This window comes from Trichosurus vulpecula, chromosome 2 (genome assembly GCF_011100635.1).
Source record: "Trichosurus vulpecula isolate mTriVul1 chromosome 2, mTriVul1.pri, whole genome shotgun sequence".
Lineage (NCBI taxonomy): Eukaryota > Metazoa > Chordata > Mammalia > Diprotodontia > Phalangeridae > Trichosurus > Trichosurus vulpecula.
The window spans coordinates 442846841-442898157 of record NC_050574.1 but is presented as its reverse complement, the minus strand read 5'-3'; the positions used below and the strand labels follow the sequence as shown (position 1 = coordinate 442898157).

The following is a 51317-nucleotide window of genomic DNA, read 5'->3' as shown; positions in this document are numbered from 1 at the left end:
GAGGGAATCCTGGTTAGTTTCTTTTCCTCAGCTGACTAATATGCTTCAAATTCAGCAGGTTGCCACGTCTGATCTGAGGTCGCATCTCAGAGGGAGAGAACGAAGGCCCACCGGGAAGAGGAGCGGGAGGCCCACTGCTCGCCCCCCCCCCCCCCAGCCTCCCCGGCGGGACATCCGGGAGCGGTTGGGGTGTCCCACCCGGACCCACATCGCGCGGAAGCACCGTGTCCAGCGACAACAGGCAACCGCCGTGGGACCGGCCCCGACTGACACTCCGGTGGGCCCTACGGGAAGGTGGTCCGCAACGAGCGCAGACCTCACCGCCGCCACCACCCGCCGGACGGAGGAGGGCGCGAGGTCCCCAAGTTGGGCTAGTGCCGCCTCACACGGACCGACTGGGGAAGAAGAAAGACGGGGAGGGGGAAGGACGGACGCTCGGATCGCCGCCACCCCACCCCCAGCCCTTTTCTCCCACCCCCGGGGCCCGCGCAGGCGGCCCTCTCCGCTCCTCTTTTTCTTTCCGCCACCGTCTGCACTTCGGGGGACGAAAGACCACGCGACCACCCTTGCCTCTGGTGTGGCGGGGTCCTGCGAGCACCCCCAGCTGCGCCCCGCGTCCCCGACAACCGGCACTGGCCGATTGAACCGCAAGCGACGCTCAGACAGGCATAGCCCTGGGAGGAACCCGGGGACCGCAAGTGCGTTCAAAGTGTCGGTGATCAACACGTCCTGCAATTCACATGAATTCTCGCAGCTAGCTGCCTTCCTCATCGACGCACGAGCGGAGTGATCCACCGCTAAGAGTTGTCAGAGATCGTTTCGCGAGAGCCGTGGGGCGGTGGGGCGAGGAACCCCGACTGTGGCCAATCGGCCAACCGGTGGGGCAAAGAAAAACGAGACCGAACAAGACACCGGAGGGGCCCACCGTCCCAGAGCGGGGCGGGGCCCGCGGGAACCGCTCCCGCGAGCCCCGGCTGGACCTCTCCGGGCCAAACCCCTCGCCAAGGGGAATCCCCAGGCACGGTGACAGGACGGAGCCACGTGGGGACCACGCCCGCCACAACACAACGGCGGCGGCCCGCGGGAGGGAACCGCGCGGGACACCTGGTCTCGACGGCCCGGAGGAAGGGGCCACCCGCGACGCACGCGCGAGGGAGGCTTCGCGTGACACGAACGCGGAAAACGGCCGCGAGGGGGAACGAGAGAGCGACAGCCGGTCGCCGAGGGGGAGGGGCGATAGATAGCCTCCCCAGCCCCCCGCGAAACGAGGAGGAGGCACCTAAGAACGGCGTGGACGGGACACGCCGGGACCCGCGGGACGGTGGCAGGCCCGGGAGGCGGGAGCCCAAGAACAGTGAGCGGGGAGCCGGACCCCTTTCTCAGACAACCTCGGGACCCGCCCACGCGGGTAGAGGAACGATCTCCACCCCACCCCCCAATCGCAACGACCAGACAAGACTGCTTTCTCTCGGCCCCAACTCGTAGCCGACCGCGCCCGCGTCACCGGGCAAAGCCGTCCCCACAAACGGCGGGGGCCTCGGAGTCGCCACCCCCATACCCCTCGGGGGAGCGCAAGACCGATACCGCGTGCCCTCCCGCGAGGCACGTCTCACCGAGGGCGAGCGGAGGGAAAGGTCCCGGTGGGACCGGCCCTGCACCGCACCGGAAGACGGGAGAAGTCGGAGTCAGGCATCTCCTCTTCCCGCAGGCCCAGCCGCACCCGGGGGATGGACGCCCGCCCCACCCCCCCTCTGCGAACCGCCCCTTCCAGTTTCGGGCTGGAGGAGTAACACCCCGCCTCTCCCACGTGGCCGGAGAGGAGCCCGAGACAGTCGGAAGAGTTCGGAGGAGAGGGGGGGGCGACAGGAGGCATAACCGACCCACCCTAGCAGGAGAGCAACCCCCGAGTCTTTAAACCTCTGCACCAGAACGCGCTAGGTACCTGGGACAGGTTGGGAGGGGGGAAGGCCCCCTCCTACCCCCCTCACCCACCGGGGGCTAGGACCGCGGCAAACACGGGAAGAGCCGCACACCCGGAGAACGGACCCGCCCCTGGCGCCTGACCGCCAGGGCCGTTTCTCCGCCCGACGCTGAGAGGCCACAACGACGAACCGGATGGGGAAGAGACCACGGCACCGCCAACCCCACCCCACTGGAGAGAGCGGGGCTGTTCGGCCGGATCGGCGGCACGGACACGGGACAGAGGGGGAGCCGTCTGCAAGAACCGACTGAGGCCGGGCCAGCCTCTCCTCCGCAGAACGAGGCGGGAGGGGAAAGGGGAGGTAACGCCCCGCCGCGGGAAGCCTCCCCCGCCACCGCCACGGCCGCCACCGCCTGCCCCGACCCGGTTCGAGACAACAGGACACGGGCCGTGGCGCGCACCACGCGACCGACGACCCCCCCTAGTTCACGGCTGCCGCGGAAATCCGGAAGCCGAGGATGCCACCCCGACCCCGAAACTCGGGTTTGGGCGACAGAAGCTCGCTCGCAGCGCCATCCGTCTAGTCTTGGTAATGATCTTTCAGCAGGTTCACCTACAGAAACCTTGTTACGACTTTTACTTCCTCTAGATAGTCAAGTTCCACCGTCTTCTCAGTGCTCAGCCAGGGCCGGTGGGCCCACCCGGCGAGTCCGATTGGAGGACCTCACTAAACCATCCATGGTAGTAGCCACGTGGCGGTGTGTACAAAGGGCAGGGACTTAACGCAAGCTTATGACCCTCACTTACTGGGAACTCCTCCTTCATGGCTACTAATTGCAATCTCCGATCCCCATCACGAATGGGGTTCAACGGGTTACCGGCGCCTGCCTGCGTAGGGTAGGCACACGCTGAGCCAGTCAGTGTAGCCCGAGTGCAGCCCCGGACATGTAAGGGCATCACAGACCTGTTATTGCTCAATCTCGGGTGGCTGAACGCCACTTGTTCCTCTAAGAAGTTGAGATGACCACTGGGGGGGGGGGGGGTCACCTAACTAGTTAGCATGCCAGAGACTCCTTCCTTATCGGGATTAACCAGACAAATCTCTCCACCAACTATGAATGGCCATGCACCACCACCCACACAGTCGAGAAAGAGCTATCAATCCGTCAATCCTTTCCGTGTCCCGGATGGGTGAGGTTTCCCGTGTTGAGTCAAATTAAGCCGCAGCCTCCACTCCTGGTGGTGCCCTTCCGTCAATTCCGTCAAGTTTCAGCTTTGCAAACATACTGCCCCCGGAACCCAGACTTTGATTTCCTGGAAGCTGCCCGGTGGGTCATGGGAATAAGGCCACTGGATCGCTAGTCTGCATCGTTTATGGTCAGAACTACGAAGGTATCTGATCGCCTTCGAACCTCCGACTTCTGTTCTTGATTAATGAAAACATTCTTGGCAAATGCTTTCGCTCTGGTCCGTCTTGCACCGGTCCAAGAATTTCACCTCTAGCGGCACAATACAATGCCCCCGTCCCTCTTAATCATGGCCCTAGTTCCGAAAACCAACAAAATAGAACCGGAGTCCTATTCCATTATTCTTAGCTGCGGTATCCAGGCGACTGGGGCCTGCTTTGAACACTCTCATTTTTTCAAAGTAAACGCTTCGGGCCCCACGGGACACTCGGCTGAGAGATCGAGGGAGCACCGAGAGGCAAGGGCTGGGACAGGCGGTGGCTCGCCTCGCGGCGGACCGCCAGCTCGATCCCAAGATCCAACTAGGAGGTTTTTAACTGCAGGAACCTCAAAATACGCTATTGGAGCTGAAATTACCGCGGCTGCTGGCACCAGACTCGCCCTCCAGTGGATCCTCATTAAAGGATTTACAGTGTACTCCTTCCAATTACAGGGCCTCGGAAGAGTCCTGTATTGTTATTTTTCGTCACTACTTCCCCGGTCAGGAGTGGGTAATTTGCGCGCCGCTACCTTCCTTGGATGTGGTAGCCCATTCTCAGGCTCCCTCTCCGGAATCGAACCCTGATTCCCCGTCACCTGTGGTCACCATGGTAGGCACAGCAAGTACCATGGAAAGTTGATAGGGCAGACGTTCGAATGGGTCATCGCCGCCAGGGGGTGGGGAGGGGCTGCGTGCTATGGGCCCGAGGTTATCTAGAGTCACCCATGCCGCCGGGGCACCCCCACCCCTGGTTGAGGGGAAACCGCCGGGTTGGTTTTGGTCTGATAAATGCACGCATCCCCAGGGCCCCCACCCGCAGGGGGAAAAGGGCCCGGGTCAGCGCTCCTCGGCATGTATTCGCTCTAGAATTACCCAGTTATCCAAGTAGGAGGGAGCCAGCGACCAAAGGAACCGTAACTTGATTTAGTGAACCATTCGCAGTTTCACTGTACCGGCCGTGTGTACTTACACATGCATGGCTTAATCTTTGAGACAAGCATATACTACTGGCGGGATCAACCACGTAGGGATGAGAAGCAAAAAACGAGCAACGAATGGTCCGGGAGGAAGAAGAAGCCCCGCCCACGACGGAGCCCCACCGAAGACTGCCTATAGGTGTACTTTCTTCCTCCACCTTCTTTGCCTTTCGGAGCTCTCTCTTCTCCCCTCTCTCCCCCTCGGGAGAGAGGCCGCAGACGCCCACAGCCCGGCTCCCCACACCACCGAAGCTCCAAGGGAGCCGTCTGGGCAGCGAAGCCTCGGCAGGGGCCACGTGCTACAAACACAACGCGCCGGGGGAAGGGCGTGGGGTGGGGGTGCGGACAGGCGACCGGGGCCCCTGGGAGCAGCGCACACACCCACCTTCACGCCTCTCCCGTTTCACGGGTTCACTTCCCCCCATGCCTCGGAGGGGGGGGGGGGAGAAATAAGAGAAAAAAAGCCAAGACCTGCTAGAGAGGCCAGGCAGCTCCGAGGACTGTCGGAACACGGCACACCCCCGAGCCCCGAACCCAAGGCAAACAGAAAGGCCTTACGGGCCCCCTGCACTGCGGAGAAGAAAAAAGCCGAGAGGGCAGAAGAGCCAGACCGTGGGCGGGACACGGCGCGGCCGAGGAACACACGGGTCCCCAGGAGACCTAACAATAGGGGTGGGTGGGGGCGGTGGGAGCATCCCATTGTCTCCCTTTAAGGGCGAAAAGTCGGGGCTGGGGATGGGTTGTGCTTGCTTGTGCGAGTCAGTGAGTGTGTGCATGTGCGTGTGCGTGTGCGCGCCCCTGGGTGTCTGTGCTCCTGTGTGCCTTTGCCTTCGTGTGTGTGTCTGTGCCTGTGTGTCTCTGTATCTGTGTGCCTGTTTTTGCTTTCTGTGCCAATTCATTCCTGTCTTTTTTCTTCAACATGGTTCATCCTCCACCACTTTACCTGCCATGGAAGGAAGAGAAGAGATATGAGATCTGGGTGACCAAACCTTCAAGACCTTATCAGGTACATGGGCTCCATTACTTCATAACCCTCTCTGTGTTTTTCCTTTTTTTCCCCCCATGCTGATGGAGATTTGCTTCCTCAGTCTGGGAGCCCACAGTTGGGGCAGCCCTAGGACCTGCCTGGCTTGGCTACCCTGGCCCCTCCTTAGCCTCAGTCTGTCCTGCCTGCCCAACTGTCCACTTGGCCTTATTAGTCACCCAAAGTAGGAAAACTTTCCCCCACAGGCATTAGGAATTGCCCCCTTTGCCCTTCATCTGGACATCTAACAATCTCCTTTCCTTTCTGTCCCTAGGTCTTTCTTCTGCACTACTCCACACCAGGATTGCCAAGGAGTTCAGTGGGTGGGGGGGGGGGGGCTGGCTTGGTTGGCTACACCGGCCTGGCTGAATCCCCACAATGATGCCTCTAGAGAAAGGCTACACAATCTAGCCTTTTCACATAGGTAAATGTGTTGTTCAACATTTTTTAAATTACTTAGATGAACGCATAGATAGCTTGTTTATGAAAGTTGTAATAAATTTAGTTTTGATATATCATACACCCCCCCACATACACACCTACAACTCCACACACCCCTCCATAAACCATCCTCATAAGCAATTAAAACTCCACTTATCAAAACTGCACATTACAAAAATTGGGGAGAGATTGCTATTATGAACCACAGAATAGGATTAAAAAAAACTTTGTCAATTGAAAAGAAGAATGGGTTAAATTTATTAAGATGAAACCCACAAGGGAGAAGTGAAAGTCTTGTGTTTACATTTAGGGACTCAATTGCATGTGTAAAAGATAATAACAATTCATAAGAAAAATAACCTAATGGGTTTTAGTAGATTGTAAATGCTGTATGAGTCAGTTACTGTGGCACATCAGCAAATAAAAATATATCAGACTTCATTAATAATAAGTTTCCAAAATGAAAGAAACTACATCTGCAATATTACATTATCTGGAGTACATGTCACATTTTATGAAGGATCTTGACTAGTTTAGACAAGGACAATCAGGATGGTGTGGGATGTTAAAACCATGGAATATGGTGACTGGTTGTTGAATGCAGAGATGCTTAGCTTGGAGAAGAGAAAACCTATGGGGACATGAGAGCTGCTGTTAAATATGTGAAGGACTGCTATGCGAAAGATCGAGTAAACATTTTTTGTTTAGCGTATGGGGACAGAACTAGGAGCAATAGGTAGAAGTTACAGATTCACAAATTTTTGTTTAAATAATAGTGGGTTCCCTATGGATAATAAGGTCTTTTAGATACTCCTGATTACAGTTGCCATTGTGTGGATGGCAACAAGCCAGCTATTCAATTCAAAGGAGTTTGGACTGCCCATACAGGAAACACCAAGTGGATGAAAGATGTCTATTGTCCAGATTTAAACATGCATTTAGATAGATAACCTAAAGAGATTTTTCATCATTGTGTATATCTGGACAGACAAATGGACAGAGGTAAAAAAAAAAGAGCAGGACAAAAGGGTTTTTTGTTTTGTTTTGTTTTACTGACCACAAGCTTCCCATGAAAGCAAAAGTATATCCTTTGACTGCCAACGTTTTGCTAGTATAGCTATATGGCAGCAAGACATAGCATATCAGTACTCTGAAGAACTAAAGATAGGTATCAAAATAAGGTCAGTGGAGATGTATTATAGGTATGAGCAGACTTTAATAAATAATTAATATAGATCTCCAAAGAAGTGGAGGAAAAGATGGCATCAAGGAATTAGATGACAGGAAGAGGAGATAGACTAGTCACATGGAAAGGGAGAATAACGATAGGTTGACCCTCTTCCCCACCTTGGTTAACTTAAAGGAGAACATAGACAAGCTTCATATACAATGGGCAGGCAGGCATAGGCTGTGATACGCATTGTTGGAGGGAATTCTTTAGTTGATGAAATCTAAGATCCTTTTGAATATTTAAATAAGGAAAAACTTTTCAAAATTAGAATGAACAATTTTAAAAAATAATAACCACATAGTTCATCTGTAAAGTGAGCTATGGGATTATTATCTAGACATTTGGCTATGATTGGATGATTATTTGTCAGGGATATTGCTTAGGAAAATCACCGCCAGCGACTGTGGTGCTGAACTGGCCAGAGATGGCCAAATGCTGCGGAGAGTGAAAAGAAAAACACGGAACATGGCCAGGCCAGAGAGTAAAGAACAGCTCCATTTATTTAACTGAAGCACAGGGCTTAAATACCTTTTAGGCAAGCAGAATCAAGAAATCCACGGGCGAGGCATTTGCGTAATACATGAGTTCCTCGTGCTTTTGTCCCCCTTTTGCCATAAATATTGTATTAATAGCCCACAGGTGGAATTTAGCATGTGTGTGCTGTGGGGTTTTTTGAGAGAGCACATGTGTACCAAGGAGGCTTGAAGAGCCTTCATCCTGAGCAGCACGTGCATGCTGAGGCGGGGGATGGAGCGCCCACGTGCAGAGTTAACAGCCCAAAGGGAAGAACTGGCCTCTGGCCTGTATCTTTTCCCAGAATGGACTTTCTCAGATCTGATCCTCTACATCTGTGTGAGTGTGTGCGTGCGTGCGTGTGTGCGTGTGTGTGTGTGTCTTTGCAGGATCCTGTAATTTTTTTTATGGGTTTCCTTTGCAGTTCTATGTACTTTATTTTATCCACTTAAAAACATTATTCTGAACAGTCCAAAGGCCATTTCACCAGATGGTCAAAGGGGTCCATGATACACAAAAAGTTAAGAACTCATATTTTAAACCCAACAACCTGTTCTCTTCCTGAGATCCATTCCACGTAACCATGGTTTCTATGTCTTTAATGGCTAGCACAAATCATTTCCACTGTCTTCGATTATTCTTCCTCAAACTAAGCAGGCCAATCTGTACTAGTACAAAGAAAGGATTGGAGAGATAGCTGAGAGAGGGTTAGGATGATGTAATTTTTATATAATTTATTAAATTTTTTCCACTATGACATTTTTCAAACCGACAAAACTTCTATGAGAAAGACATTAAATAAGTAGAGCTACAAGTTGTGTGTGTGTGTGTGTGTGTGTGTGTGTGTGTGTGTGTGTGTGTGATTGCTTTCCATCTTATCTCTTCAAACCCTGCCAGTTAGCACCATCTACTGGTTACATATATAAACTGAATGCTGTTGAAGATCAGGGACTACCACTTATGCTTCTTTGCTCCAGCTGCCAGAGCCTGAAGCCCACTAAACAGCTGTTGAATGCCATGAGTGGATCTAAATGAGAACTTGACAAACTAACATCTCATAGACTTAGAGCTGGAAGAGACCTTAGGACTCATCTAAGTCAATCCTTTCATTTTATAGATAAGGAAACTAAATCCCAGAAAGATTAAATGAGTGACTCACAGGGACAAAGGTTTTAAGAGGCAGTCCCAAGGCAACACTCTTAGAAAATATAGAAAATTTTTGGAATTAAAAATCCTCAAGAGATAAAAAAAGGCATAATATACACAAAGAAAATAATTTCTACTACCTTGCATTACATTCATCAGAATACAAGGAAAAGACTGCACAGCAAAATGTTCGTACAAGGAGTTCTTAACCTTTTTTTCTGTCATGGGCACATCAGAATAAAGTTTGCAAATGCATATACTATCTAGGGTTCTACAATAAACTAATTATATAGAAATATAGTTACCCAAATATATATATATATATATATATATTTTAATTTCCCAGACCCTAGGTTAAGAACCTCATATGAGAAGCTAAAGGGCATATTTGGTTGTGTTATTTCTAAAAATATTAAAAATCAAACAAGATAGAAAAGGCAAGGGGTTATTTTTCCTGAAAGCATCAGTACTGAGCCTGAAGTGGGTAAAAAGGATTTTCTTTAATGATCAGAGGCACTTCATGAGAAGGTCCAAAATGATAGTGACCACAGGTCAGACTTACCTTAGGTTTGACAACAAGAGTGACCCTTCCTAAATATGAAGGTTAACAGGTCTTATAGGAATATGCTTGGTAGGCTTCTTAGACTTCCTAAATTATAATTCACTGGATATTTCAATTTTTAAAACTTGATTTAGATTTTTAATGTCAGTAACAATTTGATATCTGATAAAAACGTCTCAGAACTATGAGGAACATCCAAACAATTTTAATACCACAACAAATCCATGCACACAGAAAAAAAAATGTCAGGTTGAAAAATATCAAATCCTTTCACACTCTCCATTATTTCTCAAGTAAACTACCACCATTGTAGTATGCCTTTGTTTCCAAAATCTTCTAGTGATGGCAAATTGCCACAGTAGCACATTCCTTAAATAATATTATTAGGAGTATTGAAATGACCTTGTAGCAACAACCTGCTAGCAGCTGCTGTAGGGGTGTAAGACCCACCAACAACCAGAACATAGAAAGCTGCCAACACAGGTTCTTTAATCTGCTTTTCTAAGGAAAGCAACTTTAAGGGGTTAACAATCTGTTTAATTAATCATACTTATATCAATCACTTAGTTCAGGGGGAAAAGATCAGTCCCCTGAACTTCAAGGCAAATACAAATTACAAACATCAACAGACAGACCTTGTCTGATTCAAATCACAATTCATAGATACCAGAGAAGCACCAATATCTGGGTTACAAAGTTGGGGGGGCAGTTACAGCTTGCCCAGAGTCTCAACACTCCTTCCGTGAGTGTGCCCCAAAAATGAAACACGAAGCTCCCCTCAATTTATCCTGTTCAGAGCCCTGAGGGGTCTGACTTCACCCAGGCTGGGTATGTGAAAGCTCCTCATCCCTAGTATCACACCATATACAATTCAATGATTCTCAGTAGTCTTAATGGTGAGAAATAACTGAGAAATATTCCAAGCAAAGACAGCAAAAAGGTTTCCCACCCATTCAAACAAAAGGGAAACTTGATAGTCTTAGCATCCCAAAAGGGAAGAACAGGGAAAAGTCTGATTGCCTTAACAGACCTTTTGTTCAAATCTGGCTCCACACACTATCTAGGCAAGTCTGTTTGCCTCAGTTTCTTCATTTGTAAAATGGGGTAAAAAGGGTTGTTGTGAGGATCAAAAGAGATGATAATTGTAAAATGTTAGCACAGTGCTTGGCATACAATAAATTCTAAATAAATGTTAGATATTACTATAACTGTTCCCTAGAAGAGGTGTATCAAGCACAGGGAGGCAAAAACTAAAGAGGAAATTGTGGGGAGTGTGAGAGTAGAATCATTAGAATTATAGAACTTGTAAGATGAAAGGGATCTAAGAAACCATCTAGTCCAAACTCTTCATTTTACAGAAGAGGAAACTGAAGTCAGCAAAGGTAAAGTGATTCAAGAGAGTTAGAATTGAAACCTCTATCTTCTGACAGGTCCACTGCTCTTTCCTGTAGTCCATGGACTCATTTATGCAGGATCACCTTCTTTATCTCATGTATATTTTTAAAGTACAAGCACATGGTCATTCAGCCATGAACTGTTATTCATTTTTAAGGGAAGTCTTTCTGACCTAGAGATTCAGACATTTAATTATTAGCTTATGATGATGGATATTGGGCATTACATTCAGAGGGGTGTTTCATATGTTTTATTTACCTCTCCCTTTCTGGACAGTGGTTTCAGATCCTGCCTGCCCATGGTTACAGCTCCACAGTGGGTCTTTAAATATATAATTTAATTACTATAAAATAAATGATAAGAACACAGCCAGTATAAGAAGAAATGCTAATTAAAATAACTCAGGTTTCATTTCACCTCTGTTAGATCAGTAAAGATGAGAAGAGAAAAAAATGGCTATTGTTGGGAAGGAGTGGTGGAGGTTAGGAACTTAACTGCTTCAAGCCTGTATTTCCTCCTCTGTAAAACAAATAATAATAATAATAATACCCATAATATCCATATCATAGGATGCAGTAAAGATCAAATGAGAATACTTATGTAAATGGTTTGTAAATATTAAAACATTATGTAAATGTCAAATAGCATAGTTATTACTTCACAGTAACACAGCAAGTAACCATAATATTTGGGAAATGTGTTTTCTGGTTTACTACCAGTTAAACTGAAAGTCTGTTTTGTTTCAGCACTCATGGCAACTCTTTCTAGAATGTTTTTGTACAATTTTCTTTCTATTTTTAACATAAATAATGCATCAAGTAGTGCCTTTGAGTCATGATTCTAAATATTAATTTTCACTGAATTAGATACAAAGGGTATAAGAGGTTGAACTGAAAGTATCCTGGTATAATTTATAAATTAAAAAAAAGAGACACCAGATTAGTCTGTTTTATCAATTTCTTCTCTCTTCAAAAAGTGTGAATGCCCTCAAAAGGTTTAATTACTTGCTAGATGCACCAGTCTAAAATAATTTTGTTATGTTACTCTTCTGCTCAGGTGCCATTAATAGATGTTCACTGCCTACGTTCAAACCTCTTAGCCTAACCTTTAGTGTACCTCATAATATAGCCCCAACCTGACTTTCTAGAGTATTTCACACTACTCTCTGATAAGAATCCCCTTCTCTAGCTGACTAGCCTATTCATAACTGAAATGTTCCTTCTGCTTTTCTATTGGCCTCATTGCTCTCCCACCTTGTCCACCACTTCTGCTTCCAAGTCATTTCTCTTTACACATACAAAACCTACACATCCTTTAAAGACCTGTTCAAATACCACCACCCTTGAAGCTTTCCTTTATCACCAAGGCCCACAGTGGTCTTGTTAATGGATTAATATTGGAGTTTTTTAAATTCCAATATTAATCCATTTCCTACTCATGCCAATTGAATATGAGCTCTCAGAGGGCAGGAAATTTTTCACTTCTATCTTTGTATCCCCAGAACATAGTACATCACGTGGTCCATAATATTGTTCTTGGTGCTTAATAAATGCTTGCTGATTAATTGATTTAGCACTCAGTTACTGTCTTGCATTGCTAATTACATTTTTAACATACATTGTTTATTTTCCCATAAACATCTTAAACTCTTTGAGTTTTGGACCCACTTTTCTTTGTATTTCTCATCTATTAGTAAAGTTCTTTGTACACTCAATAAATATTTGTTCATTCATTCTCTAATTATTCATATTAAGATTAAGGTTTCTTGTTTACAATTTCCCGGGGGCAATTTGGTCCCAGTCATTAATCTCTTTTGGGTTTTCCATCAGACCTCTTTTATGTCCTAACTGCAAAATCGTTGATTGGTTTTTAGCCAAATATATCTGTAGAGATACAAAGCAGGTTAGAGACAAATTTTAATAGCCTTTTAAAAACTATAGCAAATCTGGGATTGTTATTTTAAAATTGAGCCTTCCACTTCAGATGAGTGAGTTTTAGCAAAATTAAACTTTATGGAGAGTTATCATAGCTGTATGATTTCTGTTCCAGCACTCTATTCATTCCTTTTTCCATTTAATTTCTTTCTCTTTTTCCCCTTGTCAAATGCATTACATTAAAAATTACTCTGAATCCCCATGAGGCGAACAAATGGCATCCTAAATTCTGTAATGAATGATAGAGTTATCACTGTTAACATAGAATTACAGCCAAAATCAACATTCTTAATAAAAAAATTGACAGTGGGTCAGGGCTTGAAATTGAAACTTGGGCAACACATTTCTTCACACAAAATGCAGTGAAGAATATACAGACTGAAATCATGGGCACACAAAACCAGCTTTTAGACAATAAGGAATACTCCAAGGTCTAATAGAACAAAAACATCATCTGTTAATGTGCTTATTGATTAGGCAACTATTAATATCTTCTTATCTTAAAAGTTTCATTTAGACTTTTCAATATAAAGAATTTCATCTTACATGCTTGGTGGCCAGATTTGCCCATGTAATTAGTACCAAAAACTAAAACAAAACAAACTGGTTAAGTCCTAGTAAAGGAGTTAGGCATTAAGGGAACTTTAACCAATATTATTTAAACCAAGTAACTGGAATTTAATAGTGCTCAACAAAAGTGCCCTTTAATAAAATAAAGGGCATTATGAGTAACGAATTGCACTTTTTGGACAATTTTTTTCTTAAAATAAAACTCTCATTGCAAACTTAATTGGTAACCAAAAATTACACTGAGATAGTTTTGTTAATTTATTTTCTGGACTACTCTCCCAACTAGAGCTTACAGGATAGGGTCCCCAAGGGTAGCTGGCTATTGTAGAGGGTTCTAAGTTTGAATGGCTAAGCTATCTCACTATAACTAATAAGCTCCTCCTCTTTTAGGAAAAATCTTTATTTATAGTGAATTTAACAATCACCAAGAAATACAAACACTTTGGTATACTAAGATGAACAAGAAAAAAAGATTGTATAAAAAAATGGTGAACTGTAATATAGTTTGCCTCATTTCTTTTACCTAAGTCCAAAGATTCCAAAGTCTTTATTACCCTCCCCTCCCCAAACCCTGGAAGGTTTTCCTCATTGGTTAAATAAGGGCATTGGAAGGGAGGATTTCTGGGATAATGAGAAGAATTTTGGACTAGGTATTGGAAGAGCTTATTTCTAGAGTCACTTTTGATGCTAGGCAGCATGATCGTGGGCCCGGCCTTCTTGGGGCCTCATATCTTCATTTGTAAAATGAAATCACTGGATTAGAGAAACTCTAAGGTGTTCTATGCTTCAAATTCTATGAGTCTAAGGTTCTGTGAAAGTTCATAATACCTGTATCTACAGGGCAGAAGAGCAAGTCTGTTACTTTCACTCCGTGTGGAGGACTCTTCAGTTCTTAGCCTTCTGCTCTCTCTAGTGGGTTTATCCCTTTTACTACCATTCAGCTTAACCACATTTCTAATATGGCACCTTGCCTCACCCTGTAAAGAAAAGATTGTGAGGAAAATCAGATAGGTGAAGTTTATATCCCTATCCCATGTCTAGAGTTTTGCTCTGATTTCCAGGGTCAATGTTGGGCTAATTTCTCACACTATTCTTCTGATGCTAATAAATGGATGATGATGACTATGATGATGATGATGATGATGATGATGATGGCTTTGAGAAGGTCACTTATTTTCCATGTACCTCAGTTTCCTAATCGGCAAAACTAGAGAATTAGAGTCAGGGCCATTTCAGTGTCTCTGGAAGGGAAGTAATTATCATCAAGTCAGAACTGGTTCATTAAGAATAATGCACACCACAATAATGTCATTTCGATAGATAATAGATGATAGATCACAGATACATGTATATATTTGTGTGTATCTGCATACATGTGTATATATACATATATGTATACAAATGTGTGTCAAAATATTATATTTAATTTGCACTATAAATTTGCATTTTCTCTATTACATTCTTAGGGCTAGATAAGAAATAAAACAATAAATCAATGCCAAATTTGTAGCTTTTGCCAACCTCCAAGGCATAAATGCTCATGTTGAAAATTTAACAAGTAGCTCTCAAGAATAGGAGTTACCTCTAGCACACAGTTCTGATTCCATCTCTTCCTGAACCCTACAATCCAGCCAAATTGACCTCTTTGCTCCTCACACATGACATCTAAAGCCTATTTCCATGCCTTTCTAATGGCTATTCCCAAATGACTGTAATGCATTTCCTTTTTGCCTCTCCTTATAGAGTCTCACTTTCCTCTAAGATACAATTCAAGCATCATCTTCTACATGAAGTCCTTCCTTATCCTCTGAATTGCTATTGTCCTCCTTTCCAAACCACTTTGTATTTAACTACTTTGCACACAGTAGTAAGTGTATAATAATAGGTGTATAAAAATTCTTGTTGACTAACTGACTGATTTTTAGCCAGGACAAGACAAATTATTGGAAGAACATGATGATTTTATTCAAATATGTGAAGAGCTATCATGAGAAAGAAGGGATCAGGCCTTTTCTGTTTGATTCTATCTAGTCAGTGGACATTATAGAGAAATAGATTTTGGATCCATGTGAGTAAAAAAAAAATAAGTTCTAGCAATTAGAGCTATGTCAAGTAAAATGGGATACTCACCATAAAAGAAGTAGTTAGTGTGGTGGTAGGAATACTAGACATGAAATCAGGAGAAAACTGGATTTAAAAATAAGAATAATGATACCTGTAGTCTCTTATAAGGTTAAGTATCAACTCTCTCTCTCTCTCTCTCTCTCTCTCTCTCTCTCTATATATATATATATATATATATATATATATATATATATATATATATATATATATGTGTGTGTGTGTGTGTGTGTGTGTGTGTGTGTGTGTATGTATGTGTGTATATATATAATACACACATATAGATACATATATAGATACATATGTATGTATACAGATTTGATCCTCAAAGAACCATATCTATGACTAAATATATACCTATATATATTCGGACGGACTTGGCGGGGAGCTCACACTAGTCCCTGCTTTCCAGCCTCCATCATGGCTTCGCCCCCCTACCTATATATATTCACACACATAAATATATATCTAAAGTATCTTATACATTTTAAAGTACTATATAAATATCAGCTATTATGTTAATATAGTAAAATTATAGGAGAGCTTACCTATTGGTTCTCATATCAAATCTAATCACCCCCAATTCTAGTGTACTCTAGGATTTGTATATTTCCTCATTAACCAATAAAATTTCAACATTTCTCTCAACTTATCAACTAAATTCAGAGCCCCTAACAAATTAATAAATATTATTTGTTTAGAAAACTAGAAAAACCTCCTTTTCCAATAGTACTCATATCTATTTTAAAATGTCCTAAGATTAAATAAATATTAACATTATTTAATGTATAATTTGCTAGGAATGTAATTAAGAAAAAAACACATAGAAAACTATTTCTAGCATTCTATCTATGACAAAAATGACAGCCACAGTTATTTAAAATCTTCACTATAATGGCAGATGGCTTTTCTTCACTTCCGAGACCAAAGTTTCATACCATTTAGTTCACTTTACAATAAAAAGTCACTTCACAAGAATTTTCTCTATTCTCTTCACAAAATAAAAGTTAAAACATTTCCTTCAAAAATGGGATCTCCAGCCTCTTTCTCTGTCTATTCTAATTTTTCTCTAGCTATGACAGAAACATTGTTTCTTCAGCTTCCCTCAAGCCATCTCTCTAAACAGTCTCTTTGCAGACTCATCCTTCACAAAATTATCTTATGTTTCTTCCTAAAAGTTAATAAAGTTCTAATGAGAAAGATATTTCTCCACAACCTCTTTTCCTTTCTCTTCTGTATAGTTTCTTTCATACCTGCTTCCACTACCTTCATTGCCCACTGGAACAAATCACTCTCATCTGTTCGTTCTGCCAGAGAAGACTTCAAGTCTGGATAGACAATCCCCTAATTCACCAATCTGTCTGAGGTCTGTTGGTTCCCCTTAACCTGTTTTATCCCATCTGCCAACATGGTTTTACTGGGGTGTGGCCATTGTACGTGCTACAGCTTCTTGGAGCCACAGGAGTAAGTTGGGTGACACCAAGGGTGGATGAGAATCACTGAAAAGGGCTCAGTAAGCCTTCACATCAGAGGTGTTGGTCCTCCCTGAACACCCCATACCCAGCAGGTGCTGTGGAGTACTGAGAGGTTGGTCAGACATCAAAAATGCCGAAGTCATCCACTTTATCCTGGACTATCACCAGTCAACTTTTGTCTTGCCACTGGACTTTGATGACCCTAGAAGAGAGAGTGAGGCTGACAATTTACACAATTCTGCCTCACTTAAATCCAGTTCATAGGCAAGTGAAGCCATCACCCTGTGGTATCATTGGTCCTCTTTAAAAACAAAGGACAGACAACAACAGTTTATCTTATAGATCAACAATAAATATGCAACCTTTTCCTGGACCCATAAGGAGAAGAACCTCATAGTATCACAGTTACAACTGTGGCTCTTGGCTTCTGTGCTTTTAAGGAAGCTATAGCTTCTTTAGGAGATAATTTTAACAGGCATTGAATTAGTATCATTGGAGGTTGTCAAACACAGTAGATTTTTGTTCAGGTGAAAATTGAACTAGATGACCTATGAAATCCCTGCCAGCTCTAAGATTTCATGCTTCTGGTAGACAATACAAACCCAAAGGGGGCCTGTCAGAGTGTCCACCAAAGCTTTGCTGAGAATAAGCAGCTACGGTCAGTGATAAAATCACCAGGACACGAATGGCTTTCCTCTTCTTTGCTAGCACTCCAATGCTCCTCACACTATCCTTCCTTCCCACTCAATTTATCTACCTTTAAACACCACAATCTTCCCTTTTTATACCTGCCCCCAAGCACACACTTATTTTCCTACATTTACCATAGGATCAGAAGGTAAAACAAGAAGGGAAAGAGCTATTTCCTTGTCTTATAAATTAGATTAGATGAGAATAGCTTTTCCTGAGCTTAATGCGCTCTGAATTAATGTATAAGCTGAGTGCATACTATTTTAAACCTGAGCACTTAGCAAGCTAAATGCTATTCATCTTTGCTAACATTTCTTCTCTTCTATTTGTCTTCATAAGATGTAGTCATTGTTAGGAGCTTCAGAGGACTATTCCTATACAGCTGAATTCTCTATTTATCTGAAAAAGAGATACATGCTGAGAAGGGTTTAAATACTTTCTTGCCCCCTCACAGATTTCTTCTCTGTTAGAAGAGATTTATTTTTTTCCCTAATTAGATGTTAAAACAATTTTTGAACTTTTTAAAAATTTTGAGTTCTAAAATCTATTCTTCCCTCCTTTCCCTCTCTCCTCCCTGAGATGGTAAGCAATCAGATATAGGTTATATATGTGCAATCATGTAAAACATTTCCATATTAGACATTATGTACAAGAACACTCAAATAAAAGAAAAAGAACAAAAGAAAGAGGAAAAATAGCATGCTTCAGTCTGCATTGAAACAATGTCCATTCTTCTCTGGCAGTGGATGGTATGTTTCATCATTAGTCCTTTGCCCTTTTTGTATGTGAACAATATGGTTGCTAAAAAGGACAGAAAAAGAACATATGTGGCTTTCTTTTGGGGGCGGAGCCAAGATGGCCACATGAAAACAGCATCTTACTGGAGCTCTCTCACAAGGTCTGTCAGATTCCTATAAAAAAGTGAATTTGAGCAGTTTTGAGAGAGTCAGAAACCGCAAGCAGTCTCCGTGGGGCAAATTTCTGAGCCGGGAGAGTCTGAAAGGCCGAAGGCAAAAATCTGTAGGCTCGGAGAGGGCTCAGCGTGGGGAGCTGCTCCAGACCAAAGCCAAAGCGGTCAGCCAGGAAATCCACGTGGGAGACAGGCTGCGAGAAAGCTGGGTGCCCGAAACCAACAGAGATCCCCAGACCTCCCAACACAAGAAGGAGGTCTGTGGAAGCGAGGAGAGGCAGCGCAGGGCCACTGGCAATGAAAACACCTACTCCTGAGGCTTACAGCCTAAAGGTATGAAACGAGGCTTCTCGAACTTCCAGGAGACATAATGGCCAGGTAAACGGCTCTAATCCCACCCCGCCTCACCCAGAGAATTCCTAGGGGAAAAAAAAAGAACGCTGGAACAGAGGAGAAAGAAGTGGGGCTTCAGTGGTCAAATAGTAGAAGTTCATGCATACATATATGTTTATGTATATATACGTGTGAATGTGTATGTATGTATATATCTATGTGTGTATGTACATATATATATATATATATATATATATATAGAGAGAGAGAGAGAGAGAGAGAGAGAGAGAGAGAGAGAGAGAGAGAGAGAGAACACAGGGTGAGTTGAAGATGAAGGGAAGATATCTAAGAGAAATAAAATCAAATTAAGGGATGAGAGAGGAACATACTGAGAGAGGGAGATAAGGAGAGATAGAATGGGATGGATTATCTCCCATAAAGGTGGCAAGAGGAAGCAGTTCTGTGGGAGGAGGGGAGAGGGCAGATGAGGGGGGAATGAGTGAACATTGCTCTCATCAGATTTGGCCTAAGGAGGGAATACCATACATACCCAATTGGGAATCTTACCCCACAGGAAAGAAGGGGGAAGAAGATAAAAAAAATGGGGGGGATGATGGAGGGGAGGGCAGATGGGGGTGGAGGTAGTCAAAAACAAACACTTTCGAAAGGGGACAGGGTCAAGGAAGAAAATTCAATAAAGGGGGATGGGTTGGGAAGGAGCAAAATATAGTTAGTCTTTCACAACATGAGTATTGTGGAAGGGTTATACATAATGATACACATGTGGCCTATGTTGAATTGCTTGACTTCTTAGGGAGGGTGGGTGGGAAGGGAAGAGGGGAGAGAATTTGGAACTCAAAGTTTTAAAAACAGATGTTCAAAAACAAACAAAAATGTTTTTGCATGCAACAAGAAAGTAAGATACACAGGCAATGGGGCGTAAAGATTTGTCTTGCCCTACAAGAAAGGAAGGGAAAAAGGGATGGGAGGGGAGTGGGGTGACAGAGGGGAGCGCTGACTGGGGAACAGGGCAACCAGAGTATACGCCATCTTGGAGTGGGGGGAGGGTAGAAATGGGGAGAAAATTTGTAATCCACACTCTTGTGAAAATCAATGCTGAAAACTAAATATGTTAAATAAATTAAAAAAAATAGTAGAAGTTTATTATTCCCAGAGGGGGCAGAGTCGGCAGGGGTCAACACCAGGAGCCCAGGCATAATCTTGCTTCTCCAGGGGATGTGCCAGACATCGGCTCAAACAACAAACAGCTGAGACCATTGCTGAAAAGCAACAGTGCTGGAGAACACCCATAGGGAGAGAAGTCAGGGAGCCAGACCCCTCCCCCACACTTCAGAAGACTGAAGGCTATAATTCTAGACTCACAATCTCCAGAATAAGAAAGCTGGGACAGAGAGCCCTGAGCCCCAAAAGCAGATATTTGTTGTAAAGCCAGGAAAAGGCAAACCAACATGAAGAAGAACACAAAAAAATCGAGGATAATAGATTCCTTTTATGGAGACAGGAATGATCAAAATACCAATTTGGAAGAGGACAGCAGTGACAGCATAGATCCATCTGATACCTCAAAAGATATTGTGAACTGGTCTCCAGCCCAAAAAGCATTGCTGGAAGAGCTAAAGGAGGATTTTAAAAACCAAATTAGGGAGGTAAAAGAAAACATGGAAAAAATGGAAAAGTCCCTAAAGAATAAGATTGGCGAAATGGCTACGGAGATTCAGAATCTAAATAGAGAAAATGACACCCTGAGAGGTAAAATCAATCAATTGGAAAAGGAGACTCAAAAGCAAAATGAAAACACTTAACTCATTAAAAATTAGAGTTGAGCAAGTGGGAGCTAATGAATCTATGAGGCACCAAGAAGTAGTAAAGCAAAAAAGAGTGTTGAATTTGCTTTCTGGGAACTTGGGTTCAAATCCTACTCTTCAACTTATGGTCTGTGTGGCCTTGTCCAAGTCACTTCACTGCTCGGGGCTGTTTTCTCATCTGTAAGATGAGGTGGTTAGACTAGACACCCTGTAAGGTCTCCCTTCCAGCTCTAAATCTATGATGTTTGAAGTAGTGTAGATGGGTTGGGGGCTCCAAGACTGGGGTTAGGTGATTAACTTTTAGGGAAGAAGTGTGGAGAACTATCCGAGGAATGTTTCAGCCCTCAGCCTCTCTTCTTTGTCCAGCTAGATCCTTCCCTGTCTGAAGAACTCACCTTTAAGGCTGACAAGGTGATTCGAGCTCCTAAGGCATCTACGCCCACCTTGTTTAGTCACGCCCAGCTAAATGAGGACACTGCAGCAGCCCGGGGGAGTCTCCTCTATTCATAGACAGATGAGGAAGCAGCAATAAGGGGCACAGGGGAGCTCTCACCTGTGGAGCTGCTGCCTGCCCCGGGACTCCTGGAATGGAAGGAAGCGGTGCGGACTTCCTCCAGTGTGCTCGTGGAGCAGGTGCTCGGAGACCGGCCAGTGGGTGAGGACGGGGCTTGGCTCTGGAGGAAAGGGGAGAGGTAGCAGGTGGAGGTGGGACATCGGGAGGGTTCCAGCATGGCCATCCTCCGGCGGGGTATGGAGGCACTTTCTTCAGAGGCTCTGGAGATCCTGACTCAAAGGAGGTGCTGCCTGGAGTAAGAAACAAAAATCCAAGAAGGGCATACGCCCAGGCGCACGCAGCTCACATCCCCTCGCCCATAACATTCATTTTATATCTGCGGGAGTTGGAACGATGGGGAGGTTTGGGGAACCCTATGGGGTGAATCTTACCCACGTCTCTTTGGGAACTAGAAATACTAGGACCTGGAGTGAAGGGAGGAGGAAGGAGGGATGTTTGAGCCACTTTTGATGGGGTGGAGCATCTAGTGGCCCCACCTGTACCTCAGGACCCTGGAAAGGAGAGGATCTCTTAGGATTTGGATGGGTGTTGAAGGCAGGGTAAAGTGGAGAAGAGAAGGAAAAGAAAAGCTCCTAGGAGGAAACTTCTTTTATTTGTTTTGAGAGAAAACTTGTGGGAACCTGCTAGAGACTTAAGGAGGAAACACTCCTAACATTTATCCCCAATGCACAATGCTGCGTCTTGCACCTAGAGTTCCCTAGGAGGAGCGGGCTACTTAGAATCTAGCTTTGAGTGCACATGCGTTCTCCAAGAACAGAGGCGGCCTTCCAGCTGCAAACACCGTCACCCCTGTTTGGTTCTCAGGGGCCCCACCATTTGGCTTCAGCTACTTAGTGGAGATCCTAAAGCTGGAAAAGCTGGGCGACTCCAGCCTGCTACGAGTGGCTCTCAAGCACACCCTGTCCTCTCCGTAGCCCAGTATGATGATTGTGTCCTGGCTTCTTCCCGGTTTCATCTTGGCTTTTCTTCACTTGGCCAGAGCAGGTGAGTTTAATTTAGCGAATAAGGATTAGGGACTTGCCTTACATACCACTCCTTTCAGAACCTCTCTACCTCTTTGAACTCTTAAGATTGTCCCACGAGAGAGATCTCCATCAATTAGAACTTTGAAGAGAGGACCATACTGCCCAAAAGTCTGTGTGGTTGTAGGATCTGAAGTTAGAAGAGACTTCAAAAGTTTAATCCAAGCACCTCCTTTTACTGATTAGGAAACTGAGAACTAGAGATAAGTAGTAAATTATAAAGCAAGAATTTAAACCCAGGTTTTCTGGCCTTCCAATCAGGACTGTACATTCCACCCTGAATTGCGTTCCCCATAGCGTAAATCCACCCTAAACGAAACGGAAAGAACTCTAAATCTGGAGTCAGAGAACTTGGGTTTGAATTCTTGAACGTTAGAGAAAGTTTAACACTAGAGGGTTTTTTAAATTACAAATTATTTTATTCACTCACCAAAATGGATGGATCTTATATCTGGATACAATAAGGTTAATTATTATATTAGTAATATGTACTATGTGAAGTCAGTCAATCTATTTGAGATCACATGCTGAAAAGCATAGCATAATATACTTAGGAAAACAGGAATGAAAATATACTATGTCAGACCCTATAAGAGGTTAAGTGAAATAAACGCATTGGTGATCTTGAGGAAAGTTAAAGTATAAAAATAGAAGTGGTTAGTCTCAAGAAATTAAGGAATTTACAAAAATGACCTTTAAAATATACTTACTGGGGTTTCGGGAGTCCATTTTGTGGGGAAGACAAAACAAAAGAAGCCTTAGAATTTGACATAATGAAGTGCCCAATTGTGAGGAGGGGGCATAGAAAAATAGATTGTTTGAAAGAGGGTGTCGTTGATGAGTACATTAAACTTTGAAGGAGGTCAGAGACCTAGCTTGGCAATATGGAAGACAACAGGAGTAATGGTATGTATGGAAGTGAGAGGAAGTAATTGGTGTATCTCTGACATCTTTGAAGAGCTGCGTGGTCTCAGACAACTAACTGAAACTTCCTCTAGATATCTGTATACAGTCCTTATTCTCAGACATTCAGTTTAAATTTAACTAGAACCTTTATATTGACTAAAGGGTCAAGGAAAGGCACCTAAAGTGACTGAATCCTTATAGAATGAATAAAAGAAAGAATGAAGAATTTGCTTTGCAGCTCATCCTTCTGTTTTTTGCCCTCTTTCCCAATAGAGAAATGCAAAGTCAGCAGCACAGAAAGTCAACATTTTGTTGCAGGGTCACCTTTTGCTCTTTCTTACACAATCATAGACATGAATGGGGATGTGACTTGCTATAAAAATTTGAGGAAAACTCCAATAACTCCAGACAGAAATTCTAGAGTTCATCAGTATCTCAGTTGGATTTTATTTCTTCCTTTGACATTGGAAGACTCAAGAATATATCAATTTGTCGTAAGGTAACTTTGCAGTTTGAGAAAGAAATACACTGAAAAGATGCCATGTTTGTCTTATCGTAGGAAAACTCTACTTAAGTAGAGAAAATGAGATGATGAATTGAATGTTGTATTCTTACTCTTCTAGAGATATGAATACGTTGAGGCCATAAGATCTAGAACTGGAAGACCTGAGAGAGTTCAGTCCCAAGTTCATCTCCAGACTGGCTATATATCTAAGACTTTGTCGGTATGGAAATTGGAACATGCTTTCTGTGGAATTAATGCTATAAGAATTGATTAGATTCCAATGTAGACTATCCCAAAAGCCAATTTAACCAATAATATAGCTGGGTTGAGAAACAGGAGTAAGAACCAGATTCACTCTTTCATTGATTACAGAAGACTGCAGATAGCTAAAGTCTGCTGTACATCCCATCAGGAGTTTACAAAAAGAAGAGGAGTTTTTTAAAAACCACAAAAAAATGATCAGCTATTGAAGAACTAATTAACTTTCTAATAGCAATGAATGATTTTTAAACTTGTTTCTATTTTTTTTCATCCCATCTGTCATATTCACACCATTTTTCTCTTCTTTATGTGTGTATTTTCTTCCCTCTTCCTCTACTTTTCTTTTTCCCTTTTTCCCTATTTTTCTCTTCTTTTTTCCTCTCATTTATTGTCATGTTCACCTTTCTACCTCACTCTCTTAAATGTATATAACTTTATTTTTTGAATACCATTTTAATCATCATTAATTTTTTAAATAGAGTTTGAACATTTTGTTATTTTAAACACAAATTCCTTGATTGAGTTTTTTTCCAAATATATGGCCCCTAAGTGATTTCTTTTTCCCTCCCTCATGTTATAGACTGGTTGCAATCTGTATTGGTGGAGGGAATTAATAAATCATGAGTTCTGACACTGACGGACTAATAGGTTGTCACTGCCATACTGATAGCCTAAGGTACATTCTTGGCTCTGTGTGACACCCAGGGAAGAAGGAGGAGGAGCATAAGGGGAGGGATTTTGCATCACTCATATATACACACACAGATGTGTGTATATGTATCCACACATACATATACGCATGTGGGTATATTATATATACAGATATGTATGTGTGTACATACAACTTTCTATCTCTCTCCCTTTGTTTATTTCTCTCTTTATGTGTTTCTCTATCTATCTCAGTTTCTGACAAGCACACAAAAGAAATACAAAATAGATGCGTGGTAATTGGGGGAGGGAGGGGGAGAAGTAGTAGCTGTGGGATCTGAAAATGATTCACGTAGGAAGTGGTTCTTGACTTGAGGCTTGAAGACGACTCTGGATTCTCCAGATCAGCCCCAGCAAAGCCCAGCAAAGTCACAGCCCCAGCAAAGTTTTTTCTTTTTTAAAAATAAAATTGATTTTAATCAATGCAGCTATGTTTAATTTACAAAATCAAGTCCACAACTTTCCTAATCTATTTTCCCTAAAACATATGGCCTAATTGTTTCCTTTGGGACAGTTAGGTAGTGTAGCAGATAGAATGCCAGGCCTGGTGCCAGGAAGAATTAGCTCCATGAATTCAAATCTGGCCCCAGACACTCACTAGCCATGTGACCCTGGGCAAGTCACTTAACCCTGTTTGCCTCAGTTTCCTCACCTGTAAAATGAGCTGGAGAAGGAAATGACAAACCATTCCAATATCTTTGCCAAGAGAACCCCAAATGGAATCGAGGAGAGTCAAATACAACAAACATCAATTATTTCTTTAATGCCCTTTATGATGGTAAGACAAGACAAGAGGCGTTCTGTATAAAGAGTTGGAAGGACAGTTTCACCGGACTGGCATATCCATGAAGAGAAGCAGGAAATGGATGTGAGAGAAGCTGTGGAGGCAAAAATGATCACACTCAGCAACTGAAAGGCCATGAGGGGTAAAGGAGAGGGAGGAGTTGATGGCAATACCAACAGGTTGCAAACCTGAGAGACTAGAACTAGTGGTTTTCTTGACAGAAATAGGGAAGTTCAGAGGAAGTGTCAGTAGAAGGAGTGAGATAATGAGTTGTTTTGGAATTGGAGAGTTTGAATTACCTGTGGGAGGTCCAGTTTGAAGTGTCCAATCATTGGTGGTTGGTCACGTGAGACTGTAGCTCAGGAGAAAACTAGGACTGGATCTATAGATTTGGAGTCATCAGCACAGAGATAAGATTACCCAGGGCAAGCAAATGTAGAGAGAGAACAGAAGCTGACCCAGGAGAGAGTCGCTGCGTTTACTCATAGTTGGGGGCCTGATCTTGACGATGATTCTGCAAAGGAGACCGATAAAGAGTCAGACTGGTAGGAAAAGAATCAAGGAAAACCATTCTTGAAAAAACCAACAAGAAGAGAATATTTAGGAGGAGAGGATGGTCAAACCCTTCACATGCTGCAACAAAGTCCAGAAAGATGAGGGTTGGGGGTGGGGTAAGCCATCAGATTGAGCAATGAAGTGATCATTGGTATTTTGGGAGAAGGTAGTTTGGCTGAGTGATGAGGTCAGAAACCAGACCAGGTTTCTATTAGTTAAAGACTTCTTCGTTACAGAAGACAACTGAGCATGGGTTTTGAGTATCTTTTAACTCTGACAAGTATGGTGCTCCTCAGTCATTTGGACACAAATTATGCTGGGCTGCAGAGACGGCCCTGGTGACCTGTGAGGTCTTTTGAAATTACAGTGTTTTCTGCAAGCTGTGTATTCAATAATTAATGATTGATTGGTTGGAACTTATGACTCTGACTCAAGAATTGTGGGATAATTATGCCGTTTTACTTACAGGAATTTAGGTAGCTGTCAGAAAATCTTCGTGAACCTAACTGTTCAAAACAGGAGAAGTGGTTGGTGTGGTGATTCCAGCAAAGACCTAGCAGGGCTAGCTGATAATCACAACCAACAAACATTATATATGGGGACCACCAGCATTCTTGCATGCCATATAATTACCATTCCAAACAGTACTTTAAGCCTGATACAGTGGTATAAGGTAAGCCCTGATGCTGTCATTGCTTTCTCTCTTCCCCTATGTCCACTTCACCCTCTTTTCTAGTACCAAATTTAAGTTTTGAGATAGGATTGCTAAGGAGATTAATTTAAAATCATAGCATCACAACAGACATTAAATAACTGAGACCCATGACATTTAAAGGAATTCCACTTTTACTCATGATGACCCAATATTGTTAAGACATTAAGCATTTAGATCTCCCCCTAATTTAAGACTATTCCTAAGATGTAAGAGACAACACATGGGACAATTTCAACAAAACTGTCTTGAAGAAAGTCGAAGAAAGTTCTTTTAATACATGAATTAACATCATATCAACATAATAGTTTTCTTCCTTGGAAACTTAAGCAGTTTGAAGCAGTGAAAAGAACACTGCTCTTTGAATGAAGAAACTTGGGTATGAATCTTGACATTAATATTTGGGAGCTGTGTGATCCTGGACAGCTTACTTAACCTCTCTGAATTTCAGCTTCTCCACCTATAAATTGTGGTTAATAATACCTGCACCACTACTTTTCAAAGTGGTTGAAAGGCAAACACTTCGTAGCCCTTAAATTGCTATGTAAACATGGATGGCCAAAACAATTTTATTATTTTGTCGTTCGGTAGTTTTTCAGTTGCGTCTGACTCTTTGTGACCCCATTTGGGGTTTTCTTGGCAAAGACACTAGAATAGTTTGCCATTTCCTTTGCCAGGTCATTTTACAGATGAGGATATTGAGGCAAACAAGGGAGGCTAAGTGACTCACACAGGGTCACACAGCTAGTACATTTCTGAGGCTAGGTTTGAACTCAGTTCTTCCTGACTACAGGCCTGGCACTCCATCCACTGCACCACCTAGCTGCCCATTTTATCATACCTGTGTGGAAAAAAAAGGTTTTTATTTAGTATTCCTCTTCCCTTCCACATATTATCACAGAAAAGAACAATAATATTTTCTTACTTTAATATGCCATTGGGTCCACTACCTTCTTGATGTAGACACTCACTGGAATGATACAGATTGCATTGGTCTCTACCCATCTTTTCCATGTAATTCTTGTTTGGGGCCTATCTGCAAACCATAACACGGACTACGCCAAATGTGCCGGCAGCCTTCCTCCTCTTGTCTCGTGACGTTGCACGGAGACCAATTAGCACACAAGCTACCCGTCACTTCCAATGCGTGACTGACCCTAATTCCCCCAGTGATATATTTGTATCATGACCTCACTTACATCACTTTTCCTGTGGAATTGCTCATTTGTAATGTGTCATGGTCTATTCTCACCGACCATACACGTCTCCATTGACTTTTGGGTGATCTTCAACCTCACTTCTTTGGAAAATATGTAGTCTTACAGCCTGAAACATCACCATACAATTATCAATGTTAAAACAAATGTTCACTTGTTCACATTGTATTGAAGTCATTAAAAGAACTTGGTACCATCTCCTAGGGGTGGCTAGGTGGTGGTGTGGTGAATAGAGTGCTGGGCCTAGAGTCAGGAAGACTCATCTTTGTGAGTTCCAATCTGACCTCACACACTTACTAGCTGTGTGACCCTGGGCAAGTCACTTAACTCTGTTTGCCGCAGTTTCCTCACCTGTAAAACAAACTAGAGAAGGAAATGGCAAACCACACCAGTATCTTTGCTAAGAAAACCCAAATTGGGGTCACAAAGAGTCAGACACAAGTGAACCACAACAACAACAACAACAAATTTCCTAAAGTGTCTAGCCTTCCCTCTTCCTGCCCTTTAGTTCTGGTTTCGCCTCATTGTCTATATGAACTGCCTGTTCAAAACATGTGCATTAATGGACAAGTGCTATGGGCTGTCTTTTTAACTGTACAATACTAGCTCCACAAGACTCACTTCTTCCATAGGATTTTTCCTGTATGATTAGTTAAGTCAAACTCTTTTGGGTGATTCTAGATTTCAGATAAGATTATCATTAGGTCAGGGCTTATTGCAGTTGTTACAATGTTGTCTGTAAACAGGAGCATTTAGGAGACATCTCTAGGGAATCGCATTCGCTTGGACTCTGCACACTGACCATGATTGAAGGATCAAATGTAATTTTGGTTGGTGATCCTTTAATTATTAACATCAATTCTAATATAAATAGAGGGTTATTGACGAGGATTACCTTTGGCAAATCTTTCAAAGATTTTTGTATCATTTTGGTAGGTGCATTGCAGACACTTTGTAGAAGGGAAACTTTAAAATGTTGGTTTACTCTATGAATCAGATGCTTATGTATAGTCAATAAACAGTAAATACAGTGGGCTTGTAATCTTACCCAACTGTGTGTCCTTTTGTGAAAACCTGTGTGCTCCCTCCTCAAGCCTTCCTTAGTTTCCTTCAATGCTTGTATTGGTTATCTTCATTAAAATGCATTAGAGATGCAAATGGAGGTATATGAGTCAGTATTGATTCATATTCTCTCAAGTCATCTTTTGGTGCAGTAACTGTTCCCATGTTTTTATTCTCCTCCCTTCTCTTAGGGACCTTGGGAATGAGTCCTTTAACATCCTCAAAATTGCGTCCCCTCCAGGACTGGTGGCTTATAAGCACACTTGGCCTAATCCAGCCACTCTTCCGATATTTGTTTTCTTTGGTGCCATTCTGACTCTTTCACACAGTAAACAGGGAAGTGTAATGTTGGATTCCAGCTGCCCATGGTGGTGAGGAGAGTGTGGAACAACAATGTTGGCAGATACTTTCCATTTTTCATCTTTAATGCCCTACCACTTTCATTCAGAAACATCCTAGGGATAATTTGGCTTAATTGGTCCTTTTGCCACGCTTTCTTGATAATTTCTTTTTCCCTCCACTGCCTCTCATTGTTTTATGATGTTCTACTTTTCATAATCTTCCATAACCTTACTTTATAAAATTTTGACAAAATGGTTCACATTCTAAACCTTTGCCTTTTACTGCCATATCTTTCTCCTTGTGAAGGAGGGCTTGGGTTGCTTTCTGATGTTGTTTCTAGGATCTTTGATTCTCCTTAGCATGGCAATCGATTTCCACTGGTTAAATGTGCCCATTTCTTTTCAGCCCTCCTGGGGTCACAGAATTGTGAAGCAGGAAATGACCCCAGATCATACAGTTCAGTCCTGTCTTAGTGGCAGGTACGGAGCACAAGTCTTGTGATTTCAAGTTCCATTCTATTTTCTTTATATCACATTGTCTCTGTCATTGGCCTTTTGTATATCTTGGTTCAGACTAAGACTTCCTTATGATTGTTCAGTCATGTCTGACTCTTCGTTACCCCATTTGGTGTATTCTTGGCAAAGATACTAGTTTGCCATTTCTTCCTCCAGCTCATTTTACAGATGAGGAAACTGAGACAAGCAGGGTGGGTAAGTGACTTATCCAGAGCCACACAGCTAGTAAGTATCTGAGACCAGATTTGAACTTAGGAAGATGAATCTTCCTAACTCTAAGCTTTGGCATTCTATCCACTGTACCCCATAGCTGCGAAATTAGTCCCGCTGTATAATATTCTAACTATCCATTCTTGTAGAGCATTGTAAGATTTTAAGTGATGAAGTTCACAGATCTGACTTGTTGAAACAGATGTGTACCTATTTTCAGTTCATCTACACCATTCCCCTTGGCCCTTAACATCAGTACCTTTTTTTCCCTGCTAGGAGCTACTGATTGCACGAAATGGGACTGAATCTTCCTTGTTCTTTCTAAGCTTTATTGCTGTCCTGGCTCCTGAATCTACGAGTACCTCCCTCATCAGAGACAACATGAAGTTCCTTCTGGGGCTTGTACTAGCACCTCTGTCTTAAGGAACCTAGAATTCCTTTCCTGTTGGTACTGAGAGAGTGTCCAGTCTTATGCATGACTGTTGCTTACAGGCAGCACTGTGTGTTATACTTCCTTTATGTCACTGATGTCCATACTGCAATACTAAATACTTGTAGTTACTCGATAAAGACGTGCTAACCCAAAATGAATTTTTGTATTTAGGAATGTAATCCTAACAGAGACAAAGAGAAATATGCTTTTAGCAGATTTGATCTCTATATAGAAAATACATCAACTGAGGATTCAGGAACGTATTTATGCAGAACGAAGCTAACATACATGGGAAAACAGTATATTTTAAATAGAATTTCTACAACTCTATGTAAGTATAAATATAATATGACCATCATTTTCTTAGCATATTGCAGAAGTTTCTAGTATTTGGGTTTTCCCAAAATGTAGCTTCATGTCAATGCCAGGGTATTTGTGTGGTTTTATTTGCCAAAAATTCTTTTTCTCAGGTTCGAGAAAGATTCAGAAATTTTCCTTGCCAAAAGTCACAAAAATAATGGGAAGAAGTATTAGATAGTGGAAGGGGGAGAGGAAGGGAATCACAGAATCACACAATTTCAGAATTGGAAGGGACGTCAGCAGCCATCTAGTCCAACCCACACACGAAAGTGATCTTCACTATAAAATATCTCAAAACTGGTCATCCAACCCCTCTGCCTGAAGACCTCCAAAGAGGACAGTCCCCACCACCTCCTGAGGTAACTTAAGTTGTGAATGACTTTAATTGTTGAGAAGTTTTTCCTGATATGAAGCCTAAATCAGCCCCTTTCCAACTTCCACCTATTGTTATTGGTCCAGCCCTCTGGGGCCAATTAGGGAGAAAAAAATCTAGTCTCCTTTTTCCACAACACACCTTGAAATAAGACAACTTCCCCCCAAATCTTTTCTACTGGCTAAACGTGGCTGTTTCTTTCAACCAACCTTCATATAACAGGGCTCTTTTATCAACCTAGTTATCCTCATCTAGACACTCGTTAGCTTACACCTAGTATGTCCTACACCTGGAACTCACCACAAGAGCAGCCATGTGAGGTCTGCTGAGAGCAAAGCATAGTGGAGCTATCCTGCCCCTATTGTTGGAAGTCATGACCTTCTCAATGCAAACAAAGACGACATTAGTGCATTTAGCTGCCACATCACATTGCTGACTCAATACAAGATGATGGCCCACAAAGACCCTCAGTTTTTAGAGGTGTCTTCTGTCAATGCCCCCAATATTATAATTGTTTAGATGATTTTATTGCACCCAAATCCAAAACATTGCATTTATTCCTATTAAACATGTGATTAGAATCGATCCAATAACCTAGCCTGTCAAGACTCCCTTGGGTTCTGATTGTCATCCAGTGTGTTAGCTAATCTTTACATCATCTGCTGATTTGATGAACCTACCATCAATGTCTTTATCAAAGTCATCAATAAAAAATGTTTTTAAAAATAGGAACCAAGCAGAGATCCTGTGTTGGCAACCAAAAAGGGGCTCCTTAGCACTTAGTCAACAAGTGCCCTTGACTAGTTTGGCTTTTTCCCCTGAACTGAATGCTGTTTGTATGTTAGACTGGAGTAAGCTTGTCGGCCCCTTCACCTTGCTTCCCTTGCTTAAGCTGATGGAAAGAACCTGTGCTTTCCTGGTCAACCCCTTCACCTTGCTTAAGCAGATTGAAAGAACCTGTGCTTTCCCTGGTGTACCTTACACCCCCGCAGAAGCCGGATGGTTAAAAGCAGCTCCCGTTGGAGCCGGAGGCTGCTATAGCCACAGCCACAGCCACAGCTGAAGCAGGAGCTGCCAGTAGCAGAGCTGACCTACGGGAGGAAGCTGAACAAGGACTTGAAGCCAGTGGGTAATCTCTTTACCATAGAGGGGGGAAGCATGATTTTGCTTTACGCAATCATGCTTCTCTGTAGCCTCCTGGTTACTCTTTCAAGGCGTACTTATTGGGCCTGGAAACTGAAGATCTCCTGCTGTGTTAACATTGAACCACGAATACCTAGTCTTTGAGATTGGCCTTCCAACTAGTTCTGTATTCATTTTATTATATTATTCTTAAATCCATATTTCTCCACCTTCTCCACAAAAATACTGTGATATATTTTGCCAAAAGGTTTGCTAAAATAGAATCAAACTATATCCATGGTATTTCTCTCATCTCCTTTAACAGGTAAATGAGATTTGTCTGCCAGTACCTATTCTTCAACAAGCCATGTTGGTTCTTTATAATCACATCTTTCTATATGCTCTCCAGCCCTCTTTTTACTGATCCATTCTAGAAGTAGTGAGTCTCTGTAACTTCCCAACACATAGATGTACTAGGAGAGTGTAGCCAACTTGCCACATCTTCCCCTTCAGGGTCCTAAGAGTACCTCTGAGAAACGGTGGCAGAGCACTCATTCCAGTGTCTTACCTCCAGTATCAGTTTCTTGTCCAAGACTTCATAAGCATTGGCAACGCTTTTTTAGGTTCTTTCTAGAAGTGTCATTTGTGTACCTGTGAATCATTAGAAGTTGTTTTTTTTTTTTTTAATTTTGTCTTGGATGCACCTCCTGTGAAGACAACAGAGCTCTTAATTGTGAGGAGTCCATACCATCCTGTAATCATCTCCAATTACCATTTACTGTTGTATTCAGGTCTTTGGAGAGTAGCTTTCAAACTGATTATTATTTATAACCAATATTTCTCGGTGAATACATTCATTACTTTACACCCCACCTCTGAAGATCCTGCAGTTTCTGAAAAGCTTAATGCAGATAGGTAATTACTCCCAGCCTGGGCAGGGACTCTTGCTTTTGTTCACCCCATAAACAGAAGCCAACTGCAGCTAAGACACCCCCCCGCCCAGGTGGGATGAATCTTGTGTTCTTGCTTCTCCTAAACAAAGTTTGGGGTGATCCACTCAAAAAAAGGGGAGTGAGACAAAACCGGTGAAAACCTATTTGAGATGGCTTATATTGTTCTAGCCAAGATTGATAGACAGCTGAATCCATGAGGCCGCTGGCATTTTTTGAGTGTTAGAGGCATATCATCAGCCACATCTGAAAGCCAGCTCTCTTTCCCTAGCTGCAGATTGATCCTGAGAATTAGTCCCAACCCCTAATGATGAAGTAATGGGGAGGAGCTGAGAACTATTAACCCACTTCCTCCTTAAAATGGCCACCAATCAAGGTTGCCTTGCATTTGCCAGGGGAGGGCCAAATCAGAGGGAAAACCCTGCTAGGTTTAAAAGGCGTTGTTGACATTGACTCTAGGTCTCTGCCACAAAGAGAGGCTAGCCATAAGAACCCTTTGTTACCTGGCTGCATGCCCCTGCTAAGAAAGGGTATCTCACTCAGAGAATTGCCTCAGTCTGCCCTTTGTTAAAGTCTAGCTTGGACAACGTGAGTATACATACGTACACATATAACATATATGTGCACATATAACATATGTGCACATATTCATATCTGCATGTATATACACAGCTTATCATACACAACACGTAGATGCAGAAATGTAACACATTGATGTAAAACATTAAGGCTTATTTGTAGAAATTATTAACCATTTTTCTTATAGAGATCATTATAATTAAATCCCATTGTGGCTTTTTCTTAATGCTCTTTTTTTTAAAACCAGTTTTCCCACTGTGATTGCTTTCCCCTCTCCCCATCTCTCCAGTTTCCTTAGACATAAAGGTCATGTCACTTGAGAAGCCCAATAATAGCCCTTCTCTCTTCATGATGCCAGAATGGTTCCCCTGCACTTACCTTTTTAATATATCCAAGTCTTTTACCCTAACAAAGGTCATGGTGATTTGGGGGGTACTAGAAGTTGAAATGTGAATTTATGGGTGGGGATTTTGGAGATTGAGTTTTCTTTAAAGTTCTTGAACATGGATAATTTTTTTTTCATTTCCAGCAAGATAGGTTTGTGTGTGTGTGTTTCTTTCCAGCAAAGAAAATAGGAGGAAGGAAGGAACCTGAAATTATCTATCCAAGAAATAATTCCATTGAAGTACAGCTTGGTAAGTAGAATGAAAAACAAAAACCACTAACTCATTAACTAGAGACTATAAAAATGGTGCCCATAACAAGCTGCTAGGATGCTGTTATGACAGTTTGGGAATTCTAGTCATACTGTATTAGAAGTACAATTAGAACGTAATATCCTTGAGGAACTAAAAGTCAAGATCTAGTAAAATGAGGAACTAGGAAAAGAACAGGGCATGTAAGTGGTACAATGGCTATAGTGCTGGGCCTAGAGTCAAGAAGACTCATCTTCCTGAGTTCAAATCCAGTCTCAGACACTTAACGGTGTGATCCTGGGCAAGTCACTTAGCCATGTTTGCCTCAGTTGCCTCATCTGTAAAATGACCTGGAGACGGAAATGGCAAACCATTCCAGTATCTCTGCAAAGAAAACCCCAAATGGGTCACAAAGACTCAGATACAACTGAAACAGATGAACAACAGCAGTAGAAACAAGTTCCATGATGATAAAGAAAGAAGTGGTACATAAAGTGCAGTCCTCCCTACCACTGACACGAAGCTATGTCTGCTGACATTCACTTCATTCGGCAGTGCAAGAAAATTTTGTGTACGCATCGTTGGTTCACAATGGCTCATGTTTGAATAAAAATAGATACCAAGCTCTTCAGAAACTGCTTGTTCTGTATAGTACCTGGCTTTAAAAAAGTCCTTTATTCCTGTAAGGTCTCGGGTGAAAAAATGAGGGCATATGGCCTAGTATTAAATGTTTTTTTGAAGTCTAGATACATTGTCACAGTTCAATAGGGCATGAAGGTGCAGTGGTCTTTGAATCTCTAAATTCACAGCAGATCCCCTGAGAAAGGGATTTATCCTCATTCTCATGAATGAAAAATGTTGTCTCTCTTCAGCAAAGTATACTGAACAAATGCTTATCCGGCTTGGGGGAAAACATGCTAACAATGATAGAGTTTCTACCTGATCTTATAACCTGATCATTCTCCCAACCAAAGCATTGTGTGAAAGGAATGGTCATTAGAAAAGAACATTTATTAAACACTCATATAAAGATTCCTAAGTTCATAGGTTTTAAGACTGAAAGGTACTCTACAGAGCTGCTTGCTCCCTTGAAATCTAAATTCTCAAACAGAGATTTGGTGATGCTGATATATCTGAGCCAAGACCCATAGGGGCAGAGTGAATCCTCGAGAAGTAAAGTGAATAAATAGTATATCCATAATCATAATACTTAATATCCACAATACTTTAAGATCAGAAAAGCATGTTTTCTCCAACAACTGCGTGGGGTAACTAGTATAAAGTATATGAGCATGCGTCATAAGAAATATTAACTGTGTTGCAAACAGTGCTGAGATTTTCCTTTTAAAAAAATGATAAATAGTTTGAAAGGAATCCTTACAAAATTCTCCAGGCCTACAGCTGATACAAATTTTGTTTCAAGTGAAATCCCAACCTAATGGACATCAATTGAGCAGAGAAAAAGCAGTGTGTTGAGTTTAATTGTAGGAAAGCATAAGTCAGTATGTTTAGGGAAATTTTTTTTTTAATTCTTCGAAGCATTGGTAATTGGCCAAATACAAATTAAAGCAATTCTGATGTTCCACTTCATACCCATTAGGTTGACAAAGATAACAAAAGAGGAGAATAGCAAATGTTGAAAGGATACTTGTGCATTGTTAGTAGAACTGGTCCAGCTATTCCAGAAAAGAATTTGGAACTAGGCTCCAAACTTAATAATCTGTACATAACTTTTGATTATTAAGTCTATGCCTGAAAAAGATCAACGAAAAAAGAAAAGGACTCTTATGTACACAAATAATTATGGCCAGTCTTTCTCTATTAGCCCCAAAGTGGGAGCAAAGGGTCGCTCACTTACTGGGGAGTGGCTAAACAGAATGTGGTATATGAATGGAATTATTGAGCCATAGGGAATTATATAATGGACAGTTTCAGAGGAAATTAGAAGTACTTCTCTGAACTGATAAAGAGTAAAGTGAGCAGAAATAAGAAAATAATTCTTATAATGATAAAAATATCATAGAAAAAAAGTTTTGAAAGACTTTGGAATTTGCATCAATGCATTGAGAAAGCATGAATCTAGAGGACAGAACATGAAACATATTATTCATCTTCTGCCTAGAGGTTATGTACTTAAAATGTAGAGAGAGATGTGTTTTCAGCCATTGTCAATGTGGATATTTGTTTTGCTGGATTACATACAATGGGGTCTTTTTTGTTTATTTTTTAATTGTTTAATGGGGGTAGTGGGAGTAAGAGATTATAAATATTTGCAAAAAAAATTAAGTAACCTGAAGTTTTACTTGCACAATGATACATTCTGATTTGTGGCCCTTTGGTCTATGGTACTGTTTCAGGCAAAAGAACCAACAACATTCTGGGCATCATCAGAAAGGAAATTAGAACTCAAAGTCAATCATAACATTTCACCTTTCTAGAAAACCATGATCTCTTTGAACTTGGAATGGTGTTTGCCCTTCTAGGTACTTCATCTTAAGGAAAACATAGCAAAGCTGGCTAAAGTCCAGAGAACAGTAGTAACTAAAATAAGGGATTAGCATAGATCTCCTTTTGGATATCTCAGCAGTGCAGCGACCAAGTCCAAGCGAGTATTATAATCGAGGCTTCGAAAATCATGAAAGAACAGATTGGATCAAGACAAACTCATTGACTAAATTCTAAAATTCTAGAGTCAGGCGTCTACACTGAAAACTTGGAAGAAGCTTTAGGACAAATAAAAAGAAAGTACCCTTTGTGCAACAAATAGAAAATAGGTGAATCTTGTGACCTTGATGGTGAGGAGGTTATCACTAAAAAACCTAAGTAGATACAGATGGGTTTAAGAAGGGTTTGTATGATCATGGGTTTAGTGACACAAATATAAGTCCACCTTCCCCTGCTCCTAATTTTGTAGATGATGAAATAGGCATAGCAGCCTGGGGCATCCCTTACACACTTGCTGATTGGATCCCTGGGGATAACTAACCCAAGTTCAATGTACTCTGGGGGGGATGGGGTCTGTACTCCTAAAAGGATAGTTTAAAAGTTCCCCCTTTTGCAATATATCATTAAATCATAGATTTCAGTCTGAAACAGATCTTAGAGGTTATCTAGTTCAACCTGTGTGGGATGGATTTTACGAATCCAAAAATTAACAACAGAGGCTCAAGGTGAAAGTAGAAAGGAAAATTTATTACGATCCTGCAGGAAAGGGCCACCCGGACATCGAGAGGACTTGGGGGTCCTCTCAGTGTCAGAGCGCGCTGGACACAGAAAATTGGGGTGTTTATATAGGTCCCTAATCGCAATTCCCCCTCCCAACCTCCTTCCTCCCAGCTTGCAGACGTAAGCCTTGAGGGTACAATCTAGACGCGATAAATCTACCCAGGGACAACGGCAAGGAACAAACAGTATGGTTATTTTTACAAGCAGGAGACAGTCATAAACCTCCCACCATCCTTATTTCATTCTACTATCAATCTCAAGGTAGTAAATCTGTCTTAAATGACAATGACGATTAAACAAACAGTTCGGTTATCGGTGACAGGCAGGAATTAGTTGTTAGTTACCTAATCCTGCACATCTATATTGCACCTGGCTTTTCGGCTTTCCATCCATTCTTCCCCAAACAGAGGTTCTCTTATCTTGGGGTCAATGTACAGGGGGTGAGTGTCCTGTGTCTTATCCTTATCCTCAGAGAATTTTATGGTTGCTGACTTATTCACCTCAACCCTTCTTTCTTCCAGGCCTCTTGCCATTAGGTAAATACACAGGACCTGTTCTTAACCTCGGGGGCTTTATGGTCACTAGCTAAGCTTGTGGAGGGGAAAATATCTAAGTAGAGAAATGGGACTCACTATCCTACTTATTTCTATTTATTTAATTTGTTCCCTTTTATGAGAGGTCTTCACTCGTCCCACACAGACCCTCCTCTTTTATTTGCTCAATGAAGACCTCTCACGCCAATCTTGATGTATTTTCTCCTAGAGCCTAATTAGCCTATTTAGGATATAAATTGGGGTTCTACACCCTCGGCTCCCATCTTGAGCCCAAGTAGCTGGTCTATAAGTTTGAATGATCCTTTCTAGGGTTCACTCATTACCCCTTTAAGTAAGTATGGGAAGGACTGATTGATACATTGATAAATCAAAGGGGCAGTCCCCTTTATCAATACAGATACAGACACCCAAAAGAAAATAATGATGCAATTGTCCCTTTAAGATTCAAAAAGTCTTTTCCTATACAGCTGTCTGGCATCATCAATGAAGTCCTCTGGCCCTTGGTATTTGTTCCACCCGTCTCCTGTCAGCATCTTCTTCTTCTTCTTGTCTTCTTGTAGGAACCAGCTTCTTCCATTCACCTACAAAAGTTACCTCAACACAACTTTGAGTTATCATTTCTATAACCTTTTAGTCATACCATGTTTCCTTGATGACATTTACAAAATAAACCACAAACCATTCCTTTAACATGACTAATTGTAACAAAACTTTAGACAAGCTTGATGTTAACCAAATAATATTCTCACAAGCACTTGATCTACTCCTTCTTTCTTCCAAGAATTAAAAGACTCCAACTTCTACAAGACCTTATACAAGGCCCTTATAAACTACCCTTAATTTATATGGGACCACACAGGAACACTAGTCCCAGTCCTATAGTAACCTAAGATGTTCCTTAATCAATTATTTTAATAAATCTGTTACTGTACTTACAAAACTTTCTGATTATAGAAATTTGCCACCAAGAGATCAGGAACTTATAGTCTAGTTTCCTGTCAACTCCAGGTAGAAGTTATGTCAAACTGCAAGCTGCATTGAGCCAGGCTCAAAGTCTGCCAAGCTTCAGCTAAGGGATCAAGTCAAGAGGGTCCCACCTCAGCATAGGCTGAACAGTTGCCCTCTTAACTTTACCATGAAATCATACCTGCAGTCCACGCCTGTCCTTCACAGGGCTGCTGCTGCATCATAGATCAGTGGCTCAGACAGCCTTCCTTGATATTCACACCTGGAGTTAGACTCAGAAAAACAGTCAGTTAACAGTCCCATTAAGTCTCTGAATGGCAAGTTTCAAAAATCAGTTTCTTAAGGAACATCTTTAAAGTGAGCCTTAAGTAGCTTGCATGCATTTTCTCCCTTGTTCCTAAAATCTTCCCATTAAGATTATAAGTTATTGTTCTAACACATTTGCATCAGTTTCCCAGACTCTTCTATTCTCCTCTAACTGTGCCTGATCTGAAAGAATGAGATATTCTTCAAGAACTGAATCATATAAATATGATAGGTTCAAATATTAACTTCATCTTTACATTTTGGACCATGGAATGAATTCAAATTCAAACAACCACATTTAACTTGTTCATCAATGCAAAAATATTCTCTTAAAGAGACTTACTCATTGAAATTCTTTCTCCCAAACTGGAAATGTCTCTGATTTAATTCCAGTAATTAATTACACCATTTGTCTTAATATCCAACTGCTTTTACATTTAAGGGCCTTACTCCACATAGATACAGAGTAACTTTAAATCCCAGCCTTAATCTATGGGATAATGATTCAACCTTACATTTGTATCTTTATTTTACAAACTTCTAAATTATTCCCATTAATATTTTCAAAGAATATTATCTTTCATATGACTATACAAGAGCACCAATTTACCCAATCATTTGATTATTACTGGATAATTCTTACTTAATATAACTTAGTACAGTCACTCAAATTTGGTTTTCCATTTTTGAAACTTCAGAGAATTTCAGTTTATATATATATTATCTGTTGTTTTCTATCCCTACCTAAACCTTGTACCTGGTATAAGAATCTTTAGAAATGAGCTCATCTATCCTTTTTAAACTATCAGACAAATACCTTAATAAAGGAGAAATAATCTTGCCTTTACCATTATCTTATACAATTTGTGCAAAAATCCAAATTTAAAATCTGTTTATCAAAGCATAAACCAATAATATATATCTGTATATAATTCTTAGAGAAATCAATCTGATCCTGTTAATTTTCTCAAATTTTGCTTTCCTATTTAATTAGACATCTATCACATTACATCTTTGTCTAATCATCTCCTCCTTTTGTAGGATGTTATCTCTATATGATATTTATTTGGGGAAATATAGGTCAAAATTGTAAGCTATTCATTCTTGCATCCCATTGTAGTGACTCAGAGATGTTCCAGTATCTATCTATTATCTAATAGATATAGCATTGTGCTTACAAAACTTCCTGATAATATAAATTTGCTATGAAAGGAAAGAGGGACTATGTCATATATCTTAACAGAAGGAAAGAACTTCCTTAGCTCTGTTTGATTCCAGGCATGAGTCATATCTGTTAGCCAATCATATAGCCATTAGATGCTGAAAGCAGGGCTTAGGAGTAATCAGGTGGGGATTTTCCTTTTCAGAAAGGAAATAGCAGAATTGGGAAATAGAGTCAGGAAGATCCTACCTAGGTTGTGTCCAAGGTCATCTTCAAGACTTTCTCCCAGGCATAGACATCCACCTTTAAGAATTCTCAGTCTGTAATGCCTGCCATTCCACTACTGGCTTCATGTGACCTATACCTGTAATCAGAGCTTAAAACAATATTAAATTGTAGTCCCATAAAATCTTAAATAGCAAATAAATATCCTTTAGATAGGACTGTCCCAAATTTCATGGAGCTAATAATTATCAAATCAAGCTACATAACTTTTCCATCTTCTAAAATACTTCCTCATATTTTCTCAACATAACAACTATGTAGGGGACAGGAAGGGCTTGAATAACTCCCATTTGTCCCCAAACCTTCTTATATGCCTTTTGTATTTCCAATCAAACCTTTATTTATCTTTTCCAAATCTCTCAAACCCATTATTCAGCTTTCCTTTATGTTTCAACCATAAGACAAAATAGCTCATAAAATAGTACTTCTTACTGACATAACTGTCTATACTGGAATCCCATACCAGCTTCCTAAACAAAACAAAGAGGTTAATGACCAACCTCACAGGCTGATGGATTTATGTCCCTGCTTACTCATTCTGGAGGAAAGGGACACTTTTAGGAATTAAATCTTATACACACTGGTAAGCTCTAACTTGCTTAAAATCACAAAAATACTTTTCATCCTGATGTTAAAAAGAATACTCACTAAACTTTTCTGAAGAAAATTATTTGGAAAGTTTTAAAATGATAACATCTCTTTTTTTCTTTCCTTAAAGCAAATTAACCCTTAAACATTAGAATTCATTAACTAAGTTGGTGGAAGATGTCCTCATTCTCAAATATTTATACAGAATTCCTAGATATTATAAAGTTCCTTAGTTAAAAAGATGTTGCAGTGTGGAGGACACTTAGTTTCTTAAATTAAGAACATACCCAATTAAATTAGCCTTATCTTTGTTTCAGTTAAACCTCAATTTCAATTCTTAATATAACAACATCCAGATTATAAGAGGAATTGTTTTTTTTTTTCCTAACAACATAGGTCAAATCAAATCTGGAGTCATAATCACTAGTGTTAACATTTTAATTTCTAAGGCCCAATACTCTTAGCATTGTAAAGATTATAAAATCACATTTCTTAACAGTTTATAATGTATCCTGAATTGACTGAAATTGCAAGAGGAGATTCTTGTTTAAACAGGGCCTGTATAAATACTTGACTTATAGCAAAAACAATTTTAGCTGAACTTCCTTTTAGATAAAGACAAAACTTGGATTTCTTAGGTTATAGCAATTGTCCAGTTTCTTAACCTAATACAATTCTAACAAATTTCAGATTATAGAAACATCAATCTCATTACCAACACATGGAGATTTAAAAGTAATATTACTTGCTCATAACCAGATATAACAGTTTCAAACTATCACATTTTTATCATACCCTTTTTAAAGACCAATTCATATACATGACAAAATTTAGACCTCACAAGGGTTTCTCAAATTTACAGCTTAAGAGAACTATAAAAATACAATTTAGAAATAAGATGACTTCAATTACGTTTTCAGATTATCACATATAGAAATTATTAATCCAATTACTTCTGGTATTTATATATATTAATACATTAATATATATAAATACATACATTAATACATCAATACCTTAAATATTAGCTTTAGCCAAATTAAAATGCCCCATGAATTTGAGAGAGGTGTGGCCACGTCCCTTTGTGTGGCGGCAAGAACTTGGGGGCTTGAGAGGAGAGGTTCCTCTGCTTGCCTCCCCCCTTTTTCCCAATCAGAGGAGGATAATCTCAAATTCCTTACCATTACTTTCTTCCCTTATCTGATCCAGGATGGGAATCTGCTAAAAGGTTTTAGCTGCTCTAACTTTTATCGCAGCCCTGGCTCGGTCAGAGACAGGACAACTAACTTTCACCTGGGTGAATTTCACTCCTGTGTTCACTCCTTAAAAACTTTCTTTATCCAATCAGGAGTGACACATTTCCCTTAAATCTGAGGGAAAAGTTTCCCACTCTCTTTCTTATTTCTCTTCACCCCAAATTTGGCCAGAACTTGGAATGGAGGGAAAAAGAAAGAGCACTTTTCCTACAACTTCCCAAAAGTTTCCAAAACTTTTACTCTCAAAACCTCTATTCACACTGTCCATGCAAATAGATTATATCTTCCTGACACTTCTCTTACTCTCTTTAATGAGTGACTGTTCAGTCTCTCAACCTGTTTCCTTTTCTCCCCAGCCTTCCAGGGACCTTTCTTTTGTTAATTACTTCCTTTTCAACTTCCCTTTTCCACCTAAAAATACTTTTCTCTCTCTTTCTCCCCCTCCCGCTCTCTGATGCTGCCTGCTGCCACAATCAGAGAGGAAGGGGAAAGAAAGGGCTGCACTCTTAGAGATAACACACTCTCTTCACACAGAAACACAGACAGATACAGAGAGAAATCCACAGAAAGAATCCAAAAGCTCAGGGGGGATTGCCAGACATCCCCAGATTCCTTTCTTTTCTCTTTTTCTATCCCAGCATCTCTAAGCCTACTCCCAGAGAGCTACCTTCAGGGATATTAGCTGTCTTACACTGTTCCTTTCTCAAGACTTCCCAAAGTCTTATCGGGGGGACAGGGACTCTACAGACACCAACTGTCTAGGCTCTCCCTCTCTCGTCCACCCCACTCCAGGGGACAGGGAACTCTACAGACACCAATTGTCTAGTCTCTCCCTCTCTCGTCCCCTCCCGGTCACCCAAGGCCCCATTGCCCTGGGCCGTGTGCACACCACTTACGGACCGATCAGCAACCCAGCTTCCTCAGCTGTCTCTGCAGTCTCTGCAATCTTCGCTAGCACAATCAGGAGCTCCGTTCTATTTCGTCTCTACTTTCTCCGAGTTCCTCTCTTCGAGATCTTTTGTCCTGCCAGGAAGAGCTCTCCCCCAGCGAAACCCCAGGGCCTCCGGAAAAACGGAGTGGGTACCCTGCCCCCAGGGGTCACAGCGGGACAGCTTCCTCCCAGGCGAGGACTAAATCTCGGTGGGACCTCCAACTGTGTGGGATGGATTTTAAGAATCCAAAAATTAACAACAGAGGCTCAAGGTGAAAGTAGAAAGGAAAATTTATTACGATCCTGCAGGAAAGGGCCACCCGGACATCGAGAGGACTTGGGGGTCCTCTCAGTGTCAGAGCGCGCTGGACACAGAAAATTGGGGTGTTTATATAGGTCCCTAATCGCAATTCCCCCTCCCAACCTCCTTCCTCCCAGCTTGCAGACGTAAGCCTTGAGGGTACAATCTAGACGCGATAAATCTACCCAGGGACAACGGCAAGGAACAAACAGTATGGTTATTTTTACAAGCAGGAGACAGTCATAAACCTCCCACCATCCTTATTTCATTCTACTATCAATCTCAAGGTAGTAAATCTGTCTTAAATGACAATGACGATTAAACAAACAGTTCGGTTATCGGTGACAGGCAGGAATTAGTTGTTAGTTACCTAATCCTGCACATCTATATTGCACCTGGCTTTTCGGCTTTCCATCCATTCTTCCCCAAACAGAGGTTCTCTTATCTTGGGGTCAATGTACAGGGGGTGAGTGTCCTGTGTCTTATCCTTATCCTCAGAGAATTTTATGGTTGCTGACTTATTCACCTCAACCCTTCTTTCTTCCAGGCCTCTTGCCATTAGGTAAATACACAGGACCTGTTCTTAACCTCGGGGGCTTTATGGTCACTAGCTAAGCTTGTGGAGGGGAAAATATCTAAGTAGAGAAATGGGACTCACTATCCTACTTATTTCTATTTATTTAATTTGTTCCCTTTTATGAGAGGTCTTCACTCGTCCCACACAAACCCCTACATTTTACAAACAAGGAAACTGAGGACCAGGGAAGTTAGGTGATTTGCTCCAGGCCACAGAGGTAGTAAATGAAAGAGTTGGGATTCAGACCCAGGTCCTCTAAATTTAAATATAGTGTTTTTCCCACTATACCAATTTACTTGTTCAATCTTTTTGAACCTCAAACTTTTTGAGGTTTATGATAGAAAGGGAAATGCATTCCTTGGTGCCTCTGTCCATCTGCGGTTGGGCCACTGATATAAACTATTTAGGAGTTATATTCTGATTTTTAAAATTGAAAAATACTTTAAAAATAAATTGGCTAAATAAAAATGCAACAGAATCATGAAACCCTTGGACTTGGTCTTTTTGTCTCATCTACTTTCAATCTGCAGGATTTTACATATTTACTCTTGGTCAATCTTGCCTTGTAGGTTCTCCTCTTATTGTACACTGCAATATAAAAGTTGGAGAGTCAATGACACTCTTGTGGACTTCCTCAATTCTACCCGAATCAAAGGAAGGATTGAGTAAGTATTCAGTCTTCAGAAAACTCAGAAATCTTTTAGAGTAGTCTCTCTAATTATCTCCCCAAAACAGTTGTCTTGCCTCTGTTTGAAGACTTGGAGTGACAAGGAAGTCATCATTTGCTGATGTAAAATTTCTTATTTGTACAGCTCTAATTGTTGAAAGGCAGCAAGATCTGCACAGATTCAGGCATTGCCAGTGATAAATATAGTCTTTGTGACCCTGGTCAAGTCACTTAACCCCTTAATGCTCTTGTGTAGATAACTCTCTGAGACTGGGAGTTGCTAGGAAGGTGTTGCTATGAATCAGGAATGGAGCTTAAGCTCTGGAAGGTCCCATGAAGTTAGATTGCCTTCCAGTACAGATCATATGTGGCTCATCTGAGGATCCTTCTAGCTGAAAGGCTGATCACCAAGTTAGTTTTAAGCAGTGATGTTCTAGTAAATGGTTAGTGGCCTGCTCTCTGGAAAAAGAAAATGTGTGGGTGGCACACTTTTCAATTTAATCTGTGTTAACGTTTTATCCATGGCTTTCCTAAATCTAGACAATCAACAAAATAATAAACAAAGCCTTAATCTGTAGCATTTGCTGATTTCTGAGGTGAAAATATTCACACTGACAATTTTATAATTGCCTCTAATGAGCCAACATATGGCTCCAGCACAGCCTTGGTTGTAGGATATTAAATTTTCCAGTCCAAACAATTTTCTAAAACCATCTGCTAAGGTCACAGAATCAGAAGATCAGAGTTCCTAAGCTGCAGAGCACCTCTGAAGTCCTGAGGGGAGATGACTTCGCCAAGGTCATGCAGGTTGTAAGGGTAAAAGATAGGTTATCTGACTCCAGGATCAGTGCTCTTTCTCCTGGGGGCATATGATCTACCACCAGGGAGGTCTCACCCTCATCAGTGAAGTCACATATTTGCAGGTATTGAAATGCAAATATACAAAGGATAATGTTTCCTAAATTACATAAATGTTTAAAATATAATTTCCTCTATCCTTTCATAGATCAATGGTTTCTTTTGGGGAAAAATACAATTTCTATACTGTAAATAATCAGCTTCTCAGAGGTGAGAAAGGAAGATTATGACTGTCCCTTTATATGTGTATCTGGATCTTCCGCAGCATTTATTATGCTCAAGGATCCAGGTAAGTGCCAAAATGATAAGTGCAATTTTGGATGTGCAGAAGTAAATTTTTAAAGAAACTGATGCAAGAGAAGTGAGATTGAATTTTTCAAAATTAATTGAATTTTTCAAAATTATGTTGCTTTATTTTTAAACAAATATTTCTATAATGTAATAAAATTAAAAAGATGATTGTACATTAAACTTATCTGTTATGTACAACTTGCTATTCCTTTTAAATGTATAATAAAGTTATCATGTAAATTTCTTTTTTTTCCTTTTTTTCTTCTTCCCTCCCTCCCCTCAACTGCACCCTAGAGGTGGCTGCCATTAGACACAAATATTAACTGTGTAAGAAGCAGTAAAATCTGGGGTTAGTCTCTGACAGAGCTTCTGGATTCTGTCATAATATTGATGTGTATTTTTCGAAAAGAATTCAGGGTAGTGTATATTTACTAGATGCTGCACCTACTACCTACAGCCTGTGACGTTATCAACTTTTGGTTTGCAATCATTTGTTTCTTCAGTTAGTGATAAGAGGCATTAGAATCTGTGCTCAAATTCTATATTACATAACTATTCAAAAAATTTCTTGTAGCTGATTGGCTCAGTTGGTTAAGCGTTTGCCAGGTCTGTTTCTGCTCCAACTGTCCTTCAACCCATTTATTTCTATACGTGCAGCATCTTTCTTGGTTCTCCTCTTTCATAGAATCGTGGATTGTTAGAACTGGATAGGATGCTAGAGATCTAACCTTTATTTTACTGATGAGGATTTGTCTCTCCTCCTCCTCTCTCCTCTTCTCCCCTCTGCTCCCCTCCCTTCTCCTCTTCTCCTTTCCTCCTTCCCTTCTCCTTCCCTCCCCTTTCCCTTTATCTCCCCCCCCTCCCCCGCAAGGGGCAGCTAGGTGGCTCAGTAGATAGTGCTGGGCCTGGAGTCAGGAAAACTCATCTTCCCAAATTCAAATCTGGCCTTAGTAGCTGACACGTAGTAGCTATGTGACCCTGGCAAGTCACTTAACCCTGTTCGCCTCAGATCTTCACTCATAAAATGAGCTGGAGAAGGAAATGGCAAACCACTCCAGTATCTTTGCCAAGAAAACCCCACATGGGCCATGAGAAGTCAGACGAAAGTGAACAACTGTATGTACCAGACACCTTGTATATACAAAACAACTGGGGGAAGGGGAGGTGCACCTCGAAAACCTGGAATGGCTCATGTGGGAGGTGGTGTTTGAACTGAGCTTCGAAGGAAACCAAAGATTCTAGGAGGCAGCAATGAGGAGGGAGTGCATCCTAGGCATGAGCTAGAGCTTGTGTAAGGGCAAGGAGAGAGGAAATGAAATGATATGTCAGGACATCAAGAAGGCCAATTTTCTATATTGCAGACTGCATAAAGGGAAGTGATATATAATGAATATGGACAAATAGGTTGAAACCAATTTGTGAAAGAATTTAAATACCAAAAAATGATGAGCTTGTGTTTTATCGCAGAGGTAATAAGGAACCAATAGTTTATTGAGCAGGGTAGCAACATGGTTTCATTCCCTTTTGTTCTGTTCCGTCAGTCAGAAGCAAAAGCCAGGTGTGAAGTCTGTATTCCTCTTAGGGCCTAGTCTATGGCTTCCAATTTCCTGAGAACCACCTCCCAATTTTAATGAATTTTCAGAGCAGAGGTGGATGGCCTTCTACCAAGAGATTCAGGTTGCCAATGCCTTGTATTTCACTGAGATCTCTTTCATGACTCTTCATTCAGGAAGTGGTCTGTCAATGTCTTGTCATTTAAAATTCTGTGACACCATGATAATTCTATCAGACTTTAAAATGAACAGACATAATTGCCACTGGGAGATGCCATGTACATGTGCTGAAGGAAAATGTGCCTGGTCCTCATGGTGCCTGGTCCTTCTCTTGAATCCCAACATGAGTTTTTGAGAGATCACTACCAGATCCTCTAATGGACAAATCCAGATTTTAAATATATTTCTAAAGAATGCTCTCTCCCCTCTGCAGCTACTTGATTTGATTTTGTATTTCATGGTTCTGTTTGCCCATTTGTGATAGTATGCTGGGACACTGGCCAGTTAGATAACTGGTGGCTCCTAAACTACTTTTGGGCTTTCACTTTTATTTGCATTTAAGAAAATGATGACAAATATTAAAATATAAACCTTCATAGAGAGCAAAATGGTCACTGAAATTGAAATTAGTCTTTCCACACATTAAGTTAATCACTTTTTCTTTAGTCTGGCTAGACACTATATAAACAGTAAAATTACTGGATGGGCAGAATATTCAACTACGTAATACACTTTTGTTCATAAAGGATATTTCCTTTGATAATTTTTGAAATACTGAAGCAAAGATGAACAAAATGCAGATGTGTTCAATGAACGATGAAGAAAGCAATGATACTGGGCCATTTTTGCTTTTTTCTTGAAAATTATTAATCTTCTAATTTGCTATTTACTATTTCTAAAAACCTACCATCAAGTCTGACATTTACCAACTCACACCACAGACACAGAAACAACATGCACAAGGAATTCTCTTTATAATAAAGACACTAATCTACTTCTTTTTTACCAGATCTAAAATCAAACCTAAGTAGTTTGGCAGCCAATTTTTACAGGAAAAAAAAGCACATAAACAATAAAGCTTATTTTACATATTCTGCAGCTGAGGCTACCACTTTACAGACCATAGAACTTGCAGTTCTAGCCCTAGCCCTAGCTCTTGATGGTAACTTACCTTTGTGACCTTAGTAATTTCATTGTACTTGTCTCCTGACTTGATAATGGAGGGAACACAATTGAATCTAATCATTAGCCATCTCTATGCTCTCTTTTAGCCCATAACCCCATGAATCCAAGGATCCAGGTTTGTCCATTTGATACTGCATATCTCATATACACGTTACATTGTGAATCTCAAAGACGCCTTAAATGAACTCATCTCACCATCCCAGGAGCCTCTCCTCTTCCTAATTGCCCTATTATTGTGGAGGGCAACATCGTTCTCCCATTCACCCAAGTTTACAATTTAGGTATCATCCCTGAATGCTCTATTTTTGGAAGGTGTGACCATTCTCTTTTCTGACACTGCCACCACCCACACTGCCCAGTATATGGACGATTGATGCAAGTTTAGAAACTCTGATTAACATGATGGTCAATGATTGATTTCTGAGAATATTGAAATATTAAACTAATGATAAACATATGCATGCATAGATACATAATAAACATGTACTGGAAAACAGAGAAAGGCAGACATACTGACAGAGAAATATGGCATGGCAAAAGTAGAATTTTATATTGCTTGATTATATGCATTTGTAAAAGAGGTTTTGCTTTTGTTCTCAGCAGGTGTTGTCAGCAAGGAGATTCTTTTCCTGATTGAAAACAAATTTACCAAAAGAATGTATAAGACAATACACAGGAGAAAAATAAAACCTACAGGATTTACTGAAAGGGTAGATAGAGGTAGGAAAAAAAAGAAAATAATTAACCCTAGTTTATTAGACAAAGCAGCACCATTAACAATAGGAAAGAAAGCAAAGAGAAGAATAAGATGAGGACCCTAAGATTGGAGAGAATTCTGAAATATTAGTGAAAAAAGACAAGCTTAAGGGGAATTTCCAGAGATATTCTGCTCCTGCAAACTCAAAGGATCTCGATTATGAATTTTTAAAGGAATAATGGATAAAATATTAAATTTTTTACTAACCCCAAAATTAAATTTTAAAAGGCAATATAATTAATCTTATGTAATTAATGCAACATATGAGATCATTCTCCTATAGACAATTTTTTAGGTTTTTTTAAAGAGACTTTACTCCTTTACACTGTTGAAAAAACAGCAATCCTCAAATGTAAGATCAAGATGCATTCTAACCTGTAGAGGACAGTTAAATTGTCATGAAACCAAAAATTATTACCTTCTTTATTAGTTGATTACATTTATAAATTTTTGTTTAGCAACTAATATATCTCTTCCTATCTTCTGCACTAAGACAAAAAGGAGCAGGAGTTTAGGAAAGGGAAGTACAATAGCCTGAAAGTGAGAGAAACTGAAAGTCGCAATAAGGATCAAAAATAGGATTACTGTCATAAAGCACAGGGACAAGTGGTATTCCATGATAGAGGAGAAGAGATAAAGGATACATAAAGGAATTTCAGAATTTCAAAACACTGAAGTAAAACATCTGTTGGTGGTAGGAACAATAAGAAATATGAACATCCTCCAATGAGTCAAAAACCATTTATTATGCACTTAACATGAGCCAGTCACAATGTTAAATACTGGGAATATAAATACACATACAGAATTGTTAGCATTTAGGAATTTATATTCTAAAGGCAGAACGCAACATGTGAAAGAGAGCTGAAAAGGGATTACTTGGAGAGATACGGTAAAGGAAAGCCAAAGTGTAGCAGAGAGTGGGAGAAGACATGGCTTGTCTGGTTTTCCCCCTTAAAAGGAGATTCTTGGAAAAAGTACCATCAGAAGAAGCAGGATAAGGAGACAGTACTTCTAGACTGTGAACTTTAGAGAGGCTTCAGGAGTAAGAGCTCTGGAGCCCAGCCTGGAGAAGATTGAATGCACCCAGGGTGAAAGAGAAGAATAAGTAGACTGGGGAAATTAGTGTTTGTTGTAGTCCTCGAGCATGAGGAGTTGGGATGGAAACTATGACTGTCAAAATGATTGGAGAATTCCCTAGGGGAAGATAGAATAACAGGAATCAAAACCTGGATTGGGTGATAAATAAGAATAGGATGAATTTGACTGCATAAAACACAAAGGAAATCAAGTCAATCGATAGCGATTTGGTGATAGTCTGTATGTAGTAATGGGAAGCAAAGAGAATTCTCTGACCCTTGTGTGGGACAAACCACAGGCTCAAAATAAACAAAAACAGAGGTGTCTCGGTTTTCTCAAGGTAGAAACAAAACAGAAGCTTTATTTGATCAAGTCTCGCCAGAATTGGGCATCTCCCACTACCAGGGTGGGATGGTAGTGCAGAGAGGCAAGGGG

At 41.1% G+C, this 51317-nt stretch overlaps 2 non-coding genes and 1 pseudogene across 2 annotated transcripts in view; 1 reads left to right on the top strand and 2 right to left on the bottom strand.

Annotated features, from left to right (window-relative positions):
* The window catches only part of LOC118840599, a 4653-nt gene extending 4571 nt beyond the window's left edge, over positions 1 to 82 (bottom strand). Inside the window, exon 1 of the ribosomal RNA XR_005009773.1 lies at positions 1 to 82. This exon is cut by the window's left edge and continues 4571 nt beyond it. This is a non-coding gene — a ribosomal RNA (28S ribosomal RNA).
* Positions 83 to 652: 570 nt separating this feature from the next.
* LOC118840477 lies at positions 653 to 806 on the bottom strand. The gene has a single exon (XR_005009669.1). It is a non-coding gene; the product is annotated as a 5.8S ribosomal RNA (ribosomal RNA).
* Positions 807 to 22009: 21203 nt separating this feature from the next.
* On the top strand, positions 22010 to 49419 carry LOC118837329 (annotated as a pseudogene).
* Positions 49420 to 51317: the final 1898 nt, after the last annotated feature.